This window comes from Schistocerca piceifrons, chromosome 3, assembly GCF_021461385.2.
Source record: "Schistocerca piceifrons isolate TAMUIC-IGC-003096 chromosome 3, iqSchPice1.1, whole genome shotgun sequence".
Taxonomy (NCBI): Eukaryota; Metazoa; Arthropoda; class Insecta; order Orthoptera; family Acrididae; genus Schistocerca; species Schistocerca piceifrons.
The window spans coordinates 788723453-788795541 of record NC_060140.1 but is presented as its reverse complement, the minus strand read 5'-3'; the positions used below and the strand labels follow the sequence as shown (position 1 = coordinate 788795541).

The following is a 72089-nucleotide window of genomic DNA, read 5'->3' as shown; positions in this document are numbered from 1 at the left end:
ACCATTACGTAATGACTATAAGGCTTACATACTTAGACCATATACTGGTACTGCTAATGAGATTTTAATGCAACATTTTGGTTTAATTGAAAATACATTCTGGATTTAAAGTACTTTCTGTGAGATACCAGACGACACAGTGGTTAGTTTATGTGACAACTACACGGTTTTATCACGACGTTACTAATGAGTGACAATTTACAATGTTGCTTTAGCGGTGTTTCTGTTTTATATCTGCACAGTTTCTCTGCATTATTCTGGAAAGTAAAACATGTTTTAGTAGTAACTTTTGTGGTATAGCAACAATGAGACAGCCTTTTTCGTGGCACAACAACACGTTACTGTACAGTACTTTCTTCATCACGCCAATAAGCATAATAACTACGATATCTATATGCAAAGCATTTCACTTTTGTTTATCATGAGGTAAGTACATTGACTTCTGCAGAACTTAGCTTTCAGAGGATGATAACTACGACACTTCCACAGAGACTATGTTGCAACAAGACGCACAGTTTAGCGCTACAATAACTGTATTTGAGTGATTAATTTTGTACTTAAAACATTTATTTTTAAAGATTTTGAATTACAAAGAAAGTTTTCCGTGATACATTTAATTCCATTGCTGTAATCTGTAACACCTGAGGGTAGAATTACATTAATCCTCAGGGGGTATACGCTTACATTGTGTACCATGTGTTTGGCAAGCGCAAGGAGCCCTAGCTAATATGGTATTTGCTTCTACAACTTTACACATAGGTACCATATTTCTCTAACACACAAATTACACAGCTATCTGATAATTTAACTGAGAGATAAACATTTTTTTACTACATCAGTGACACATGTTTATGCAGTTAGACAGTTGGGTAACTTCACACTTATGAAATTGTATTTTGTCTGTACTTTGTGAACTGTTCATATTTTATTTTTTTTTGCAACCGTTGTGATACTACGAGAGCTTTGAATGATGTATTTGGTAAGGGAGCATGATTTTAAAGTACGTTTGAGGTAGATGACACTATTAAAATGAGCAGAGAATTTTTTTTAAGTTTTGAAATTATTGCAGAAAGCTACGACGTTTTTGAGATTTAACTGGGGTGTTATGACATTATTACGACGATGTGTATTATGCTGTTGAGTTATGTTTATGATCAATAAGCTGATGCTATATGAGGAATTTGATTATGCTATATATCGGTTATGATGAAATATTGTAGAAGTGTCGACGATGTGTATATGTATAATAAGGTAAGGAATAATGAGTAGTGGTTAGGGACTCTGATTTGTGGAAAAGGTTGTTGGAAACCAAGAATCGTACCTTAAGAGTTATGAAATGTGTCTAAATCCGTGAATGTATCACAATGCCGATGAATATTTTTTGGACACTGTTATATTTATAGGATTTTGTTTCTACAAATTTGTAACGCAAATTCTCAACCTGTGAATTTTTATATGAGACTGCCACTGTAGCAGAAACTGCTGTCGTAAATATTTCAGTATGAAAGATAAGTGACCTTGATGTAATGCGTTTTGGGCGCCCAGCTGAGAGGTAGTCGTCTGACAAAAGAAAGCCATTAGGTGAAAAAAAAAAGAAAAGAGGCCATTATCCTCGCTATTGACATTTCTTTGTCGAAAGCATCGCAAATACGACACGCTCAAACTTGAAAACATATGATAACACTATGGCACTCTTAATTTATGATATTTACTAAAATGCCTAATGAAACGATGAGCTACATTTTACATCTATTGTCTTTCTAGTTGAGAGATTGCTCATTTTGTTTAATATCTGGTCTCCAGCTGTGTTGCAGCATTGGTTTTATAAAATATACTTAAATGCATCTGCTAATGTGAACACTTTCTGTCAACACATCTATTAAATAATTATTTTCTGATCCACATTCTTCGAAAAAGGAGCTCTTGGAATGGAAAGAACAATAAGAAGGGACTAATAACAGTAACTGCATATATAATTTTCTTTTCAAGTACTTGGTAATTTTTTTGTAGAATTAATTTTTGTGGTGCACCACTTTAATTATATAGACATTAAGATATGAATATACATTTCCCTTATCTGCATTGTTGTCTTTAATGTACTATTTTCTTTTGCTTGAGCTATGTCATATTTAGATATAAGTTATTGCATTTGCTGCTGCTGTTTGCCAGGCATAGTGCTACTAAATTTCACTTTACATTACTCTGTTAAGCCAGTTTTATTACTGATTTATTTTTCTTGTTGTAATTTTGCATTTTATCTGTTAATTTAGCTTTACTGCTGCTTGGTTTGCACTCTGCATTTTTTTGTCATTGCTATTTGTGTTAATTGTTTTGTGCTGCTACATTGCTTCGTCCCTTAGTTTAGCATCTGAGCTCAGTAGATTTAAGTTAGCTTAAGATGGGGTAGGCTATATGTTTGAACGAGTTGTGATGAATTGGAATAAATGCATTGAGAAGCTATAAGAAAATGGTTTGGCCAAAGAAGAATTTTGAAAGAGGATGTGAACAGAATATAGAAAGCATGCTTGGATAGGATTTTTTTGGTGGAAACAAATGTTGAAATAAGAGGGAAGATCTACAGAATGAAGTTTTGGGTTGGACTGCAGTACTAAATGTCACACTGAAAACGAACCCTGTCTTTCCTTTTCTATTATTTCGCTATATTTTTGTGTACCCTTGTGTATTTGTGTTCTTCCTGTCTTTATGTGTTTAGCTAATAAGATTTATGTTGTAGAATTTCTCTAATACTCAGCTACATTCACTCTGATGAGGAATACTGTTATCCTCAAATATAATTTGCATTTATAATACGTTATTTTCTTTGTAAAGATGTTTAGACATTATTAATTCTGTTCTGTTTCAATTATCATGTGTGAAATTAATGTTTCGAAAACTATTCTCATTATTTTATTTATTTACTTATTTTATAATTCCTGTAACACTGATGTATATGTTCGTTTCTATTCTTTTGTAAAGTCTGTATTACTACAAATGTTATCTGTACTGTTATGCTCTTTAATGATCTATTTTGTTCGTTTGTAATTGTATTCTTATGTTATAAAATTGTAATTGACACCAGTTCATCAAATTAAGTAACTTGTAAGTTACATTTCACTGCACACGTTTCTGTTGGTCATAGTATATGGACAATATGTGAGAAGTAGGGACTGTTAGTGTTTGCACGTGTGTTAAAAATTCAGCAAGGGACTGGATAACAGCATTGCTGGTTCTAAGGACGATTCCAAAAACTTTGTTAGTGCACAAGTGGTGGTTATGGACTTGCTATATTGTCTGCAAGACTCTTCAATGGTGATTGTGCACCTGCACAGTCACAACAGATGGCTGCTGGACATCTCTACAAGGACTACAGTGGGTCTGCAGCTTTGATGACCCACGAATACCATTATTTCTACAAGGACTGCAGTGGGTCTGCACCTCTGGTGGCCCACCAATACCGTAATCTCTACCAGGACTACAGTGGGTCTGCTCTGTGATGACCTACCTACCAATATTCTTCAAAACGTCGAATGACTCTGCTGTGGGTTTGCTCTGTTGTGGCCCATTACCTGTCAACATGTCAAGAGTCAGCACTGTCTTTCCGTTGGAAGGACAACACTACTTCTTCAAGACTGCATGGGAATCCACTATCTCCGTGTGCATTGTCTTTTACTGCTCAGACTTTGAGAAAAGAAACGGCAGTTTTACTGTGATGAATGATCAGGACTGTCTTTATGGACTGTGAGAAAATTTTAGCATTTGACCAACATTGTATCAATAAGTGTGTGAATTTGATTTCTTTGTTACTGTAATTTTGAAAAAATTTTAAACAAATATGTATTGGCCAGTGCCCAAAACAATTTGTAAAATTTTTTGTGGGGAGCATGGGGGCTATGTAAGTAGGCTGTTTCTGTTTTCTTATTGGTAACGCCACGTAGCGCTCTGTATGAAAATCACTGGCTGTGCTGTGTGCAGTCTGTGGCTAGTTTGCAAAGTTGTCTGCCATTGTAGTGCTGGGCAGCTGGATGTTAACAGCGCGTAGCGTTGGACAGTTGGAGGTGAGCCGCCAGCAGTGGTGGATGTGGGGAGAGAAATGGCGGAGTTTTGAAATTTGTAAGGCTGGATGTCATGAACTGCTATATATATTATGACCTTTGAACACTATTAAGGTAAATACATTGTTTCTTCTCTATCAAAATCTTTCATTTGCTAACTATGCCTATCAGTATTTAGTGCCTTCCGTAGTTTGAATCTTTTATTTAGCTGACAGTAGTGGCGCTCGCTGTATTGCAGTAGCTTGATTAACGAAGATTTTTGTGAGGTAAGTGATTTTTGAAAGTTATAGGCTAATGTTAGTCAGGGCCATTCTTTTGTAGGGATTTCTGAAAGTCAGATTGCGTTGCGCTAAAAAAATATTGTGTGTCAGTTTAAGCACAGTCATGTATAATTTTTCAAAAGGGGACGTTTCAATACGCGGGGATGCGAGAGACCATAACTCCTACAACCATCAAAAGAAACGCTCAATATATCTATTTAAGAAAGCTGATAAAATGCTCTTAACGCTTTTTGAAGAGATAGTCTGCACTCCTTCCAATCTGATCATGTAAGCGTAGAAAAGTTGTGGAGTGATTTCAAGGAGATAGTACCAACAGCAGTTGAGTGATTTATACCACATAAATTAATAAATGATGGTACTGATCCCCCATGGTACACATAACGGGTCAGATCACTGTTCACTGCTGCAGAAGCAGCGAAAAAAGCATGTCAAATTTTTAACAACGCAAAATCCCCAAGACTGGCAAAGTTTCACAGAAGTTCGAAATAAAGAGCGTACATCAATGCGAGACCTTTCAATAATTTCCACAACGAAACTCTGTCTCGAAATCTGGCAGAAAATCTAAAGAGAACCTGGTCATACATAAAGCATACCAGTGGCAAGACGCAATCAATACCTTCACTGCGCGATAACAATGGTGAAGTCACTGATGACATTGCCACAAAAGCAGCATTATTAAACATGATTTTCCGAACCTCCTTCACCAAAGAAGACGAAGTAAACGTTCCTGTATTCCAAATAACAACTGCCAAGACGAGAAACATTGAAATAGATATCCTCGGTTTTGGAAAGCAGCTTAAATCGCTTAAGAGCTAGGCTTCCGATCCAGATTGTATACCAGTCAGGTGATGCTGATACAGTAGCTCGATATTTAGCAACTATGTACAACCAATCGCTCACAGAACGATCCGTACCTAAAGACTGGAAAATTGCTCAAGTCACACCAGTATCCAAACAGGGAAGTAGGAGTAATCCGTTGAATTACTGGCCCATATCACTAACGTCGATTTGTAGTAGGGTTTTGGAACATATACTGTATTCGAACACTATGAGGTACCTAGAAGAAAACGATTTATTGACATATAGACAGCACGAATTCAGAAAATGTCGTTCTTGCGAAACACAACTAGCTCTTTCACTCATGAAATAATGAGTGTTATCGACAGGGGATGTCAAATTGATTCCATATTTTTAGATTTCCACAAGACTTTCGACACTGTTCCCCACAATTGTCTTCTAACCGAACTGCCTGCCTATGGAATATCGCCTCAGCTGTGCGACTGGATTCGTGATTTCCTGTCAGAAAGGTCACAGTTGGTAGTAACAGATGGAAAGTCATCGAGTAAAACAGAAATAATATCCGACGTTCCCCAAGGAAGTGTTATAGGCCCTCTATTGTTCCTGATCTACATTAACGACATAGGAGACAATCTCAGTAGCCGTCTTACATTGTTTGCAGATGATGCTGTCATTTACTGCCATTAAAGTCATCTGACGACCGAAACGAATTGCAAAATGATTTAGATGAGATACCTGTAAGGTGTGAAAAGTGGCAATTGACCCTGAATAAAGAAAAGTGTGAAGTTATACACATAAGTACTAAAAGAAATCGCTAAATTTCGATTACGGGATAAGTCGCACAAATCTGAATGCTGTAAATTGAACTAAATACTTAGGGGTTACAATTACAAATACCCTAAATTGGAACGATCACATAGATGATGTTGTGGGTAGAGCCAACCGAAGACTGCGATTCACTGGCAAAACACTTAAAAGGTGCAACAGGTCTACTAAAGAGACTGCTTACACCACTCTTGCCCGCCCTATTCTGGAGTATTGCAGTGTGGTGTGGGATCCGCATCATATGGAACTAACGGATGACATCGAAAAAGTACAAAGAAGGGTAGCTCGATTTGTATTATCACGAAGTAGAGTAGGGGAGATAGTGCCACAGACATAATAAGTGAATTGAAGTGGCAATCATTAAAACAAAAGCGTTTTTCGTTACGACGTGATCTTCTCATGAAATTACAATCACCAGTTTCTCCTCCGATTTTGGAAAGATTCCTTTGGAACCCACCGACATAAGGAGAAGTGATCATTACGATAAAATAAGAGAGATCAGGGCTCGCACAGAAAAATGTAAGTGCTCATTTTTTCCGCGCGTCGTTCGAGAGTGGAACGGTAGAGACACAGCTTTAAGGTGGTTCATTGAACCCTCTGCCAGGCACTTTATTGTAAATAGCAGAGTAATCACGTAGATGTAGATGAAGGGAGTTCGTTGGAAAGTCATAGCGTCAGTCTCCTGCTATTCGAAGCATCCTCCGGTCTGCAGATAGATCGTTTGGTTAGGTGACATAATCAATGTTTGAGATCCATATTCTGGAATGCTCCACTCCACGAGTTCTGTATTTCATAAGACGTACTAAACTGAGTCGGCTTTCACCTTATTTAATCTTTTCAGTCTTGCTTTTCCGCCACTTTAAGACTTCATCAAGACGGATCCCAAGACATTTGTCGTTTGGTTATGGAGTATATTCTTGTTCCCAAAGTCGAATGTTGAGTTTGTGGTGTTCCTGTTGTTGGAGTAAGAATTCTATTTCTGAGTAGGATCAATTGACTTTTGGTTGTATTAGGTCGGTTTCTCCTTTCACTGGGCAAGGTTTTAAGCTAGCTGATGTAGCTATTGGCTTGTTCACTGATTACACTGCAGGTGGGTGCGTGACACCAATAAGTGATATCATCAACTTACAGTGTCTTCATTTCGCCAGCTGGTTCTTGGGATGTCAGCTGTATATGTCGTATTTAACAATGGGGAGGTGAAGGCACCCTGAGGGATGCCCGCTTTGGGTGTGACGTAGGATGATTTTTGATCCCAAACTTGTACTTTTCTATTCCAGTGATTATAGCTACGAAGTGTATTGTTTCTGATGGGACGTTGTATTTCATCATTGTGAAGAAGTCCCGCATGCGACGTTAAGTGTGTCAAGTTAATAAAGTTCTGCTCGCAAACGAATGTAATAATTACATGAATACAGCTGTTTATGTTAAAATGTTAAGAATATTTCTTGACCATACAAAAGTGATTTACCTGATACTGTGGACGACGAATACGGCTACAGGGTTCCCGGAAAGTAATTTTTGAATGGTCCCTGGAGAATATGCAGGCGCGGACAGTACATCGGGAAGAACATTAACTCGTGATTCATTCTGAGAATTTCCTACGCAAGCAGTTGGACATCCACGTGTTAGTTCCGTAGTACATTGCACTAATGCTGGCTCCGAAAGTTCTATAACTGAAATTAAACAATCACTATAGTTTTCACATTATCGAACAGCATTTAACAGACTGCAGCTGAGCGACGAAATCTACTAGATTACCGCTGCGGCTTCAGTTATTTTCCGGTTTCTTACACAATTTCTTATAGGAGCAATAATGAATACACTTCATCATCGGAGATAAACCAAACTGCTACTCAATAAAAAGGGAATACAAATAAAACAAAAACTAATAAATGCAAACTAAATATCTAAGAGAAATGCGGACTTTTTATATGTTTCACCAATTCTAATAAGGAATTCTGTTACCATGGAAGCAAAATTACCCATAAATGACGAACAGTCCCAGCAAAATCAAAAATCGCAGTCGTACCGACAGGCAGGCACTCATTGTCAAACCGAATTTCCTCAAAAAACGTAATTTCTTGAGATACATAGGAAGCAAAGAGAAAATAAAAAGCGGATTAGCAGAGGCAAAGAGGGCATTCCTGACCAAGGCAAGTCTACTGCCCCTACATATTGGTCTTAATTTGATGAGGAAATTTCTGAGAATGTAAGTTTGGACCGCAGCATTGTGTGGTATTGAATCACTGTCAGGGGAAAATCGGAACACAAGACAGCCGAAGCGTTTGAGATGTGATGCTACAGAAGCATGTTGAAAATCAGGCGGACTGAGAAGATGAGGAATGAGAAGCGAGCCGTGGCGGCTCTGATCTTGGAGGCATTCCGCTGGCGCCACTAACCACTTGGGTTACCGACATCGATTCGATCGTGTGCCGCCAGCTAAGGTCTACTCCTTACACGGTCTTGTGTGTAGCCTTACTTCTTGGTTTGGCGGGACCTGGAGAGTGAGTTGGATGGACGACACGTAGCTGGCAAATTGTTGCTTTTGGAGAACTCCTGCTGCCCGGCGCCGGCCTCTAGAAGCAGCGACGAAAGATTAAATCAGTTGGTGGCTAGCCATGCCGCCTCGCTTAAGGATTCGTAGCGACGAGCTGCGGGAAGACCTACGGACGTCGGGTGCACTCAGTTCGGTAAGTTCCCAGCCTACTCCGCAAGCTTAAATTTTACGGCATCTCAACTACCGCCCATGCGGGTTGGAGGGAATAACACTGTGGCCGGAATCCTGCAAGTCACGGCTCCTTCACACCTGAGTGGAGTTACGTGTGGTTTTCTTATTTTTCAGTACTTAATATTGTAAGGCCATGTCTGAGGTATGCGGAATTGGATTTGTTACATTAATGCGCCTACTAGTGACTGAATGCGTGAACATCAGTCAGTGTTACCGATCGCAGTTTCTGTCCCGGGCCATACGTCGTGCAAGTGTACGATTAGGTGTGTATGCTTGAGTTAGTGCATCAGCAGGTGCTGATATTTTCGATGCTGAATGATAGTGACTTGAGACCTGTAACCTTTATCGGTAGTCGCTTCTGCGATTAGCTTAGATTTTCTACTCTCTATACGTCCGCGGCTCATGGTTTTGAGGTAGCGTTCTCGCTTCCCGCACACGGAGCCCGAGTTCGATTCCCGGCGGGCTCAGGGAATTTTTCTGCCTTGCGGTGACTGGGTGTTGTGTGTCTTTCATTATCATTTCATCCTCATTCACTCGCAAGTCGCCGTAGTGGCGTTAAAGAACTTGTGGAGCGGCGGCCGAACCGCCCCGCGAGGGGTCTCCCAGCCACCAATGCAGTACGCTCATTATATCATTATTACTCCTTAGACAGTCTTGTGTGTTGCCCTACTTGCACAGATTACTGTTCCCTTTTGATAGTTGTTGGCACGGTATCCCTGAAGGCTGACGACGCGTTCCTTTTCCGTGGGCCAGCAACAGAGGTGCGTTTGCTTTTTGCCATTACGGCACTTCTGTCGTCGCACGGTATTTGGGTTGGCCGCCAGTCTGGTGTCTCTACCAGCAGTGTCTTGGTGGCTCAAGTTAAGTAAAGTTGATCATTTGATGTGTACCACGGCGTAGAGTCGCCGGTTAAGCGGGAACCAATACTTTGCTCTGTTTGGTGAATTTCGTAATTTCAAGAGGTTTCAGGCGTGTTTGCCAAGCCCGACGTTCCTCTTCATTATACCTCTTTAATTACTCGCATTAAGTTTAAGATCTTACCTTGAGCCACAGTCATTAGCTAACTCCTCACATTGTGAAACATGGCTGCTTATTCCTTGTTGGCTGTGATAGCCCTCTATTGTAGCTCTAAACTTACCTTCATTTTGTGCAATTGAATATTTATTAAAGGTAATTTGCAACGTTTCTGCTGGTTTTTACCAGTTGTGGGAGTTACAATTCAATTGCTTGTACTCCCAAATGATCTTGAATTTTGGAAAAGGGTATTTTTATTTAAGGGCCATTTTCTATGTTCGGTGGGAGAGTACCGGATGAGATTTATATTTAAGATTCATGTGTTCCCAGTTTGTCTGTTTTGAGGGATTCTGTATTTCATTGCTTAAGGGATTTTTTAATCACGTCTTATACATTGTTAAGCAGCCTTCCAACAGCTTCAGTCAGTGGCGTGACTTGTGATCCATCCGTATTTGGATGAATGTTATCCATTTGTGTAACGGTTACCTAAGTTTGGAAGTTGTTAATACACTTAATGGCCGTCATTGTAATTCATTCGGTTGATAAAAACATTGCTTGAAAGTCCTTACAGTCACACACACAGTTAGTGTGAACTTTTCTTCTTTTGGGGAACAGCGTATTTCCGATTTCAAGCCATGCTATTAACGATGTAGTCATTAAACTTTGTTTCTAATGAATTGAGCCTGTTCAAATTTTGATCTTAGTAGTTGTTATCCTTTTGGTACATGTTTTTTAAATTGTAATGATTATATTGTTGTTAAGTAATAAAGTGTGCTACATGAAACAACAAATGACGAAAGATGTGGATCCACCTTCCATATGTTTTCCTTAAAGAAATCTCAACCCTAGTTGTGAGATACTAACGAGGTACTCTGCAGAATTGCTAAATGAAGAAGAAATGGAAAACACTGTCAAGAGGAAGAGCGAGGAAGATAGGACATTTTTTTAAGACGTCATGGAATAATTTCATGGTACTAGACAGATCTGTAAAGGGTAAAACTGTAGAGGAAGGCGGATTTGAAACATCTAACAAATAATTGAAAATTTAGGGTAGCGCACCAACTCTACGTGTGCTCGACTTAACAAGCCGTTGGTTATGCCCTGCAGAAATACTTCCTCTATAGTCGTCCGTGGTTGTGAAATTGTTGACGGTGAGTAATTTTGTGCACGACATGATCTGTCGTTTATGTTCCATAAATGTTTGATGTGATTCATGTCGGGCGATCTGGGCGAGCAAATCATTCGCTCGAATTGTCCAGAATGTACTTGACACCGATGGCGAACAACTGTGGCCTGTGACAGGTCACAGTGTCATCCACACAAGATCCCTTGTTGTTTGGGAACATGAAGTACATGAATCGAAATGGTCACCAAGTAGCCGAACATAACCATTTCCAGTAAATGATCGCTTTATTTTAGGACCAGAGGACGCAGTCCATTCTGTATAAACACAGCCAAAACCATTATGGAGGCATCAGCAGCTTGCATAGTACCTTGTCGACAACTTAGGTACCCAGCTTCGTGGCGCCTGCACCACACTCGAGACCTACTATCAGTTCTTTCCAAATCACATCGGGACTCATCCCACCAGGACAAGGTTTTCCTGTCGTCTAGTGTTCAACCGACATGGTCACGACCGCAAGATAGGCGTTGCAGGCGATGTCCTGCTGTTAGCGAAGCCACGTACTGTCCTAACTAATACGCTCGTATTTCGTCCCACCTTGTTTTCCACGTTTACTCAGTGCTGATTGCCGGTTAGTAGTGACAAGTCTACGCAGAAGCCGCTGCTATCAACCGTTAAGTGGAGACTGTCGGCCAATGAGTTGTCCGTAGTGAGAAGTAATGTATGAAGTTTGGTGTTCTTGGCACGTTTTTGACATTGTGGATCTCAGAATATTGAATTCCTTAAACATTTCCGAAATGGAATGTCCCATGCATTTAGCTCCAACTATCACTCCGCATCCAAAGTCTGTTAATTCCAGTCGTTCGGCCATAATGACGTAGGAAACCTGCTCACATGAATCACCTGAGCACGAACGACAGCTCCACCTACGCACTGCTCTTTTATACTGTACGCGATACTACCGCCGTCTGTATATGTCTGTCGCTAACCCATGCCAATTAGCACCTTACTGTACAGTGCACTTAACGTCACGTGACCTGTAAGGCAGCAACATATGTTGGCGGCAAAAATACTATTCTGTGCATCTGAACACCCACTCCGCAGATATTAACACTATGTCTAAAGAGAAGCAGAAGGAGAAATTCTTCGTGCCAGTGGTGTATTGCTTTGCTTACATCTTTCTGCCAAAAGTGTCAGCTGTATCTTTGTTTCTACCTCTCCTTCCACATGTAATACCTTCCTAAGCAATCCCTCAACTCTGTAGCGGCGCTGACCGGCGCAAGTCACTGCTGTCTATTGGATCACGTACCCGGAGCAGTACGTTGCAAGACATGTTGATGTTGTTGTGGTCTTCAGTTCTGAGACTGGTTTGATGCAGCTCTCCATGCTACTCTATCCTGTGTAAGCTTCTTCATCTCCCAGTACCTACTGCAACCTACGTCCTTCTGAAACTGCCTAGTGTATTCATCTATTGGTCTCCCTCTACGATTTTTATCCTCCTCGCTGCCATCCAATACTAAATTGGTGACCCTTTGATGCCTCAGAACATGTCCTACCAACCGATCCTTTCTTCTCTCCAATTCTATTCAATACCTCCTCATTAGTTATGTGTTCTACCCATCTAATCTTCAGCATTCTTCTGCAGCACCACATTTCGAAAGCTTCTGTTCTCTTCTTGTCCAAACTATTTGTCTTCCATGTTTCACTTTCATACATGACTACACGCAATACAAATACTTTCAGAAACGACTTCCTGACACTTAAATCTATACTCGATGTTAACAAATTTCTCTTCTTCAGAAAAGCTTTCCTTGCCATTGACAGTCTACATTTTATATCCTCTCTATTTCGACCATCATTAGTTATTTTGCTCCCCAAATAGCAATAATCCTTTACTACTTTAAGTGTCTCATTTCCTAATCTAATTCCCTCAACATCACCCGACTTAATTCGACTACATTCAATTATTCTCGTTTTGCTTTTGTTGATGTTTATCTTATATCCTCCTTTCAAGACACTATCCATTCCGTTCAACTGCTCTTCCAAGTCCTTTGCCGTCTCTGACAGAATTACAATGTCGTCGGTGAACCTCAAAGTTTTCATTTCTTCTCCATGGATTTTAATACCTACTCCGAATTTTTCTTTTGTTTCTTTCACTGCTTGCTCAATATAGCGATTGAATAACATCGGGGAGAGGCTACAACTTTGTCTCACTCCCTTCTCAACCACTGCTTCCCTTTCATGTCCCTCGACTCTTATAACTACCATCTGGTTTCTGTACAAATTGTCAACAGCCTTTCGCTCCACCTTCAGAATTCCAGTCGACATTGCCAAAAGCTTTCTCTAAGTATACAAATGCTAGAAACGTAGGTTTACCTTTCCTTAATCTAACTTCTAAGATAACTCGTAAGGTCAGTATGGCCTCACGTGTTCCAATATTCTTCCAATCGTCTGTAAGAATTCGCGTTAGTATTTTGCAGCTGTGACTGGTAGTTCGGTAACTTTCACATCTGTCAACACCTGCTTGCTTTGGGATTTGAAGATATATTGTCTGAAAATTTAGATCAGTATCTTTTTGTTTCCAGATGAAAACGAGAAACGTAGATTAAAAATGATGAATCCGTCCATTGCTGCGCTTCGTTTGGAGGCTTCCGGGAGGCGAATATCAACACTCGTTTTAGAGAGCATACGTATAACCAAAATAAGAGCGCTTTCGGTACACAGTTAGACAGGGAAAAACATTCGGTAGGAAACATAGAGAATAATGTGGAAGTGTTTCATAGGGCGCCTAGGGGACAGTTACTGAACATACTCGAGGAAATGGAGACTTATGTGCACAGGAAACGGCAACTGGAATTACTGCTTAATGAACAGAATGAGTTTAACCTAAACGCTTATTCTGATGTATTCAGAGAACTACTAGTTTGAGCTGCGTCGAGCGCCCCAGCGTATTGGCGTGCGGTGGTGTGCACCGGGCCGCCGGCGATGAGGAGACTGGGCCTTCCTCCGAAAGTTCCGCCGCAGGAAAACAAGGACGTCATACAGAGAAGCCGCGATGTGCCGCCATTTACACCACACCCTGGATATACTATCGACTATCGATGTATTAACTTGAATTAATAGTCACTGCTTCGTTAATTATCTCACAATTACGTATACGGTAATTGATCTATCAGGCCGAAAGATTTTATTTTATAAATGTTTTTAATCTTATACTTTTTATACTGGCTTTTATGGAATTGTGTGTTTTACCTTGCTAGGCTAGGGACTTTACACTATTAGTATTTGCACCTTTTATGTGGGTTTTAAGTATGGATCCAATTCCACGTATAGTATGCCAGTACATGTTTTATTGTCACACGCTGGTTTTTCAGCGTGAAGTAATTTTAATTTTGCCGGCCGCGGTGGTCTCGCGGTTCTAGGCGCTTAGTCGGGAACTGCGCGACCGCTACGGTCGCAGGTTCGAATCCTGCCTCGGGCATGGATGTGTGTGATGTCCTTAGGTTAGTTAGGTTTAGGTAGTTCTAAGTTCTAGGGGACTGATGACCACAGATGTTAAGTCCCATAGTACTCAGAGCCATTTGAACCATTTTTTAAATTTTAATTTATGACTACGCATGTCGCATTTTGACCATAACATTTGCGATATTGGTTAACCATGTACCCTAGCTATAGTGCCCTCTGCTGACCTGAGTTTCCTTGTATAAATAGCAGACGCATTCTGACCATCACCAGCACTTACTATGTACCTACATGTTTAGTTTGACGTTCATACTACATCAGAATATTTTTTGGTATGTATGGTTGGTATACACGGCTGTTAATCTGTAAACACTTTTTATCTTTCTTATGTAGCACCAAGACATTTATAGATTTAACGTTATCAAACTGAAGTTAATTGGTTACACACTGTTTTTGTTTCTAACAAATCTGAAGATGGCAGTAGCCGAAACGGGTAATGGTTAAGCGTAAAAAATTTGTCTTATCAAGACGGACCTGTAAAAAATAAAATGTATAAAATCCGGAAAGTACCTACAGCTTTTCAACAGATAGTTCATGAGACTCCTGAGGCATCTGCATGTAAATAGGCCCGTCCCTGCAGTGAATAAGTAGTGGACGTCCACCCGGCGAAGGGCATCGAATCGACGACTGCTCTGCAGCGGACTGCCGCCGGGTGGTCCGGAAAAGCACTGTCACTCTACTGCAGTCCGCTGGTGCAGTCATCAACCACTGCCATGAACAGGTCTATCCGCCGTACAGTCCAGAAGTTCCGATAGGCCGAGAGTCGAAATAGGACCCTTCTTGACACCGACCCACTTAGCGTCTACCGTCGCCGGTCAGGTATTTCGGGGACCGGGTTTCGCTCTCCTGTATGGCATCGCTACTTCACCAGTCGCTGCTGGGGCAGAGCGCCAGCGCAAAATTACAATACTATTGTCTTATTTATATTTGATTTCATCTGATTTGTCTTGTTGATTTAATTTAAATCAAGGCTATTAAGATGTCTACCATTTGTACAGCTTCTCTTCTGTTAAGCAATTATTTCTTGTTCTCGTTTTCCACCTTATCTTCTCTCTATCTCTCTCTTCCTTGGAAAGGTTCCATTACATCCATCTCATGTCTGTTCAGTCATTTCTGCTCTTCACTACTCAGTGGTTGGTACTAGTAGGAAGGAGAAATGCGTCGATGTGTTCATTTCACTGGCATAAGTGTTTCAGCACTACTGCTATCCTTCCCACCCTGTGTGTAAGTCAGTTCTGATTAAGGGTAGAGGGAATAACCGTAGCTTCATTACTACTTCCCACTTATTGTGTAACTGTGGAAATGAAGTATTTTAAAATTAGTTTGAATCAGTTCTTTGGGTGAATGGTACCGTGTCTGCTAACACAGGATTGCCAGTCGTAAAATATTGGTGCGCAGAAAGAGAGGTTGCCTGGATGCAGACAAAGAGTGGTGTTGCATGGTAGGCACCTTTCCCTCTCCACAGCCGCTAATGGCGAGAGTGTGAAAATCGCTTGGAAACAGTACTTACGGCCCAGGGAACAGGTGAGACAGACGTGGACACGCTGCACACCTTCTTTTGTGTTATGTAAGTGTTCAGATTGCTGTCAGTATGCTTTTTAGATAGTTACATTAGTTTTCCTTCGGTGACGATATTTTTGGCGATGTTTCATTCAATGTCAAGAATAGTTATGAATTTGCGAATGAGATTAAGGATGTACAAATCCCAGCTGGAGTTACACTGGCTTCTTTTGACATTGTTAACCTGTATACCAACGTCCCAGTAAAATATACATTGGAGATTATAAGCAACAACTTTCTAACGTATAAGAAGATTAGTCAGAGTGAAATAGTGGAACTTTCGAAATTTTAGAACTTGTCACTTAATAATTTTAACATTAACGATAAGATTGTTTATCAGAAGGACGAACTCGCAATGGGCAACTGTTTGTCTGGCACTTTAGATGAGATATTTGTAAATGATTTAAAAAATAAGCTTTCTGAACAAAATCCTGACGTCTGCGAAAAAATTGTCTATTACAGACATTACGTAGACTACATCGTACTACTGTACAAAGGTGACGAAACTGAAACACGCGAGGTAGTAGAAAGAATGTGTGGGATGCACGAAAAAATTAAATTCACAGTGGAACTGGAAGAAGAAGGAAGTATAAGTTTTTGGATATAGGGTTAACTAGAAGGGATGGAAGGCATTAGAATATTTAGGAAGACGACGGCCACTGAGGCAATTATAAATGTGAAATCTTGTCAGTCTAAGAAGCATAAGTGGGCTTACTTCAGAGCTATGATCAACAGGATGCTAAAACTGCTACTCACCCCTAATGACGAGGTTGAAGAATTGTGATTAGATAAGTAGCCAAGGAAAACGGATATAAGGACCGTGATGTAATGAAACTTTATAATAAAATAAAATCAAATATATGTGACAAGAAGGAGCCAATAGATCCAGAAGGCAAGAAGTCTGTTGCTATGTCGTACAATGGTGCATTTCCCGACATAATTGCGCAGTCATTCAGAAAAATGAAAATAAAAATTGGGTTTCAAACGAAAAGTGCAATTGATTATAGGATACGCCACAAACTTGGCAAAAACAGCAACAAGTATAAGGAATCTGGTGTCTATAAGATCAGCTGCTAAGACTGCCAAGATTTATATCAGTCAGTCAGCAACGAATTTGAACACTCGTTTTAGAGAGCATACGTATAGCCAAAATAAGAGCACTTTCGGTACATATTTAGGCAGATAAAAATATTCGGTAGGAAACATAGAGAATAATACGAAAGTGATGCATTGGGCGCCAAGGGTACAGTTACTGAACATGCTCGAGGAAATGGAGACTTATGTGCAAAGAAAACGGCAGGCGGAATTACTGCTGAATGAACAGGCTTATTTTGATATAGTCAGAAACCTACTAGTTTGAGCTGCATCGAGCGCCCCAGCGTATTGGCGTGCGGTGGTGTGCGCTGGCCGCCGGCGACGAGGAGAGTGGGCCTTCCTCCGAAAGTTCCGCCGCAGGAAAACAAGGACGCCATACAGAGAAGCCACGACGTGCCAGCATTGAGACCACACTCTGGATGTATTATCGACTATCGATTTTTACTTTTAATTAGTAGTCACTGCTTCGTTAATTATCTCACAATTACGTATACGGTAATTGAACTATCAGGCTGGAAGATTTTATTGTATAGATGGTTTTAATCTTATACTTTTTACACTGGATTTTATATAATTGTATGTTTTACCTTGCTAGGCTAGGGACTTTACACTATTAGTATTTGCACCTTTTATGTGGGTTTTAAGTATGTATCCAATTCCACGTACAGTATGCCAGTACATGTTTTATTGTCAGACGCTCGTTTTTCAACGTGAAGTACTTTTAATTTATGACTACGCATGTCGCATTTTGACCATAACATTTGCGATATTGGTTAACCATGTACCCTAGCTATAGTGCCCTCTCCTTGTATAAATACCAGACGCATTCTGACCATCACCAGCTCTTATTATGCACCTACATGTTTAGTTTGACGTTCATACTACATCAGAATATTTTTGGTATGTATGGTTGGTATACACGGCTGTTAATCATGTAAACACTTTTTATCTTTCTTAAGTAGCACCAGGACTTTTATAGATTTAACGTAAGCGAACTGAAGTCAATTGGTTACACACTGTTTTTATTTCTAACAAATCTGAAGATGGCAGTAGCCGAAACGGGTAATGGTGAAGCGTAAAAAATTTGTCTGATCAAGACGGACCTGTAAAATAAAATGTATAAAATCCGGAAAGTACCTACAGCTTTTCAACAGATAGTTCATGAGACACCTGGGGCATCTGCATGTAAATAGGCCCGGCCCTTGAGTGAATAAGTAGTGGACGTCCACCCGGCGAAGGGCATCGAATCGACGGCTGCTCTGCAGCAGGCTGCCGCATGGTGGTCCGAAAAAGCACTGTCACTCTACCGCCGTCCGCTGGTGCAGTCATGAACCACTGCCATGAACAGGTCTATCCGCCGTACAGTCCAGCAGTTCCGATATTCCGAGAGTCGAAACAGGACCCTTCTTGACACCGACTCACTTAGCGTCTACCGTCGCTGGTCAGGTATTTCGGGGACCGGGTTTCGCTCTCCTGTATGCCATCGCTACTTCACCAATCGCTGCTGGGGCAGAGCGCCAGCGCACCATTACTATACTATTTTCTTGTAATATATTTGATTTCATCTGATTTGTCTTGTTGATTTAATTTAAATCAATGCTATTAAGTTGTCTACCATTTGTACAGCTTCCCTGTTGTTAAGCAATTCTTTCTTGTTCTCATTTTTCACTAGATCTCTCTCTCTCTCTGTCTCTTCCTTGGAAGGGTTCTTTTACATCCATCTAATGTGTGTATTGCCATTTCTGCTCTTCACTACACAGTAGTATCAGTAGGAAGGAGAAATGCGTCGTTGTGTTCATTTCACCTACTCAAAAGTGTTTCAGCACTACTGCTATCCTCCCTACCCTGTGCGTAAGTCAATTCGCATTAATGGTAGAGGAAATTATGGTGTATCTGTGGAAATGAAGTATTTTAAAATGAGTTTGAATCAGTTCTTTGGGTGATTGGTAGCGTTTCTGATAACTCAGGATAGCCAGTCGTAAAATATTGGTGCGCAGAGAGAGAGATTACCTGTGCATCACATTGTGGATGCAGACAGAGAGTGGTGTCGCTTGGTTGGTACATCTCCCTCTCCACAGCCGCTAGTGACGACGGAGCAGAAACCGCTTGGAAACAGCACTTCCGGTGCAGGGAACAGGTGACACCGATGTGGACACGCTGCACACCTTATTTTGTGTTATGTAAGTGTTCAAATTGTTGCTAGTATAGTTTTTAGATAGTTACATCAGTTTTCCTTCGGTGACGATATTTTTTGTTGATGTTTCAGTGTTCAGATATATGTAAATCAAACATTTAGGAGAAGTTGACGCTTATTCGCCTGATTAATTTGTGTAATGAACACTGGGCCATGATTAACGGTTGTACAACGCTCATTGCACTGAACGATTTTTCAGTTTCTTAGCGGGAATCAATGTGCTTAACGCGATTTCGCAATTTATAGTCGTTTTGTGTTAATTAACTTGTGAAGACGGAATACTCATGCCTTTGTACTATTATTTCGTAACGGTATCACTGTCCCAACTATGTTGAAGGAGGCTATAAATCATTAGAAAAGTTTTTGATTATTCAAATCCTGCGCAGTATTCGAAATGTCGCACGGTTCGTGTCCTTCAGGCTGTCTGCCGGCATCCGCAATACCATACTGGAATAAGGTCCTTTAACGTGGTCATTAATTAATCGTATGTCATAGCAAGAGATGTTTTAACTCGCTGTTTTCTCAGGCGTAACAGTTTTTGGAAATGTCGAACTTTGGACTTGTTGATGTCATTGCCCTCTCTGCCCACGTGTTGTAACGCTGTATGTGGTACTGTTATAATGGAACGTTTGTCGAGCGTGATTCAATAAATTCGGGTGCGAATGTACGATTTTTGTATTTATTTCTCGTCTGAGACACCGAATAATGCGCGTATTGTTCTCCGTGATTGTGCACAGAAACCGTTTAATGATAGGATGGGCGAGCTCCTGTGTGTAAGACATGCTACTATAATTAAATACCGGGAAACATGTGTGTGTACGGATGCTTTACATCGCGTCAGTTTTAAAAGCGAATTAACCACATTTGTGGACTCATGCTAACTCTCGAGTTTTATTTCGATGATTTCCCAATCCCATCACGTTTCCAATTTACTACTTGGAATATGTACCGCATATTATTTAAATACATTTGCTCTTGATATTGTGAGGTTGCTTATATACGTGTTGATGGTCACACAATTAATTAGTTTGAGAGTCTTTTCAGAAGCCATGGGGATGTAGAGGTCACGACGTTAAAGTTGCATGTCATCGATCAACCTCACCTCCTCATTAGCTTCCAAAAGTAGTCCTCACTTACATATTTAACGGAGAGTAATTTATTTGAAACTGCAGCTGAATTGCAGCCGTAGTGCGTATCCCTCTTATTCATTACGGGCAGTGTGTTCTGCTTGGAGACCCATTTCTTTACATAAATAAATTAAAGGCACCTTGATGAGCCAAAACATAAGTACTTGCTCAATAGTTTGTTTGTCCGTCTTTGGAACGAAATACATCATGATACTGCATGTCAGGGATCCCATAGTTTGTTGGTAGGTGATGTGGAGATATGTGGCAGAGGAAACACAGGCCATGTAATTCGCGTAAATACAGAGCCGCTTGCCCGATAGTGATCCATATGGGCAAATCTGGTCTCCGCAATATCAACGTGAGTTCATTATAATGCTCATCAAACAACTGTAGCCGGCCGGAGTGACCGAGCGGTTCTAGGCGCTACAGTCTGGTACCGCGCGATCGCTACGGTCGCAGGTTCGAATCCTGCCTCGGGCATGGATGTGTATGATGTCCTTAGGTTAGTTAGGTTTAAGTAGCTCTGAGTTTCAACGGACTGATGACCTCAGAAGTTAAGTCCCGTAGTGCTCAGAGCCATTTTTTTGAAACAACAGTAGCACAGTTCTGGCTCCGAGACATGGACAATTATAAGGCAGAAAGCTGACGTCTACGTGTTCACAGCTGTGAGCGGGTCTTCTATTACTACCACAGGTCCCACGCAACAGCAGGAGAATGTCACCCACAGCATAACAGAGCTCCCACCGGCCTTCGACCGCAGCGTGCTGCACATTTTGAGCCTCCGATCGCCTGGACGACGGCGTTTGTCAGTACGGTCGCTGGGTCATCATGTGAACACGTAGGGGTGGTTTGCTTGGAGCTCCATCTTCAACAATGTACGATGAACGGTGTGCACCAGCACTTTGCTCTTTCTGCAGAGATGCTGCAGATCACTATCTGTCTTACTTTACAGAGCAGAAAAGACTCCGAACCCTATGTGGACGTCAAATCATTTGACGCCTAGTGGTAGTTTCGCTGTCCTTCTACGTATCTCCGTAAATGCTGACGACAGCAGCACCTGAAAATTCGACCAGCTTCGCGGTTTTCGACGTGCTCGTTCACAGGCTCTCCGTAATAATAATCTGCCCTTGGCTGTGTGCAGTGGTCGTAATTTTTTGACTTGTCAGCGTAATCTTCCCTCCTAATATCTCACAGATACGTTACTCATACCTTCATCCATTAACAAAACAGGCATGTAGCCCCCAGGTGGCGACCATTCTTGATGACAGGTTAGTCTCCCTCCTTCCCTTCTCTACTCCCTCTTCTCTCTCTCTCTCTCTCTCGCTCTCGCTCTCTGTCTCTCTCTCTCCCTCACACACACACACACACACACACACATTTTCAATGACTTTATTGCTGTACTGTTGTGTGCCTCGGTAACTCAGGGGTCAGTCGCCTGCTGCTACGAGAAGGTCCTGGGTTCTATTCCTGGTTCTACCAGTGAGTTTTCCTTGGATCTCGACGGGGATTCACTCAGCCTCGTGAAGCCACATGAGGAACTACTTCGGTAAGAACTTGCGGTTCCAGCGTCAAGAATGCCGACAATAACCGGGAGAGCGGTGTGCTCACCCTCTGGCCTTCCATACCGCATCCGATAACGCCATTGACAGAGGATGACCGCCCGGTCTGTCGATCTCGATTGGCTCAGTAGGGGCAGAACGCAGAGCTTTGTTCGCTTCTGCTGCCCTGTCAAATATAACAATTACTCTGTGTTTGCACCTCACTCTCTGTGTGCAATTACACATTTTCCAATGTTGTTCACCTTTACTGTATCCAATTTCGTAGCGACAATATAATGACGGCCTTGTGAGACGAAAACCGATTAGCTAAAAGAATTAATACTGTAAAACACTGAAGCGTTTCCCTTTTAAATCTATTTTTTCAAATGAAAATTTTCCCAGTAACTTACGGCAAGAACATACTACTATTCTTAAAGTACTGATTGTATTGTGATACAGTGAGGAGCGAGAGAATCGTCCGAATATGCCAAACCTGATCCAGAATTCTAGACAAACGGAATTAATGATTGCTATTAAAACATGATAATTAAGGTTTCACCTAATATTTCAGTCTTCCACCTGTTCGTTTTGGTGAAGCATGATACATCAAGCCAGTGAAACGATTGTCGACGCCATTGTTCGAAGATAATTGACCAATCAAATTGAAAAGTTCTTACGTAAAAATATACTCAAGGAACTGAGAGAAATGATCATCAGTTAGATATCAGGGATGTTCTGCTTAGTTGTACAGCATGAATGGACGATTGGTAAGCAGAGCACACGGGCTGCTGGAGTGGAATGCTGAACGTATTTGAGGATACAAAAATTTATTTTCGCCACGTTAATTAAAACAGAGCACTGGTAACAACACAATGATTAATTAGTATTTGCAAATCGCGGTGATCTACACCGATTATTGAACTGTATAAAAGCAACGAGAATAATTAAAAATTTTTTGAAAAGATAAATAGCCTTATGGCCCCAACTTTAAACTAATAATGAGTTACTTTACACAAATACAACTGTAACATAACTGCAGATCTGTACGCACTAGTTGTGAATATGAAAAATAAACATTTTGTAAAAGCTATTAGGTCTCAAAGAAACTCAACAATACTCTCATAAATACTTGAATTAACTATTATGGAAAAAATTCAGCAATATGATGTTATGATAGCCTGAAAGATCTACGCAGCAATCAGCACATTCTCCACGTTTGACGTTCACATCGGCCGAGCGTCTGAATTCTGTGTTCGAGAGCTGAAGTGACAACAACAGGCAGGAGGGCCCGCGCACACCAATAACAGCTTCTAGAACACACAAACCCAGTAACAATACACAGTTCAGTAAAATACTAAAACCAACAGCCAAGCACTGGGTAGCGCCAAATACAGGAAGAGATGTTAAACTTCATAGCGTGACAACCGCAGTTACTTAGTAAATCAATAGTTCATTAAACAATCTACAATGACGTAAAATTTCACTTGATAAATTTATAAACCACAATTAGCTGAAGGTGGTAAAGACCAGACAATCTGCACAAAACCTTAAATACCAAAGCACCGTTTGACGGCGCAAAATTGTTACTATGATAGTTGACAACAAGAAGTTTGCAATTACAGTTTAAATTGGCGGCTGAAGTTTTATACAGAGAATAACTTTTGATTCATAAAATTCATCACTTAACATATTAACAATAACAAGTAAAGAAAAAGAGGAATCGCCGAATATAGGTCACACTTGTAATGCAACGGAAATAGGGCACAGCGCCGTTACACAGACTTGGAATACCAAGTATCCCAGACCCACGTCCAAGTGGTTTAAGCAATGACTAGCCAAAATCAAAGTGCCTACACGGAGCAATGACATCCAAAGGTTCCACCTGTAATATTTCTCGCTTAGTCAGCCATCATATTAGGCTCCAAGAAGCTGTTCCCAGAGCAGTGGAGATGCAAGAGGTATATAGATGACGAAATGTGGTGTGAGGTACCTGTGACAGACGTTAGATTCGGTACCATTCCCGTGAGAAAGACCGCCTGCATAGTGCTACTGCTTTGCTATTTGCTGCTGTGTTCGAAGCAAGGGCGCCAAATCGTTAAAGTATAGCTATTATTATTAGTTAAACTACTCATTGGAATGACTTCACTTTTCAAAATAAATATCTCTCAATAGCTGACTATCAATCAGTCGTTATAGAATTATTAAAAACAATTTAAATCAAAAACAAAAGACTGACGAAATTACAGACGAAGCACTTCGGAAGTCTTCGGGTCACGCCTTTTCTGGTATGGCGCGCGAAGTGTTTCGGGCTGTTCGTCAGCCTGGATTAGGCAGTCGAGAAGGACAGACATGTTGTCTGTCACAGGATGTGTGTGCCAGTATTCAGTATTAAAAGATCCACTCCGGTAGTCATGAAGCACAGACACGTGCCACAAATAGTGTAAAGATACATTTTCGTAAACATTGTGTCTGATCATGTACTTTGCTGTATAAGGAGGTGTTGTATTAAGATCATGCAATCTTCTTGTGTGGCCATATTAAAATACGCGAGTAGCATCCCAAAGAAGTGATACATTATTTCAGAACAGAACCTCGCTAACAGTCAGTTTCAGCCTCAAGATACAGAACCTACGACCAGCTTGCTGTTTTCTGCGCTGGGAACATCAACTTGAAGACAGCAGGTTAGTGAACTATAACAGAACCTTCGTATTCCACACAGTGCAGTAGAAACAACTAGGCGCCTCACGTGTACTGCATGCACAGGACAAATGTGCTCAGTGGCACGTCATCTGCAGTAATGCAGAGGATGATCGTTATTAACACCAACAATCAATTCATTCTTCCTTTCTTGCTGTACACCACAAAATGGCTCACCATTTAAAGTTAGTCCAGGAGCTCGCCGTTAACATGCACGCCAGGTTAAACTCCCGCGCTCTCCTGAGGATTCCAGATAGCACGACTCTTAAACAGAGCCTATGTTGCCCGGTGACTGCTTTCGCACTCCAGTTCCACTCGCCAGAATGTCAACACCGTGCGTCCTCGCAGTACACCAAGCGCCCACTGACTACTCACGATGCTCCGTGGGCTGTCTTCCCCCTGTCACTGCCGTCAACCGAGTCTCGTCACTGTCACCGACGAAGTCTCTTCCAGCCTCGCGAGCCGCGGCCATCCTAAATAGAGGACGCTACCCAATCAGGACGCCGCAAAGCGCATAACTTCGACAAAGAAACTATGCTGCCAACAACATCACAGGAAGTCACGTCTCAGCAAGAACACGAGGCGTTCTTTCATCGTACCTTCGGACACATCTTCACCAACATGTTCCTTACGGCCTACGGTTTTGGCAATATGGTTTGTTTCAATCATAAGGAGAGTACATGAAACATATGTGCTTACGTTTCACAGCTAGAAAACAAATGAGCCCTTGACATGTTGAGAATAATTGAAGTAAGGTTTTTGGCTTGTTTTTACAGAAGGTTAGATATATTTTAGTCGTTTCAGTAATCTTGGTTGGTTTGTGAAGTCCATGGCCATGTATATAGTTTTTGGTTTTAAAGACATAAAGTATTTCACGGAAATTTATATTCATTAAAGCAGTAACGTATTCTTACTGCTATACACTTATTTATGATTTATACTTTCACGTGACTTGAAGGGGATGTATAAATAACCTAAAAAGTACCACATATAAGGCTACAGTATCAGTAATCTGTGCTTCTCATTAAAAATTTCATTTTCCACTATGCATACGTTTCAAACGTTTCAGCTAAACGCAATCAGCTAATATAAAAAAAAAAAACCTCGGATTAAAGCCGCTTTTCGGTAGCTGACGCATGGAACAAATCTGCGTTATACTGTATATATGGAACTACAGCATGCAGAAGCAGCATTTTTAGTCGCTAATAATCTCCTCCCATTAGTGCCAGTGCCTCAAGGAGCATGGCTAATCAGTCTGTAATAGATATGCAACAGTTACAGTTCTCAGGAGATCAATGCCCTACAGAACAGCATGTCTTGAAAACTGTAGGTATAGTCTGTATATATCTGTAAAGGAGACCGCTTATAAAACACTAATACGGCCTATTATCGAGTACTGCTCGAGCGTTTGGGATCCCTATCAGGTCGGATTGAGGGAGGACATAGAAGCAATTCAGAGGCGGGCTGCTAGATTTATTACTGGCAGGTTTGATCATCACGCGAGTGTTACGGAAATGCTTCAGGAACTCGGGTGGGAGTCTCTAGAGGAAAGGAGGCGTTCTTTTCGTGAATCGCTACTGAGGAAATTTAGAGAACCAGCATTTGAGGCTGGCTCCGGTACAATTTTACTGCCGCCAACTTACATTTCGCGGAAAGACTACAAAGATAAGATAAGAGAGATTAGGGCTCGTATAGAGGCAATAGGCAGTCATTTTTCCCTCGTTCTGTTTGGGAGTGGAACAGGGAAAGAAGATGCTAGTTGTGGTACGAGGTACCCTCCGCCACGCACCGTATGGTGGATTGCGGAGTATGTATGTAGATGTATGTAGATGTAGTCCCAAGTCTGTGGGTGCTAGCTTTTAACAATCACTCATCCGCCAGTACCGTAGTAGCATTTTCAATCTACAAAGACAGTCAATTTGACATTACAACGAACAATCAGTCCAGTAACTGTTAGTTCCGATTAGTAACCACTACAAACTTGTCTATATACAACACAAAAGTATGAACGAATCAGACATGCATTATATGAGAAAAATAATTGGTGACTACGTCTCATAACAAGTGTTTAAGTAGGACAATTACCATCCTGTGGTACGTCAGAGACATAATTAAAGTTTTAATAGGAAAGAACAATAACTACATCAAAGGCATCTAAAACGATTTTGCAACTTTCAGCACTGAATGCATGAATCACACTGGCTATATCTGGTCTTTTCTTTGGTTTTCATAACACACTTCTAGGGTCATATGCTCTCATTGGTTTCCTACTGACTGAAGATCATTTGCAACTGTACTTTCACGTCTGACACACAACCACTTGAGTATGGATGGCTGTTTATTTTATTCATGTGTAACAGTTCTGATGGGGCTGTATTAATAGCATTGCCATATTTTTACGGCATGACACGTCGCGTAAGTAATATATGATCTTTTTCCAAATGTTGGGTTTTACCAACCTAGATGTATACAGGGTGTCACCTAACATTACCGCTGGATATATTTCGTAATCCACATCAAATACTGACAAATCGATTCCACAGACCGAACGTGAGGAGAGGGGCTAGTGTAGTTGGTTAATACAAACCATAAAAAAATGCACGGAAGTATGATTTTTAACACAAACCTATGTTTCTTTAAATGGAGCCCCGTTAGTTTTGTTAGCACATCTGAACATATAAACAAATACGTAATCAGTGCCGTTTGTTGCATTGTAAAATGTTAATTACATCCGGAGATATTGTAACCTAAAGTTGACGCTTCAGTACCACTCCTCCGCTGTTCGATCGTGTGTATCGGAGAGCACCGAATTACGTAGGGATCCAAAGGGAACGGTGATGGACCTTAGGTACAGAAGAGACTGGAGCAGCACATTACGTCCACATTCTAACACCTTTTTATTGGTCTTTTTCACTGACGCACATGTACATTACCATGAGGGATGAGGTACACGTACACACGTGGTTTCCGTTTTCAATTACGGAGTGGAATAGAGTGTGTCCCGACATGTCAGGCCAATAGATGTTCAATGTGGTGGCCATCATTTGCTGCACACAATTGGAATCTCTGACGTAATAAATGTCGTACACGCCGCAGTACATCTGGTGTAATGTCGCCGCAGGCTGCCACAATACGTTGTTTCATATCCTCTAGGGTTGTAGGCACATAACGGTACACATTCTCCTTTAACGTACCCAACAGAAAGAAGTCCAGAGGTGTAAGATCAGGAGAACGGGCTGGCCAATTTACGCGTCCTCCACGTCCTATGAAACGAACATCCTGTCAAGGGTCAGCCTAGTGTTAATTGCGGAATGTGCAGGTGCACCATCATGGTGATACCACATACGTCGACGCGTTTCCAGTGGGAATTTTCGAGCAACATTGGCAGATCATTCTGTAGAAACGCGATGTATGTTGCAGCTGTTTGGGCCCCTGCAATGAAGTGAGGACCAATGAGGTGGTCACCAATGATTGCGCACCATACATTTACAGTCCACGGTCGCTGTCGCTCTACCTGTCTGAGCCAGCGAGGATTGTCCACGGACCAGTAATGCATGTTCCGTAGATTCACTGCCCCGTGGTTTGTGAAACCCGCTTCATCGGTAAACAGGTAGAACTGCAACGCATTCTCTGTTAATGCCCATTGACGGAACTGCACTCGATGATTAAAGTCATCACCATGTAATAGCTGATGTAGCGACGCATGAAACGGGTGAAAGCGGTGACGATGCAGTATGCGCATGACACTACTTTGACTCAGTCCACCGGCTCTCGCAAAGTCCCGTGTACTCATGTGTGGGTTCATGCCAACAGCAGCTAACACACCAACTGCACCCGCTTCTCCTGTGACGGGCCTGTTACGGACCCGTTTGCGTGCTACGACCATACCTGTTGGATACAGTTGGCGGTAGATGTTTTGCAATGTGCGGCACGTTGGATGCTTTCTGTCCGGGTACCGTTCTGCATACACCCTGCAGGCTTCAGCTGCATTTCGTCGACACTAGCCATAGATGAGTATCATCTCCGCCTTTTCAGAGTTCGAATACACCATGGTCACAGTTCCTACAACACTACACTATGACAGACGTCTGGTAACACGGTGTACTACAGTTGGTCTGCGTGCGGAGACGAATGCAGAATAACAATAGCAGCAAGCGCTACATGCGGACACTGCGACAGCTAGACCAAATCACAACAGTGCACTACAGCCACACTCGTAAACACGGTCGTCATCGTAAACATGTCCCAGCAGATGCTGCTCGCCGACTGTGGCCCGTGTTTGTTACAACACGCAACTGAACGTCGGAGGTTTCAAGTGTCAACTCTAGGTTACAATATCTCCGGATGTAATTAAAATTTTACAATGCAACAAACGGCACTGATTACGTATTTGTTTATATTTTCAGATGTGCTAACAAAACTAACGTGGTTTCATTTAAAAAAAAACGTAGGTTTGTGATAAAAAACATACTTCCGTACATTCTTTTATGGTTTGTATTAAAGAATTACACTAGCCCCTCTCCTCACGTTCGGTCTGTGGAATCGGTTCTACAGTATTTGATGTGGTTTACGAAATATATCCAGCGGTAACGTTAGGTGACTCACCCTGTATAATGCATTGAAGACTGTGCGTTTCTGGCAATTTAATGTTTATGTATCTCTTTTTTGTTGACGTATACTGTAATGATAGTTTTTAACCAAAATCAGTACTGTTAATAAAGGACACGTTTCATAATACACTTGCCGGCCGGTGTGGCCGTGCGGTTCTAGGCGCTTCAGTCTGGAACCGTATGACCGCTACGGTCGCAGGTTTGAATCCTGCCTCGGGCATTGATGTGTGTGAGGTCCTTAGGTTAGTTAGGTTTAAGTAGTTCAAAGTTCTACGGGACTTATGACCATAGATGTTAAGTCCCATAGTGCTCAGAGCCGTTTGAACCATCTTAATATACTTAACAATTCGTCAGTCTAATATGAATGTATGAGATACATGGCCTAATTTTTATTCCATTTTACCGCACTAAATAGAGATAAGTGCTTGCCGTCTCAGGACATCTTGCATCATACCGCTGTTATTGTTTCACAGAAGTTTTAATCTTATCTTTACAGTTCCGAGGTCGAAAACCGGACAGACGTCAACACATATGTCACGTTGTCTCTGCCAGACACATCGCACCCTTCTCGTAACACGCTCTCACCGCTATAGAATGCAAACGACGGTATCGTTTAGAGCGTGTGCAAGTTGGTGTTTCTTTTATTGTCTGGTAAATGAGGGTACATTTCATTATTACAGTGAGTTCTGCGTTTGAAAATTATAACATATGATTTAGAAAATCCTAAGGATTTTGGAGACAAATATAGCCTTCTTTTCGACGAAGAGGTTTCAATTGAAGATCATTTTTTGAAAACTGAATCCGAATCTGAAGTAACTGAAACATAATCTGTGGCCCCAGAGAGACCATCTAGATGAAGAAGTGGAAGATATCGAATGGCAGGATTTTGTGATGCTTTTCTGCAGCTACAAAATGTGTAAAATGCATTGTAGCGGTAGACCCTCAAGATGCTTTATTCGAGTATGCACGAATCATCAAATCATACTTAGGGAAGATTAGAGAAAAACCCAGAAATTATCCTTCATTATAATGACATTATATATGTAGTTGGTGTGGTTCTCAAACTCTGTGTAACATTTAATAAGCAAGGTGGAGCCTAGAGATTGCAGGCATGAACTCAAGAGTAATTTTCTCGGTCAACAGTAATAAATATTAAGATAGGTGTGAGAACCTCAAAGCTTGCGCTCTGACTCTACTGGTAGACCAGCGTAAGAGGAGAACACTGATTACAAAACTACTAGATGATATGAAGTACAAGAGTTAAAATAGAACCCCAAATGATCAAGATAAGAAATATTGAATCACTCTGCTGCTCTAGGCTCTTCAATCTGGAACCGCGCGACCGCTACGGTCTCAGGTTCGAATCCTCCTTCGGGCATGGATGTGTGTGATGTCCTTAGGCTAGTTAGGTTTAAGTAGTTCTAAGCTCTAGGGGACTGATGACCTCATCTATTAAGTCCCATAGTGCTCAGAGCCATTTGAACTATTTTGAACTCTGCTGTTTCGGAAGCAGGGAACAAGAAAAGAATAAAAGTTACCCATCACGACTTGCTTCAGAACGTGGACTTATGAAGAATGCGTTTGCAAAAACATGCAAAAGTAATTTGCGAGAAATGTTTCTGCAGAGAGCCATGAGCACCGAGAGGCTCTGTGATTAGTTCATTCACATACCTAAATCTGTAAATAACGTAAGTCCATCCGTGTAACTAGTTAATATGCTTCTGCATTACATTATATTAACTATTGATGTTAATTTTAAAACCCAATCAGCATGATGTTCAGTTCCGGATATGTCATATTTGTATCAATGAAAAGAACTTCAGTCTTAAATAAAAATGGAAACGAACACTCAAAAACAAAAATCGTAGGATGTATCCAGGAGGTACATGACGACTAGTAGCTTCATCAAAGTTGACTCCCCTAACGGGAAGTTAACAGCCGGTGGTGATGTCATTTAAAACATGTTTACGCTTTCTACCAGTCCTATAGAATGACTGTAAGGAACTATTACGTAAATTGAGTTTGGAAGGGGGAGAAAGGGAAGGAGCTCATGATGTCAGTTGCATCAGGATTTTATGCAGACTCAGTGGCGCTGAGGGAATATGTGTGCCAGACCAGTATTCGAACCCTGGATCCCCTGCTTACAAGGCATCTGCGATAACCACTGAGTCAACTGGACACTGTGTCCATCGCCACTGAACGAGCTATTCGGCAAGCCCACCAGCTCACCCACATTTCCCACCTAACGCTACCTTTCCGAATTCCTCGTCCACGTTCTTTATGCTCGATACCTTGAGACTCCTGCAAAAGGTCGAACGTATCTGCATTCGCACTGATGGTGGTGGATTTGTAGCCCATCGAAGCGACTCAATTTTACGAATGCGTCGTGTCTGTTCTTTCTGGTATGTCAGGAAAGACACCATGCATTCATACAAAAGAAAGTAGTTTCAAGGTTAGAGTGTACCTGCGGCCGGCCGAAGTGGCCGTGCGGTTAAAGGCGCTGCAGTCTGGAACCGCAAGACCGCTACGGTCGCAGGTTCGAATCCTGCCTCGGGCATGGATGTTTGTGATGTCCGTAGGTTAGTTAGGTTTAACTAGTTCTAAGTTATAGGGGACTAATGACCTCAGCAGTTGAGTCCCATAGTGCTCAGAGCCATTTGAACCATTTTTAGAGTGTACCTGCCTACCCATCCTCCACCTTAGACAGTTCTCGCTCCTGTGGACGTTCAGGTCAGTAGGTAGTATCGTCGTCGCTGCAACCTGCGACAAATACTTGTGTAATCCATAGACATAATAATTTGTTTGATCACTGAATACTTTATCTTAGTTTAGAAATACAGATCTCCTTCTTGAATTCGTACTCGTGGTCTACGTAGTTTATACGAAACAGCTCTTTACAACTCCAGAATGTTTACGTAGCGTATTACCTGTTTGTTTAATGTGCTTAAACATATATATAATTGTGGTTAGTACATAGAGAGCTTAAAAGCGAACGCCAGCGGAAACAGTGACAAATGTTGAAATTAATGTTCCAGCTGCTGCGTCAGCATGTGAGAGTGGTCTGTTAATTAACTCTTTTGCGAGCGAACTTAATTACAGCGCGACGTGTCAACTCGCACGTCAAAACGGGACGCTATGGATCGAACTGTGCTGCGTTCAACACATAGGTATTCCATGATAGCAGTCAGATGCAATCCCTTTTACATCATCTACGGTAAAACTCAGGATCTCAAACGAGAATCTGGAAGCTGTTATGACCGGTCGCGCGCGTTAATGTTACTTTCATATTTTTTGTATATTCTCAGGTGAGGCATCAGATGGTATGTTGATTTCTCTTGTTACTTTTAATCACTTTAGAAATAATTCCTCTAGAACTGAAACGGTTACTATGTCTTAGCTAAAGAAAAGTTTCTCAGTCACATTTATTTAATTTTGACCTCGGTGGCGATATTTAAATCAGCGACGACGTCGGCTATAAAGTAATATCGGAAAGTATCAGTCACACCCCGAGTAGCGGTAAGGTGAGCCATGTGCATGTGAATACACGATAAATCATAGCGGAAAAAATAAAACATGGGCGGCTGAGATACGTATTATCGGTAGCATCCACCTCTGCCAATCGCGTCAAGTTTCTTCCACAGTAATTTGCCATGCACTCGTGCGCGTTAGTCTCGCCCTACCGGTGTATAAGGTGCCCGGAAAGCTTTGCTTTCCCGACGCATCCATCAACATCTGAACCAACATTAAATATTTCCCGTTAACCAGTGTGATCACCCTCCAGAATTTTCCTCTGAAGTCCAGCTCCTGCAGCTCATTCATCTCCTGTCCCACCTGTTCAAGAACCGTAAATCCATTATTTCTGTCTTCCTCGAACCAGAAAAAGCCTATGATCGCATATGACATTCTGGTCCCCTTCTCAAACTCCAGACTTACGCACGTCATATAAACTGTGTCTTCTTAATTGCATCCTTTCTTTCTAATCGGACATTGTTTGTTGTTATTAACAATATCAGTCCCCATACACTCCATTCCACAACTCGTATGTCGCAAAGCTCTATACCGTCTTCTCTACTTTGTCTCCCCCCGCACTGCCGGTAAGCCCGAACCGCCTCCAATAATCCCCCTCTATTAGTTCACTGATGACACCATATTACTCGCCCTCTATCGAACACTCCAAGAGTCCTAACGACCCCCCCCCCCCCTCTCCCTCCCAACCACAACTCTGTCAGTTTATCAGCTGGTGTAATCAATGGATCCTCAAGATCAAGACCTCCAAAACCCAGACAATAATTACAAGACGAACCACATGCTCCTTCCGTCTCCAGCAGTTCTACCATACCCGTAACCCACGATCTTTGCAGTTAACTAAAACACAGACGTATGTTGGACTAACCAACGACTGCAACTAACATAGACCTCACCTACTAACCATACAACAGAAATCCCACAGTCTAATAAAACTGCAATCTGGCCGAACTTGTGGAATCCTGCCCCACTGCCCTCTATATCTGTAAGTCCGCAGCTCGTGGACTCGCGGTGGCGTTCTCGCTTTCCGAGCACAGGGTCCCGGATTCGATACCCGGCGGGGTCAGGCATTTTCATCTGCATCGAGATGACTGGGTGTTTGAGTTGTCCTCATCGTTTCATCATCATTCATGAAAGTGGCGAGACTGGGCTGAGTCAAGGTTGGGGATTTGTATGGGTGCTGATAACCGCGCAGTTAAGCGGCCCACAATCCGATAAATCATCATCATCTACACTTGTAAAACTTTGATCCGGCCCATCTTCTACCCGAACGCTAAACTGATATCCGCACCTCTCCGCCCAATTTCTATAACTCTCTCAGCATCCATGAACGTCAGGTACTCCATCTCGCTTTCACACCTGTTTACCTTCCGACATATGGATCCTTTACCATCTTATCAAATTCCCACCATCCCTCACTCACACTGCACGCCCTCGAACAACCTACACTGTTCCCCAAAATCGAGTACAATAATACTATTGTCTCCCCTCCAATTTCCAATCATAGTCTTCTGCCTACACCTGTACTCCATCCTCGTGCTCTGCAAACGAAATTTCACCCGTTTCCCTCTCCCAGATCATATACTCCACCCCCGACATTTACCCATCGACTAACCGTAATTCCACCCCATTAATTCCACCTCATTACAATTCCCTTTTCTTTACCTTCCCATATTACCTACCCATTTTTCACTACCACCTCTTTCCATACTCCATTTTTCTCCTTCAAATTATTGTCTTGCCGATGCCCCCGATTACTCCTCCATTCTGGTCTCCAACCCTCCCCATTATTCCATCAATAGCAGGCTTCACTCTTTCCTCCTCAACATCCACGATTAGGCCAACTCCCTTCAACGAACGGACGACTTCCTCCTGGGCAGGTCCTTCCAGTTTTACTGACAGTGAAGTGCTATTGTATAAGCTCGATGTTTTATTTCGTATTCAAATGTGTTCTTATCTTTGCCGTTTTATGTTTTTTCCCATATGCTAGGGTCAAAGTAAATAAGACTTTGGAAGAAATGAAAAACAGTAAAGCGTGTGGTGCAGACGATATTCCAGCAGTAATCTTACAGAGTTTAAGACAAACACACGAAAGGTTTTGACCTCTCTTTACAGTTACATCTACGACAAATGGAAATAGCCGGAGAGTTGTCTTGTCTCCATAAATGTCCCAACCATTAACAGAATAAAATCTAAAAATCTTGAAGAAAGCAGGATGTCAGCCTAATATTGCAGGCAAAAATTGTTCTTCTTAGAATTCTAATTACAAAACTCTACACAGTGCTGCAAGAAACACTTGGTGAGGATGGGAAAATGGACACAAGACTCCATTGGAATCCTAAGAACTATTGGTGAAAGTTTTATAGGAAGGTCTAAGAAGCATTTTCCAAGTTCGTAGACTTCGAATAGGCCTTTGGTAACGTGCAGTGGGATAAGCTGATGGATATTTTGAATAGGAATGGAGCAAAGTGGAAGAAGATTGAGAGTAGATCCGTACTCGAATCATAAGACAATCGTATGAGTGGGAAGTGAGACCTCAGAAGAAAACTACTTTGCGAGAGGGGCCACACTGGGCTGTTGTCTCTCGCCAGTCATGTATATCATTTATTTGGAGGAGATAGCAAAAAGTTGTTTGGATGGGAAATGAGGCGTGTGAGTAGTTGAATGAAAAATGAAGCGCGTAACATTCGCAGATGACATGGTGATTCTTTCAGAAAAGGAAGAAACACTGATGGTTCAAATGGCTCTGAGAACTATGGGACTTAACATTTGAGGTCATCAGTCACCCAGAACTTAGAACTACTTAAACCTAACTAACCTAAGGACATCACAAACATCCATGCCCGAGGCAGGATTCGAACCTGCGACCGTAGCAGTCGCGCAGTTTCGGACTGAAGCGCCTAGAACCGCTGGGCCACAGCGGCCGGCCAGTGACAATGATTCAAATGCAAAGAGACATAAATGAATCCCGTGTATCATACAGTATGAAAATACACAAAAAGAGAACGACAGTCATGTTTTTAGCCTTTAAAAGACGATGAGCGAAGTATAATTTAGGGACAGAAACCATAGAACAGGTATTCGGAAAGTTGGATTAGGGAAGATACTCTCTAACATGACATCAGTCAGATCGGTGCTCGAATGGGACATTTTGAAAGCAGACACGACTTTTAGCTAGTAGTTTGAACACATAATCAAGGAAGCGACTAGTAAAATTCCTGGTATAGAGCATGGCCTTCTACGAAACAGAAACGCGAACATTGAGAAAGTAGGACGAGAGGAGAATGGAACCTTATGAAAGACGGATATGGTACAGAATGGAGAAGATCTGCTGGGCTGATAAAGACAAGAATCAGGAGGTACTGAGAAGGAGAAGATAGATTGTGATTGTGAAAAACAGGAAACTAAACTGGATAGGACGCAGTTTGAGACGAGACTGACTTTTAGTAGACGCCATTGAAGGTTTATTCCGGGGAAAAGACGAAAGGGCAAAAGATGATACCAGATGTTGGATGACGTCAGTAGATCGCAAAGAGGGTACCAAGGAATAAAGAGGATAGCAGTGGACAAACAAGCATAGGGCTGTGAAGTCTAACCTTCAGACAGATAAGCAAATAATGATATGTCCATTATGTATAAATCAATCCACTAATTCCATCTTTAAAAATTTATGCGCTAGTAAATATCTTACCTTTATGTTAGTGTTCTTTCGTCTTTGGTTTGCTTTTTCAGTAGCTGAAGAGCTGCTTTAGTGTATCGCTGACAACCCATCACCTGCGGGCTCAAATTACAATAAAGAAAAAGTAAACTTTAGTGTAAGTCTGGCCGTTTCGCTTCTTTAATGATTCAACGGTTTACAGCCGAAATATTCGCATTAAACAAAGATCCGATCCTGCTGAATTTCTTAAGTTTTAAGGATCATGTTTATACACGAAAACATGAAGGTTCCCATCAGACTAACTGACCCCTTAAATGTGTAGGATTTTTACTACCAACTGATGAGCTTTTTAGATACAGTTTAGAAGGAAGCAAGGCACCTTTAGATGAGAAGAAGGTCCATTTACTGTCTGAACGATGGTTATAAATTACGTATCGTCGGTGTGAAATTAATAGCTGCACCTGCGAAGATAGGAGCATTCCAACGAGTAGGCGCCAGAATTGAACTGAAAATATGCGTGGGTAATTTATTTGTAGAAATTACCGAAAGCAAGCACGAATCTGTATTGTAATATTCTGCGCCGTAAGTAAATACAACATTTTATAGATTGACACTGTCACGTCACATCCAGGAAGTCCAAATTCGAAAGTGGAGACATCAGCACTTAGCACTGCAGGCACGTTTATTACGAACACCAAGGCACGGCCAGAGCGGAAGTGAACTCTTTGACGAAGATCAATGGAAAATCCAGGATCGAGTGTAACAATATTAGCAAAAGGAAAGTTGCAAGATAGGCACAACAAAAAGACTATCACAAATACAGCTTTCGGCCTGGAACGCCTTCGTCAAAAACAGACGACAGACTGACAGTCAGACACACACACACACACACACACACACACACAGTCACAAACGCAAATGCGACTTAGCGTCCCCTTGACGAAGAGTTACACAAACACAGAATACTCCTGGATATATAAACATTACGAAAATAAGAAATTTCGAGAACCTTCCAGAACTGATAAAATTTAAATAGTCGGTTTAGTTCAGTTTGAAATACATCGTCAAAGTTGTGTACCGTTAAAATCCAAACGAAAAACTCATTAAGCCACCGTCGTTACTGGGAACCCACCACCTGGCAATTACTGTTGTATCGGCGGTTGCTCTATTATGTTGATACCCATAATACTCATTTACAAATTGCTCACTAATGCGGGCACCAGCTAAGCCTGCGGATGAGATCACAGAGCATTCTCACAGTCTTAGGATAATATAAGAGATTGAAAGACCCCTAGCAACGACTTTGACCAATCCACCCTGCAGTACCATTACTGATTGAATTAGTAGCTGACCAGAATCAGACTGCTACGTTCCGCGTCTCATGAATAAATGGAGCTTGGCGAGTCCTCGCCCATCCAAGTGCACAAGATTTCTCCAGACACTCCCATGTCGTGGAGGTTAGCACCCCTTATCGGTGTATAGTAGTAGATTTGAAAGTGCTGTGATGTAATAGACGGTTAAGAAGACCAAGAAACAGGTGGTTTTTATGCATGATGGTGCTCCAGACGGGTGTAGTCCGAAGCATTTTACGTAAATCAACTATGCTATCAATTTTAAAGTATTGTTCTAGTGTCTGGGATCAGTACCAGGAGGAAATAGGTAAGAGGGGACATAAGCACACACACTCCTAAAACTACACAGCTCTGCACTTAAAGCAGGGTATAATGTTAGATCGCTTCAGTTTCCGAACTATTAGTCATGTGAATTGCAGCGCTGATATCATTTCATTGTAAGAGATATATTTCCCGTGCATGATATCCATCCTTCCTGCAGGTTTCTCTACTATAAACTATGGTAACTAACTGTAAAATGAAAAAACCTCTTCCTTAATGTCGATTCTGTGTAATAAGTGCACAATGTAGCTTTCCAGAGATCTATAGCATCCACTGTTCACATCATCACGGTTCAGAAATTTACTATGCTCGCATCAGTCCTATTAAAATGAACATTACTCACAGGAATACCTCTTACAAGGAAACAGATGAACACATAGCAGCGGCATCCGACATGTGACATTACCCATCATGCCACCACCAACTCTGTAAACAGGACATCTGTCAAGCGGGTGTACACATGGGGATTGCAGTGTCTCACAAGCGCCTATCGTTAATTTAGAATCATCTTTGTTATGAAACTGAAATATCGATTTTATACCCAAGTTGCGGCAAGGGAATGGAGTATATCGCACAAATCTTCGTTCGTTTAGAGGAATGTGTCGAAACAGAATGGTAACATTTCATCACAGATGAGATGGAAGTGCTGTGATGACGGAGAGGTTTGCTGTTAATGATCGCAAATAGACAGTGCTCTAAGTCAAATACAGAACACGTGGTTGTATATGAGTCAAACGCAGGCTATGTCACGTGACTAATGCATCCTGACAGAACAGCAGAAAAAACGTTCAAATCTCCCTCTCTCTAGAATGCATCATCAGTCAGCGATTCAATCGTACCACATTACAGCTACATCTCAATCGATCACCTGGACCGATCTGTCTTATCCTTTAACGCAGATGCCTGTAAGTTTAGAGGCAGATGGTTCTCTGTTTTCCTGAAAAGCGTCAACTACAGTAGTGCGTGTATCACTGTTACCTCAATGGACATACAGTAGAATACTGCCTCGACGGAAAACATTGTGACTATTTCCGTGGCTCCCCTTCGCTTCCATGTAGACATTTTGCCGGATTCCGCTTGCTGCCGCATGCTTGTTCCCATGTACAAGAATTGTTCTGCGCCAACAGGACACGGGCATTTACGTCTTCAATTTCGCCGCATTTCAGGGTATTTTCGCTCAATTTCTACGTATTTCCTATTATTTTTCGCAATTCTATCAATTTTTAATGCCACTTCTAACAATGCGATCATAACATAACCTCTCGTTCCGTGTTCTAAATTGTTTGTAAATATAGTACAGCTGCCAACACCTAGCGCAAATCCACTATTTTTCTGACCGGGACGCGTGGTATAGCACTGGACTCGATTGCATCCACTTGCGTCCATCCGTCTCCATCAGCTGTAATAGCGTGTATTGGCTTCTGTTACCAGTGCTGTAGGATGATTTTTAGTAGGCATCTGTAGTGAACTCTGGCGTCAAACAGCAATAGATGATATTTACTTGCAGGGAATATACTTTTTAAACTCCACTCTGTTCAACACCAGCATCTAGTCAGATGCACATATTTCCCACCAAAAAGTATAAAGATAATACCTTACACATCAGCCTTTTCCCCCTTAGCTTGTAGGCGTAGGGTAGAATCTGGGTTCGAGTCAATGATACATTGCGATTTTTACGAGCAGTGAGTGTTGCTGCACTGCATTATTTTCGGATGTTTAAGCGTTTTGAGCGTGTTTTCATAGCGTTACACATGCATTATATCGCTGATCAACGAGTAGTTTCCATGTCTGCATGCTACGTACTGGATTATTTCGGTAATTTATGAGTTGCTTACGTCTCTGCACATCAGTATACTGTATTATTTACGAGTAGTTTTCAGTTCCTTGGTTCAAATGGTTCTGAGCACGATGGGACTTAACTTCTGAAGTCATCAGTCCCCTAGAACTTGGAACTACTTAAACCTAACTAACCTAAGGACATCACACACACCCATGCCCGAGGCAGGATTCGAACCTGCGACCGTAGCGGTCGCGCGGTTCCAGACTGTAGCGCCTAGAACCGCTCGGTCACAACGGCCGGCTTCAGTTCCATAAACTCTACATTGTTACCACAAGCACGTCAGGGTCAGTGTTTTGCTTCAGTGTATTAAATAGACCACGTGAAATCCTCCCATAAATAAATTGTTCAATAAATACATTCAGTACACTCCCCCCTCTCTCCAGCAGCGTAGAACAGGTTGAGTTCTTTTCCCGACATTTTTCCCCTCCAGACCGCTGGGGGGATTAGTAGGCTGGGGCGCATATGCAGCTGAGAAAAACACGTGACGTCATCATGATGCTCTGTCGTATTGACTGAACTGTATGATCATAAGACCTATTGCGGTGCCCTCTAGCAGTGAAATCGTGTACTAGCTCAGTTCCTTGGTCTGCTGGATTGGAGGCAGTTGTATCTTGTGTGGTGGGAACTTATACGTATTTCTTAGAAATGACAGACAGATCCAGCAGAGACAGATGTTTCCACGCACTGTGTAATGCATCTTTAATGCAAAGCATTTATTTGCAGGACCGTATTCTTCTTCTTCAGATGTTCAAGCATTAATGCTCGTTTCCATTCTTCATGCAGTGTGCTGTGGATGCAGTCCTCAGCTGAATGAGTGTATTAAACACTGCTCTCCCTGACTGGCACCAACATCTTGCTAATTGAACACATGGTCCTTCCACAGTGACAGCTCAACGAGCACTGATATTTCAGCCTCTTGTGGCGGTATCGCCACACTAAGCCACTAATGCTATACGTAGATAGCGAATTTAAACAAATTTCAACAAATTTAAACAAATGTATACAAATTATATTCGAATTGAATGACATCATGTGCAGTCTGTAGTGGGGGCAACACCATACTAACTCCCTTTAGCTGCAGGAGTAAGCTCTTTGAGCAAAATTCCCTCAAAAATTGGAAATTCCCGCCCATTTTCCAAGAGGATGACACACCATCAAGCAAAAAAGTCGAAAAGAGGTAGTGGGGTACTGCCCTTAGAAGCACATAATTCAATTTCCCTCCAAAATTCAAACTTCATGCCGTGGGGGAGTGGCACTTTCCCGACAAAAGGAGCCATGTCAGATAATGGTACCTGTGTGATCAGCTGACGTCACGGCCGCCAACTTGGGTGACGTCATGCGCTGTTGCCAAGTGTACAGGACGTCATCCTGGATACATCTGGGAACATTGAAGAGTGGGGTTGAATGAACTTTGTTCCACTACTAACAGGTGCTAGATCGTGTTGAAGGATGCAGTCGCCATTTCCGAATTGCTCTTCAACAGTGGGAACCAAGACGGTCCTTAAAACATCAATGTAGGGCTGTGCTGTGATAGTGCCACGCAAAACGACAATGTGTGTAAGCCCCCCCCCCCCCCCCCATGAAAAACACGACCATACCATAACACCACCGCCCTCTAATTTTACTGTTGGCGCTACACACACTGATAGATGATGTTCACTGGACATTCGCCATACTCACACCCAGCTATCGAATCGCCACATTGTGCACCTTGATTTGTCACTAGATACAACTTTTTTTCTACTGTTCAGTCGTCGAACGTTTACGCTCTTTACAGTAAGCGAGGCGTTCCTTTGGCATTTACTGGCGTGATGTGTGGCTTATGAGCAGCCGCCCGACCATGAAATTCAAGTTTTCCCACCTCCCGCCTAACTCTTATCATACTTGCAGCGAATCCTGATGCAGTATGGAACTCCTGTGTGATGGTCTGAATAGATGGCTGCCTATACACATTATGACCCTCTTCTACTGTTGCCGGTCTGTGTCAGTCAAAAGACGAGGTCGGCCTGTACGCTTCTTTGCTGTACGTGTCCCTTCATGTTCCCATTTCACTACCACATCAGATACAGTGGACCTAGGGATGTTTAGGAGTGTGGAAATCTCACGTACAGACGTATGACACAAGTGACACTGTATCCCCTTACCACGTTCGAAGCCCGTGAGTTCTGCGGAGCGCCGCATTCTGGTCTCCCACGATGTCTAATGACTACTGAGGTCGCTGGTATGGAGTACCTGGCAGTAGGTGGCAGTACAATGCACCTAATATGAAAAACGTATGGTTTTGGGGGTGTTCAAATACTTTTGATCACATAGTATACATTCCTTTATTCCTACATAGAATATTAATTTCAAACGTAAGGCTATGATCTTACTTTTCAAACGCTTGCTGAGTGATGGGAGACGGATGAAAAATGATAGGGGCAACGTTTTAACCAACTGACGAAAATTTGTTGGAAAAAAATAATGTCCGAGAGGCACAAAGTTTCACATCTTTGGGAATGGAAGACCAATGTAGATGCTGTGGCGGAATGGAGCAATGGCTATGGAACAAGCTGCAAGAGTCAGCATGCAGTTTCACCTCCTGAGCACACAGAATGCTAATGTAGAGGCGGTGTCAGCACAGAGCAGTGGTCATGGAACAAGAGACAGGAGCCCCAGCGCACAGGTTCACGTTCTGGGGTCGGAGTACAAGGAAGACCAACGTAGACCTGGTTGTGACACGGAGCAATGGCCATGGGCTGAGGTTCACATTTTGATTGTTGAAGTACACAAAAGACAAAAGTAGACACGTTGTCTGAATGGAGCAATGGTCGTGGGGCAAGAGGCAGGAGCCGACAATGTGGTTCACTTCATTGGGGACGGAGTACACGGAAGTTCATTGTAGATGCTGTGCCTGCGTGGACCCATGCCCACGGAACAATAAATAGGAGCTGGCATGCTGGTTCGCATTCCGCGGAACTGAGAACGCGGAAGATCAGCGTAGAAATGGTGGCGGTACGGTCATGCATCGAGAGACAGGTGCCACCACGCAGATTAACATCCTGGGGGTGGAGTACATGGAGGACCAGTGTAGTTCCAGCCGCGGTGCAGAGCCCTACTCACAGAACAAGAGGCAGGAGACCACAAAATGCTGTTTTTTTTTTATAAATATTATTTGTATGGCTTAAGTCATTGTATTTTGTTCATTAGTTAATGATCGAGCTCTCATTGCACCAGGCTTTTGCTGGTACAACTAATCAATTTACAATTAGTTGCTAGTTTAATAAAATGAAGCCCACTGACTACAGCTTTCATCAATAAATTAGTTCATTTTGTTGCCCACAGAAATTCATTTCTTGTACCGAATGATTATAACAAATACGTCTGTTTTAATTTCAATCATTTTACGGAATATGTAACTCATAATTCCAGTCGATAAATCTGTAAGAACTAATTGCTCTTTGTTTTATGACAGAGTCCCCTGTGGATATTTACAGGGAGCGGAACATTATTCGCAAAGTCAGATGATTATGCGAGGGCTCCAGTCGTGATTTTTGTGCTGGTAAGTTCATATTTTCAGGAGTTTTTCATTTTGGGCCTACAACGGCAGCAACTAAACTGTGTGAAGCTTTATAAACAGAAACATAAAAGTACCAGTAGGATTCCCTCTCTCAGTGTTCCATGCAAACTTAATTATGTGCTGAGATAATAATTATAATCTTGTGTGGCATAGTGGCTTGGTGCAAGTCTTTCTATTGGACGCCACTTCGGTGACTTGTGTGTCCCTAACCTATCCCAGTTATCGAATGGATGAACGTGGAGCCACAGTTTAACATCGAATCGGAACTATTTCTTGCATATGTTGAGCCCTCACATAGTTGATAGGTGAAGGCTCGGTTAAGACGTAGACTGAAAGATCCGTGGTCTGACCTAGATTGGACCCCGCACTCTCTCGATTTCCAGCCACACACTTCTCTGCTAGGCCAGCAGTTCCAAGAGTTTTAAAATTGACCTGTATGGCGGTATATTTTGACTGTTTTGACTTACTAATTAAATTTTCTTATGCCGCCAAGGACAGTAAACTTTAGTATTTGGTACAAGTCTCAACTTGATACCTCTACCCGTTCCCGAGAAAATGTTATTGAACGGACCACCAGACAAACAGACCGACAAAAATGGCAAAAAAAAAATGTGAAATAATTACAAATTAACAGTTTTTCGGATATTTTTCTTTATTTGTACTTTGAAACCTTGCTTCTTTGTCAAACTTTTCGATTAAAGATCAACGGAAGTACCCGCCAAGTTCTGATCAGTAAGTTAGCGAGTATCAAAATAAGTGACATAAATGGATATATCTTTTGACAGTGTTCACTTAGAAGTTTAACTTGCACTGTAAGGGAACCGTAGACCTTAGTACCTGGCATTAATTTTAACTTTATGCCTATACCCATTCCTGAAAAAGGGGGTCTTAAAAGACAGGTAGGCAGGCAGACGGACATAAAAATGTGGTGTAATGAAAAATTAACAAATTTCGCATTTCTTCCCTTCCTTGTTCTTTGTCATGATTCTAGGTCGACGGGATGTACTCAGTAGGTTTTAAAGAGTAAATTTGCAAGTATCGAAATATGGAACGTAGCTGTCCGTATATTTGATTGCTCTTACACGATGGGACAGTTGTCTCTTTTTGTCGTTGTTGTTCTGGTCTTCAGTTCGAAGACTGGTTTGATGTAGCTCGCCATGCTACTGTATCCTGTGCAAGCCACCTCTTCTCCGAAAACCTGGGGCCACATACGTCTTTCTGAATTTGCTTGCCATATTCATATCTTGGCCTTCGTCGACGATTTTTACCACCCACGCTTCCATCCAGTACTAAATCGGTGATCCATTCAGGTCTCAGAGTGTGTCCTATAAATCTATCCCTTCTTCTAGTCACGTTGTGTCCAAAATTTCTGTTCTCCCAAATTCTGTTTAGTATCTCCTTATTAGTTACGTGATCTACCCGTCTAATCTTCAGAATTCTTCTGCAGCACCACATTTCAAAAGCTTCTATTCCCTTCTTATCTAAACTGTTTATCTTCCATGTTTCACTTCCGTACGTGGCTACACTCAAGACAAATACTACCGCAAAACACTTACTGACAGATCTACATACGATGTTAAGAAAATTTTCTTCTTCAGAAAAGCTTTTCTTGCGATTGCTAGTCTACACTTTGTATCTTCTCTGCTATGACTATCATTAGTTATTTTGCTGTATAAACAGCAAAATTTATCTCCTATTTTAAGTGTCTCGCTTCCTAATCTTATTGTCTCCGCATTACCTGATTTAAATCGATTGCATTCCATTACCCTCGTTTTGCTTCTGTTGATGTTCATCATCCTTCTTTCAAAACACGTCCATTCGGTTCAGCTGCACTTAGAAGCCATTTGTTGTCTCTGACCGACTCACATTGTCATCAAGAAACCTCAAACTTTTAATTTCATCTCCCTGGACCTTAATTCTTATTCAAAATTTTTGTTTGATTTCCTTTACAGCTTGCTCCGTGTACAGATTGAATAACATCAGGGACAGACTACAATCCTGTCAAACACCCCTCTCGACCACTGCTTCCCTTTAAGGCCCCTCGACTCTTATAACTGAAGTCTGGTTTCTGTACAAGGGCAAATAGCTATTCGCTCACTGTATTTTACCCTGCTACATTCAGAATTTGAAAGAGAGTATTACAGTTAACATTGTCATAAGCTTTCTGAAGTCTAAAACCCTATAAACATAGGTTTCCCTTTCCTTAACCTATCTTCTAAGTTACGCCGTAGGGTCAGTATTACCTAACGTGATCGTACATTTCTGCGGGATCACAACTAATCTTTCTACGTCGGCCTCTAACAGCTTTTTATTCTTCTGTAAGGAATTCGTATTTTTATTTTGCAACCGAGACTTATTAAACATATAGTTCGGGAATATTCACACCTGTCAGCACCTGCGTTCTTTGGAAATGGCATCATAATATTCTTCTTGAAGTCTGAGGCTATTTCACCTGCCTCATACACTAGTGGCCATTAAAATTGCTACACCACGAAGATGACGTGCTACAGATGCGAAATTTAACCGACAGGAAGAAGATGCTGTGATATGCTAATGAATAGCTTCTCAGAGCATTCACACAAGGTTGGCACCGGAGGTGACACCTACAACGTGCTGACATGAGGAAAGTTTCCAAACGATTTCTCATACACAAACAGCAGTTGACCGGCGTTGCCTGGTGAAACGTTGTTGTGATGCCTCGTGTAAGGAGGAGAATTGCGTACCATCACGTTTCCGGCTTTGATAAGGGTCGCATTGTAGCCTATCGCGATTGCGGGTTATCGTATCGCGACATTGCCGCTCGCGTTGGTCGAGATGTAATGACTGTTAGCAGGGTGGGTTCAGGAGGGTAATACAGAACGCCGTGCTGGATCCCAACGGCCTTGTATCACTAGCAGTCGAGATGACAGGCATCTTATTCGCAGGGCTGTAACGGATCATGCAGCCACGTCTCGATCCCTTAGTCAACAGATGGGGACGTTTGCAAGACAGCAACCATCTGCACGAACAGTTCGACGTTTGCAGCAGCATGGACTATCAGCTCGGAGACCATGGCTGCGGTTACCCTTGACGCTGCATCACAGGCAGGAGTGCCTGCGATGGTGTACTCAACGACGAGCCTGGGTGCACGTATGGCAAAACGTCGTTTTTTCGGATGAATCCAGGTTCTGTTCACAGCATCATGATGGTCGCATCCGTGTTTGGCGACATCGCGGTGAGTGCACATTGGAAGCGTGCATTCGTCATCGCCATACTGGCGTATCACGCGGTGTGATGGTATGGGGTGCCATTGGTTAACGTCTCGGTCACCTGTTGCTAGCATTGACGGCACTTTAAACAGTGGACGTTACATTTCAGACGTGTTACGACCTGTGACTCTACCCTTCATTCGATCCCTGCGAAACGCTATGTTTCAGCATGTTGCAGGTCCCGTACGGGCCTTTCTGGACACAGAAAATGTTCGACTGCTGCCCTGGCCAGCACATTCTCCAGATCTCTCACCAACTGAATACGTCTGGTCAACGGTGGCCGAGCAACTGGCCTGTCACAATACGCCAATCACTGCTCTAGATGAACTGTTGTGTCGTCCTGAAGCTGCATGGGCAGCTGTATCTGTACATGCCATCCAAGCTCAGGCGTATCAAGGCCGTTATTACGGCCAGAGGTGGTTGTTCTGGGTACTAATTTCTCAGGATCTATGCACCCAAATTGCGTGAAATTGTAATCACATGTCAGTTCTAGTATAATATATTTGTCCAATAAATACCCGTTTGTCATCTGCATTTTTTCTTGGTGTAGCAATTTTAATTGCCAGTAGTGTATATCTTACACACATCAGATGGGAGTGTTTTGTCATGGTAGGTTCTCTCAAGACTGCCAACAACTCTGACGGAATGTTGTCAACTCCTGCAGCCTTGTTTCGACTAAGGTCTTTCAGTGCTATTTTAAATTAATCTCCTATTATCATGTCTCCCACCTCATCTTCATCTACGTCAACCTCTGCTTATATATAAAATTTCCTGCAATTTTGTTTCCCTTGAATAGACCCTCTACATACTCCTTCCACATTTCAGCTTTCCCTTCTTTGCTTAACACTTGTTTCCCATCTGAGCTCTTGATGTTCATACAGCACCTTCTTGTTTCTCCAAAGGACTCTTTCATTTCCTTGGAGGTGGTTTTTATCTTTCCCCTGGAGATATATGCTTCTAAATCCCTACATGTGTCCTCTAGCCATTCCTCTTAGCTATTTTGTACTTCCTGTCACTCTTATTTTTTAGACGTTTGTTTGTCCCTTCGACCTCTTCGTTTACTGTATTTTTCTGTTTTGTCCATTTATCAAATACACACATCAAAAACAGATTTGCATCACCTCGCTTCCGAGAGTTCCAGAACCTTTACAGAAAGATGGAATAGATATTAACATAAACATCATTTCCACCCTTTTTATTTCTCATGTAAACCACACTTTGCCTGTTGTACCACCATACAGGTAGATCTCCAGAGGTGGTGGTAAAGATTGCTATACACACCGGCACCTCTCATACCCAGTAGCACGTCCTCTTGCATTGATGCATGCCTGTATTCGTCGTGGCATGCTATCCACAAGTTCATCAGGGCGCTGTTTGTCCAGATTGTCCCACTCCTCAACGGCGATTCGACGTAGATCCCTCAGAGTGGTTGGTGGGACACGTCGTCCAAAATCAGCCGTTTTCAGTCTATCTCAGGCATGTTCGATAGGGTTCATATCTGGAGAACATGCTGGTCACTGTAGTCGAGCGACGTCGTTATCCTGAAGGAAGTCAATCACAAGATGTACACGATGGGGCGCGAATTGTCCATGAAGACGAATGCCTCACCAATATGCTGCCGATATGGTTGCACTATCGGTCGGAGGATGGCATTCACGTATCGTACAGCCTTCCATGACCACCATCGGCGTACGTCGGCCCCAAATAACGCCACCCGAAAGCAGCAGGGAACCTCCACCTTGCTGCACTCGCTGGACAGTGTGTCTAAGGCGTTCAGCCTGACCGCGTTGCCTCCAAACACGTCTGGTTAAAGGCATATACCACACTCCTCGGTGAGGAGAATGTGATGCCAATCCTGAGCGGTCCATTCGGCATGTCGTTGGGTCCATTTGTACCGCACTGTGTGGTGCCATGGTTGCAAAGCTGGACCTCGCCATGGACGCTGGAACCAGGGCAGGCCTCCTCCCTTGGATGGCTGCAACGTAACTGCCGTGATAGTCGCGGATGGGGGTACGTTTCTTCCTGATCGGCTTCCCGTGACACTGGGGGATGCAGCAAAAGGTTCGCGGTATGAGCGACCTTCCTGCTCACTTACACGCCCTCTGTACCTTGGTCCAGGCTACGCCAAGGCCTTCTGTAGGTCGCTCTGCAAATGGCGGATCCGGCACGTCGAGGGGCTAAGCTGGCAACGAACCCGACGGCGGTGTTTTGCCGTGTGGTGTCGGCACGTGGTGACATGTTTCGACACGCCGAGAGGGAAGGAAAGAAGAAAGTGAGAGCAGGTATTGGTTCAACGCTGTGGATTTTCGCGAAGAGATCATGTACTCAAACAATCACGACGACGTTGAACGAATTCCTGGTCTTGCTTGGGGGATGCAGTGGAAAAAAGAAGTTTTTATATGACATATAAACTGAAATGAGTACCTTCCACTATAAGATGTGAAACAGTATGGCCTCGACAAGGGGAGCGTGGCTACTCGTCATCACCAGTTTCATCCAGATTTACTCCATATCCAGGACTTGGTCAGAACTGAAAGTGACAAAAGTGGGAGGTTAAGAGCTCAAGAGTTTAGAAAGAAAAGAATGGAATTTTTGTCGCGGGTCTGACAAAGTATGAGCTATTTATTTTAACAGAGTTTCCACGGAGCAGTTGGCTCACCGGAACGAGAACAGAACAACAATCCGAGAGTCGTGAGTACAGGTACCTACGTGAAAAATATCATTTTGTTCATTTTTGCGTTATTAAACTGCAGGTAAAACAACGTTATGGCCAACACTGTATTGATTAATATTTTCATAAAACGAATGAAAATGGAAAATAAAAATTTGGAATTACAAATAAATTTCCAGTAAATAATTTTACGGCATGCACTAGAACTTGACGTAATAAACTAAGATATTTTCATTATTTTACAATTCATTTACACGTGCTTGGGTGATATTCATGATAAAAAAAGGAGGGCAGTAATTATCTCGGACATTGCACACTTTATAAATGACAGAATTTTGCAATTTGTAAATTTATAGATGCAGTAAAAACAAACTTGGTTTACATTCATAAAATCTTCTCTCTCATACTCTGTTGGCAGCAATCTACAAGTAACGCATCATTCTGCTAAATATTGACAAGGATAGCTGATGAAGTTCAACTGGATGTAACTTGATGCAGTCTTCTCAGGAAATTGTTTCTTTTGCTCTCTCGTTGAGATGAGAAAATTTTGGCAGATATTTTGTCAAATTCTTTACTTAATGACAAAATTACACTAGCGTTTTGGTGGGGAGAGGAATTAATTTAATAATGCACGATGGCAGTCCTTCCTCCTCTTGAAAACTATCGTCGTATAATTGTGAATTTGTTTATCCAAAGAAATAAGTTCCCTGCACGTTGAGGGTCACCATCTCTGCCAGAAAGCTGTTGTAAAATTCTGTCGTAAGTTTCCCAGATTCTGATGAAGTAATAACTTCATTCCTACATTTTACGGCGTACCCATCCACCAGTTTGTAAATCCTCGGACCAAATGGGGCAGTAATCTCTAGTAGGCAATCGTAGACTGTTGGCAGTAACTTTCCAGAATCAGTTACGAGTAAAGCATATTGCGCAGTATACGGCGGCTTACTTTGTTCGTTTCACGAGAACTATCTTTGCCCCTCCATTGTTCAGGGCTCGGTTATAAGTAGATTAGTGCTTGAAATCTAAAAAGAGAACATTCCGACATAAACATTTTCTTATACGTAGCGTTAAGAAGAGTATTTAGATTGATGTCGATGAATGAGGATTCTCCACTTCAATTACAATTCCCGCTTGTAAATTTTTTTCTGAGCCCTTGTGGATGCTGTAAGTGCAGTGAAATATTGGAACATTGTTTGCAAGCTCCAGTTTTTCTTTGCCTTTTCTTTTCATGCGTTTTATAAAGATATTGATGAGAATAGCTTACTGAGCAATATTTCGGTTTATATGTAGTGCAGGGAACCTAAAGTGTGAATTAAAGGAAAAAGGTTCTACAATGGGAAATCGCCACAAGACCGTCTAATTACCGTCCTGTACTCTTTCTGCTGAGCCTGGGAACAACGTAACCACAAATGGCTGATGCCCCGCCCGAGCAAATCCAAAATCCAACTTTTTTAAACCGTACACTTGAACACGCAACTTTAAAATGAGTGCAACCACAGCCGAAATCCAGCATGTTGAATAGAGCCTTCGGCTCTGGCGGTTAAATTCCTTTATCGGAAAGTCACGAAAGCCAGGAATGCGGAACCTTTCTTGACTTTTCAGTAATCGTCTTTAAGAGGCTGATCGGAGAACTAATAACCATTAATTAGGACGGAATCGGTGACGTGTAGACGCCGTTGCTTTGAGAGGTCAGGGAGACGCATCGGAGCAGACCCGCGGGTTTCAGCTGAAACAGTTTCCGGAATGTAACGGCCACACATCAGGGGCGAAAGATCCATCTCGGACGCGTCCAGTTAACGTATTTGCTTACTGAGCCGGATAAGCACATCCGCTAGGAGCCGCCGCGACTGTAGCGTTCCACATGCACGCCAAGCAACGTAATGCACACACCTATACCTCCAACATGGTTAAAAAGACTCTGAGGGCACCGGAGATACCTGTTCATTTGTATAATTAGCTTTACATGAAATTATACAAAATAAATGTTTTCTCTCTTTCAGGTTACCTTCCATTACGTACCAGTTAAAATTATCTGCGTAACTCCGCCCTAAGCCGTTAATAGCATTAATTGCGCGTCTGGCACATATGGCGTTAATTGATAGGAAGCGGGGAAGTGATTACGGTGAGCGTAGGAAAATCACAAGGTCACTTCAATTGACGTAACCACGAAGCATTACAATAATTTCCCATGAATCGGCGGTTCTCAATAATTGGCGAAAGTCCACGCCTAAAGTGTTGTTGTCGTTATAATATCATAGTTTAGAGAACGCTGCTACGCAACAGGGTCTGCTGTAGCGACCTCTCCACATCACATCTGATTATCTTTTACGGATCTTTAGCAGCTGGAGTCGGCATCAGCGTCATAAATAAACTACGTGACATCATCCCCTAAATAAATTGTTCTAAAAATAAATTATGTACACCCCTTCGTCTCTTCAGCAGCACAGAACAGGCTGAGTTCTTTTCCCACTATTTTTCCCCTCCACACGGCTAGAGGACGAGGAGGCTGGGGCACACGTGCAGCTGAGAAAAACACATGACGTTATCATGATGCTATGCTCCAATTGACTGAACTGCACGATCACATGACCTATCGGGATGGCCTGTATTGGTGACCTTGCGAACTAGCTCAGTTCTTTGGTCTGCTGGATTGAAGGCCGTTGTCTCTTGTGTGGCGGGAACTTATACATATGTTTTAGAAATGACAGCCAGTTCCAGCAGAGACAGATGTTTCCATGCATTGTGTAATGCATTTTTAATACCAAAGCATTTATTTGGGACCATATTCTTCATCTTCTGATGTTCAAGCATTAATGCTTGCTTTCACTCTTCATGCAGTGAGCTGCTCCTCGGCTGAATGAGTACATGTAACACAGCTATTAAAACTCCTCATGTCTGGCACCACCATCTCGCTAATTGAACACATGCACCTTCCACAGTGACAGCTCAAGAAGCACTGATATCGCAGTCTCTTCTGGCAGTAACACTACACTAAGCCACTAATGCTGTATGTAGATAATAAATTTAAACAAATTTAAATAAATTTAAGCAAATGTATACAAATTATATTAGAATTGAATGACATCAAGAGCAGTCTGTATGGGGGGGGGGCAACACCATACTAACTCCCTTCAGCTACAAGAGTAAGCTCTTAGAGCAAAATTCCGTCCGAAATTCGAAATTCCCAGCCATTTTCCAAGTGGATGACGCACCATCATGCAAAAAATCGGAAAGTTTGAGCAGGGAACTGCTGGGTGGCCCGTAGAAGCACATAATTCAGTTTCCCTCCGAAGTTCAAACTTCCCACCAGGGGGGCATGGGACTTTCCCCGCAAAATGCCACCATTTGGGATAAGGGTACTTGCATCATCATCTGATGTCACGGCCGCCATATTGTATGATGCCATGTGCTGTTGCAAAGTCTACAGGCCGCCATCTTGGATGACGTCATCGCCGCCATCTTGGATACATCCGTCAACAATGGAGAGTGGGGTGGTATGAACTTTGTTCCACTACTCCTGTTGATAATGCATGGCTTGTGCCAGAGTGGTTACACGACAATGACGTCCGTGTAATGGACCTGCCAGCACAGAGTCTGACCTGAATCTTACAGAACACCTTTGGGATGTTTTGGAACGCCGACTTGGTGCCAGGCGTCACCGACTGACATCGATAACTCTTCTAAGTGCTGCACACCGTGAAGAATGAGCTGCCCAAGAAACCTTCCACCACTTGATTGAACGTAAGCCTGAGAGAGTGGAAGCTATCATCAAGGCTAATGGTGGGCCAATACCATACTGAAGTCCAGCATCACGGATGGAAGGCGCCACGGATCTGTAAGTCATTTTCAGCCAGGTGTCCGGCTACTTCTGATACTTAGTGTATGTAACAAGATCTTTATAGGCTGCAAAGCTTCAAGGGGTAAATGTATAAAAATTTATGAAGCGTCAAACATTAGTTAGAGCTATCTGTCATTTCATATATTTAATACAGTTCTTGTTTTCTAATATACACTCCTGGAAATTGAAATAAGAACACCGTGAAATCATTGTCCCAGGAAGGGGAAACTTTATTGACACATTCCTGGTGTCAGATACATCACATGATCACACTGACAGAACCACAGGCACATAGACACAGGCAACAGAGCATGCACAATGTCGGCACTAGTACAGTGTATATCCACCTTTCGCAGCAATGCAGGCTGCTATTCTCCCATGGAGACGATCGTAGAGATGCTGGATGTAGTCCTGTGGAACGGCTTGCCTTGCCATTTCCACCTGGCGCCTCAGTTGGACCAGCGTTCGTGCTGGACGTGCAGACCGCGTGAGACGACGCTTCATCCAGTCCCAAACATGCTCAATGGGGGACAGATCCGGAGATCTTGCTGGCCTGGGTAGTTGACTTACACCTTCTAGAGCACGTTGGGTGGCACGGGATACATGCGGACGTGCATTGTCCTGTTGGAACAGCAAGTTCCCTTGCCGGTCTAGGAATGGTAGAACGATGGGTTCGATGACGGTTTGGATGTACCGTGCACTATTCAGTGTCCCCTCGACGATCACCAGTGGTGTACGGCCAGTGTAGGAGATCGCTCCCCACACCATGATGCCGGGTGTTGGCCCTGTGTGCCTCGGTCGTATGCAGTCCTGATTGTGGCGCTCACCTGCACGGCGCCAAACACGCATACGACCATCATTGGCACCAAGGCAGAAGCGACTCTCATCGCTGAAGACGACACGTCTCCATTCGTCCCTCCATTCACGCCTGTCGTGACACCACTGGAGGCGGGCTGCACGATGTTGGGGCGTGAGCGGAAGACGGCCTAACGGTGTGCGGGACCGTAGCCCAGCTTCATGGAGACGGTTGCGAATGGTCCTCGCCGATACCCCAGGAGCAACAGTGTCCCTAATTTGCTGGGAAGTGGCGGTGCGGTCCCCTACGGCACTGCGTACGATCCTACGGTCTTGGCGTGCATCCGTGCGTCGCTGCGGTCCGGTCCCAGGTCGACGGGCACGTGCACCTTCCGCCGACCACTGGTGACAACATCGATGTACTGTGGAGACCTCACGCCCCACGTGTTGAGCAATTCGGCGGTACGTCCACCCGGCCTCCCGCATGCTCACTATACGCCCTCGCTCAAAGTCCGTCAACTGCACATACGGTTCACGTCCACGCTGTCGCGGCATGCTACCAGTGTTAAAGACTGCGATGGAGCTCCGTATGCCACGGCAAACTGGCTGACACTGACGGCGGCGGTGCACAAATGCTGCGCAGCTAGCGCCATTCGACGGCCAACACCGCGGTTCCTGGTGTGTCCGCTGTGCCGTGCGTGTGATCATTGCTTGTACAGCCCTCTCGCAGTGTCCGGAGCAAGTATGGTGGGTCTGACACACCGGTGTCAATGTGTTCTTTTTTCCATTTCCAGGAGTGTAATTATCACATATATGTAAAAAATATTTATAATCTTCCTTCAAATCTTGTATAATTGCTTATAAGTGGGTTTGGAATGTCATTTACTGTTAGGACAGACATATTGAGTGCTATTAACAACAATCCACCAACATGGGATGCGTCTCTGCCAAGCCGCGTAAAGCGTGATTTAGGAAATGAAAACCCCATACTGGGTGATGTTATTCGAGTTTTATTGAGGTCAACGCTGAAGTGTAACTATTTTGAGAAATCGTAAAGTGGCCTAAGTTCAACGATGAAAGTATATTCATCGCATGAAAAGCTGCCACTGTACACTTTTTAGCACTGTAGATGGCGTAATAACTGGTATCAACCACTGATGTGATCCTTCATCAAATATGTACGTCCTGTTAGTGAAATGGTGCGTTTTGAACAGTCAGCTGTACGGATTTAACATAGGAAACTGGCTCGTTATACTGTTTGCAATTGCCCTTGACAATCCGCTGTGAGTGAAGTTACCTACGCAGATTATCCAATGTGTCTACAAGGAATGGTACAGAACTAGCAAAAATTCGGTGCTAAAGAAAAGAAAATCCAAAGCAATAGAGTTTGAAACGACGGTCATGCCTCATCTGTAACAGTTTGTTTCAAATACAAGTCCATCAAAACCCGTTAATGAGCGAAAATTGAGAAGTGGAAATGCAATGAATATTTCACAGCTTTATGTAAACCTGCACCTCTTCAGTTGGTCAGATGACACAGACACTGGACAGAAGCTGACCGGAGGTATTTAGTATGTTACGAGGAATTGTTATTTTTTACTTTTCAAATGATGCAAGGATTCCACTGCACTGAAGATCCAAAGCATTGAAAATGGTTCAAATGGCTCTGAGCACTATGGGACTTAACATCTGTGGTCATCAGTCCCCTAGAACTTAGAACTACTTAAACCTAACTAACCTAAGGACATCACACACATCCATGCCCGAGGCAGGATTCGAACCTGCGACCGTAGCAGTCGCGCGGTTCCGGACTGAGCGCCTTAACCGCGAGACCACCGCGGCCGGCTCCAAAGCATTGAGGATGGTGTTCAGCCCGAAGGTGGTTGTCTGACCCTTCTGGTAACATACGGTCACTCAGTTAAGTTTGGAAAAATCAAGCAATGTGTTGCCATTCCTTCAACGTCTCCACAGCGAGTATGCTGTGGACATTTCCATTTTCCAAGGTGACAACATTTGTGTTCACAGGACTGCAAGCATTCGTTGCTGATTCGTTGCTGAGCACTGAGACAGCCTACCACACTTCTAGTGGACCGGCCAACCAGTATTAGCACAAAGTGAATGTTTGTAACTCTGGAACAACAGGCTACATTTGGTACAGTAGATCACCATATATTCGTTTCTCTAAGGAATTTCATCATCAGTGTGGCATAAATTGGTTACCGTGTTACCTGCTGCAACTTGTGGCATCACTCCTACTCCATACTGTGGCCAGTGGATGAGACGTAACACAAAATCCGCTTCACCTCTGAAGTTTCAGGAGATGTCTGCGCAGAAAGAATAAGACACACAGCAAACAGTGAGATCAGTGGACAGATCATATGTCAATGTTTTTAACTTACGTTACAGGTGCTCAGTACGGGAATCATTTCTGATGTGGCAAACGTCAATACGTGCGTGCAATTCATTCATATCGCTGCTTTAGCCGCTGGGAGGGGTAGTAACAGCAGCCCATGTTTGTAATCTGCTCACTGGGTTGCCTGTCTGCAGGCATGAACTAAATCAATGTGATAATACGGAGCAAATGCTTTATCTACATGTGTGGTCATGCGTTGCCCGAGTGGTGAGTTCTGCAGCTATGGCACGGCGCATATGGGGACACCACACTTTGAGAGACGCTCTATTCAGTTGCTTGTGTCATTTTTCAGCATATCTTTATTTTTATTAGCAATACTGATTCGTTTCCATTTTTATCTTTCCCTTGCAGGTTTTTATTCTTTTTTAAGTCGCGGAAAAATGTTGAAAATAACTGACATTACCAGTGCTGACATATTCCATAAAGTGTCTCTACGGCGTATTTCAGGCAACAGGAGCAGTATCAGTGTCACACTAGTCGCACTTTCTTTCAGTCATCTTTGTTTTACGAGGTGCATTCAAGTTCTAAGGCCTCCGTTTTTTTTTTTCTAATTAACTGCTCACCCGAACTCGATGAAACTGGCGTTACGTCTCGACGTAATCGCCCTGCAGACGTACACATTTTTCACAACGCTGACGCCATGATTCCATGGCAGCGGCGAAGGCTTCTTTAGGAGTCTGTTTTGACCACTGGAAAATCGCTGAGGCAATAGCAGCATGGCTGGTGAATGTGCGGCCACGGAGGGTGTCTTTCATTGTTGGAAAAAGCCAAAAGTCACTAGGAGCCAGGTCAGGTGAGTAGGGAGCATGATGAATCACTTCAAAGTTGTTATCACGAAGAAACTGTTGCGAACGTTAGCTCGATGTGCGGATGCGTTGTCTTGGTGAAACAGCACACGCGCAGCCCTTCCTGGACGTTTTTGTTGCAGTGCAGAAAGGAATTTGAAACTTCCTGGCAGATTAAAACTGTGTGCCCGACCGAGACTCGAACTCGGGACCTATGCCTTTCGCGGGCAAGTGCTCTACCATCCGAGCTACCGAAGCACGACTCACGCCCGGTCCTCACAGCTTTACTTCTGCCAGTATCCCGTCTCCTACCTTCCAAACTTTACAGAAGCTCTCCTGCGAACCATGCAGAACTGGCACTCCTGAAAGAAAGGATACTGCGGAGATATGACTTAGCCACAGCCTTGGGGATGTTTCCAGGAGAGCTTCTGTAAAGTTTGAAAGGTAGGAGACGGGATACTAGCAGAAGTAAAGCTGTGATGACCGGGCGTGAGTCGTGCTTCGGTAGCTCAGATGGTAGAGGACTTGCCCGTGAAAGGCATAGGTCCCGAGTTCGAGTCTCGGTCGGGCACACAGTTTTAATCTGCCAGGAAGTTTCATATCAGCGCACACTCCACTGCAGAGTGAAAATCTCATCCAGGAAGGAATTTGTTCTTCAAAACATTTTCTTAGGATGCACCTGTTACCGTAGTGCCCTTTGGAACGCAATGGGTAAGGATTACGCCCTCGCTGTCCCAGAACATGGACACCATCATTTTTTCAGCACTGGCGGTTACCCGAAATTTTTTTGGTGGCGACGAATCTGTGTGCTTCCATTGAGCTGACTGGCGCTTTGTTTCTGGATTGAAAAATGGCATCCACGTCTCATCCATTGTCACAACGGACGAAAAGAAAGTCCCATTCATGCTGTCGTTGCGCGTCAACATTGCTTGGCAACATGCCACACGGGCAGCCATGTGGTCGTCCATCAGCATTCGTGGCACCCACCTGGATGACACTTTTCGCATTTTCAGGTCGTCATGCAGGATTGTGTGCATAGAACTCACAGCACAGAAATGCCAACTCTGGGGGGGGGAATCTGTTCAACAGTCATTCGGCGATCCACCAAAACAATTATCTCCACTTTCTCGATCATGGCGTCAGACCGGCTTGTGCGAGCCCGAGGTTGTTTCGGTTTGTTGTCACACGATGTTCTGCCTTCATTAAACTGTCACACCCACAAACGCACTTTCGACACATCCATAACTCCATCACCACATGTCTCCTTCAACTGTCGATGAATTTCAATTAGTTTCACACCATGCAAATTCAGAAAACGAATGATTGCACGCTGTTCAAGTAAGGAAAACGTCGCCATTTTAAGTATTTAAAACAGTTCTCAATCTGGCCGCTGGCGGTAAAATTCCATCTGCCGTACGGTGCTGCCATCTCTGGGACGTATTGACAATGAACGCGGCCTCATTTTAAAACACTGCGCATGTTTCTATCTCTTTCCAGTCCGGAAAAGAAAAACGGAGGCCTTAGAACTTGAATGCACCTCGTAATTGGTTAGATGTAGCTGGCCACAAATCCGTCGAAGTTTTGAAAAAGAACTTACCCAGGTGCGGATATCAAATGTCTATTTGGGATTATAACTGTTACAATTGCGTTATGGTAAGTCAACAGGCCCGATCCTGTATCTTTAAGGCAGCTAAGTGAGGTCGCGCAACTGTAAGACAATGGAGTCTCATTTAGCTGGATGGCGGTTCAAATTTCTCAGAGGCGCTGTAGGTTTTCAGTGATTTCGCTAATCACTCGACGTTACTCGACAATAGTTCCTTTGACAGAGCATGGTCGATTTCCTTTCCCTTCCAAGATCCTGGTATGTACTCCATCTCTATTGACCTCACCACCGACACGGTGTTAAACAGTAATAAATCTTTATCTCTAACTTGTAATTATTACCTTCCTCGGGTATGTGCTCTACCAACTGAACTATCCGAAGACAACTCACAACGCACCCTCACAGCTTTACTTCCACCAGTTCCTTATTTCCTACCTTCCAAACTTCTCAGACGTACCCTTTATACCTTGCTGTACTATCACTCTTGGAAGGAAGGTTACTGGAAGAAAGGATACTGCAGAGACATTGCTTAACTACAGCATAGGGTGTTGTTTCTACAACCAACACTGTTTTAACGTGTTACGAAACTTGAAATCAGAGCAAATCTTCTGCAACATAATTATTCATTCAGGAGACAATACCCCAGGGTGTGGGTTTCTTCCAGTGGTGCTACCACCGCAAGGTATACAGGAGATCTTTTGTGTAGTTGTGAAGGTAGGAGATGGGGTACTGGCCGAAGACAATTTCCTAGGTCGGTCGTGAGACTTAGGTGGATACATAAGTCGGTAGAGTACTTAAATGAGAAAGCCAAATGTCTCAAATCTGAATTCCGGCCCGGTACACATCTTTGATCTACTAGGATGAATCAAATCAGCACACACTTTACTGCACAGTGATAATTCATTCTCGAAAGTTATTCTGTTGTTTTTATTTGACATTTATACTCTTCTGACTGGTATGATGTGGCCATCCACGAATTCCAGTGCCAGCCAGTGACTGAATGTAAAAATCCGCGGCATGTCTTTCTTTCAGCCCAGCCGAGGCGGCCGCGTCAGCGCTGTTCTCACGTCTTCACATTGAAAATCGTAACGTTGTTTTGCAGGTGCAATACACTGGAGAGGAGAATTCAGAGTTGTTATATTTACATCTATGTGATTATTCTGCAATTCACAATTGGGCGCCTGGGAAGGGTTCTTCGAATCACATCCAAGCTACACTACTGACCATTAAAATTGCTACACCAAGAAGAAATGCAGATGGTAAATGGGTATTCATTGGACAATTATATTATACTAGAACTGACTTGTGATTACAGTTTTACGCAATTTGGGTGCATATATCCTGAGAAGTCAGTACCCAGAACAACGACCTCTGGCAGTAATAACGGCCTTGATACGCCTGGGCATTGAGTTAAACAGAGATTGGTTGGCGTGTACAGGTACACGATATCGCAGTTCATCAAGAGTAGTGACTGGCGTAGTGTGACGAGCCAGTTGCTCGGCCACTATTGACCAGACGTTTTCAGTTGGTGAGACATCTGGAGAATGTGCTGGCCAAGGCAGCAGTGGAACATTTTCTGTGTCCAGAAAGGCCCGTACAAGACCTGCAACATGCGGTCGTGCATTATCCTGCTGAATGGTAGGGTTTCGTAGGGATCGAATGAAGGGTAGAGCCACGGGTCGTAACACATGTGAAATGTAACGTCCACTGTTCAAAGTGCCGTCAATGCGAACAAGAGGTGGCCGAGACGTATCACCAATGGCATCCAATACCATCACGCCGGGTGATACGCCAGTATGGCGATGACGAATACACGCTCCAAATGTGCGTTCACCGCGATGTCGCCAGACCATCATGATGCTGTAAACAGTACCTGGATTAATCCGAAAAAATGAAGTTTTGCCATTCGTGCACCCAGGTCCGTCGTTGAGTACACCATCGTAGGCGTTCCTGTCTTTGATGCAGCGTCAAGGGTAACCGCAGCCATGGTCTCCAAGCTGATAGTCCATACTGCTGCAAACGTCGTCGAACTGTTCGTGCAGATGGTTGTTGTCTTGCAAAAGTCCCCATCTGTTGACTCAGGGATCGAGACGTGGCTGCACGATCCGTTACAGCCATGCGGATAAGATGCCTGTCATCTCGACTGCTACTGATACTAGGCCGCTGGGTTCCAGAATGGCGTTTGTATTACCCTCCTAGACCCACCGAGCCCATATTCTGCTAACAGTCATTGGATCTCGACTAACGCGAGCAGCAGTGTCGCGATACGATAAACCGCAACCGCCATAGGCAACAATCTGATCATTATCAAAGTGATGGTACGCATTTCTGCTCCTTACACGCGGCATCACAACAACGTTTCACCAGGCAACGCCGGTCAACTGCTGTTTGTGTATGAGAAATCGATTGGAAACCTTCCTCATGTTAGCACGCTTTAAGTGTCGCTACCGGCGCCAAACTTGTGTGAATGCTCTGGAAAGCTAATCATTTGCATATCACAGCATCTTCTTCCTGTCGGTTAAATTTCACGTCTGTAGCACGTCATCTTCGTGGTTTAGCAATTTTAATAGCCAGTAGTGTATTTCTCTACCGTTCCAATCTTGAATAATGCGTGGGACATACGAACCCTTAAATCTTTCTGTGTGAGCGCTGATTTCTCTTATTTTATTCTGATGATCGTTTCCCCCTATGTAGATGGAGCAGAGGTAGGATTAGTGTTAGCTGTTCTCGTAGCGTAGATGATAGTTATGATACTTCTGAGCCTTTGGCTTGGGTTCGAACCTTACTACCATACCACGTCCAATTTTTATATCACTCTGTTGTTCGACTTAGAAAACAAAACAATGAACACATTAGGTGACACCGTCTCTGGCTGCCTCTTTCAATTTGCGTGCCCAACGCTCTAATTGGCTAACTTCAGTGCTTTAATCCACGAGAGCATTTATGGCCTCTGGGCTGGTGATGCACAATAGAGATCTGCGCAGCTAGCCAAATCTCCCTCGGCGGTTCCCACGTTTGATACTGTGCAAACTTCCGTCATATTTGAGCATTCTATCGTGTTTTACGTTCGACAAACTCTAGTTAACTGATTTCTGTGGTATTCTGTGTGTTCTGTGGATTTTCTCATAATGGAAGAGACATTTATAAGGCACCAAGTGTTTAACAAACAGCGAAAAACTGTAGCGTCCTTCAAACGTGAGGCAGATTCAGGCCAACCGGTTTGCAATGTTGCTAAAGTGCAGGCAGAAACGTAGCACAAATGCTGTCTACCCATTTTCTGGCGACTTGATACTGCAGCATTCCTTCTGAGCGGCGTGGGCAGAGGCCATTGACGCTATCGCCGTTTATAATAAAGGGCGCAGTGTGTCTAATTTTTTTCTTAACCCTTACTTCTTGGCACCATCTACGCCGCCACACGTTTAAAAGCTTTTCAGACTATTTGTGACCACCGTTTATAGATCAGAAACAGCAGCCGCCTTGTGGAAGGCCTAATATTACATTCCATCAATTGCTATGAATTGTTATCTTTTTGACAGGAGATCGCGAATCCTGTCGCACGGCTGAGACGATAGTCCTTTAAGCACGCAGGTCTATTAGAAGTCACTTGTGAGGAAATGTATCGTAACCATTCTGGAAAGCTAAACATACGAAATCAATTTGACTTCCCCTGTCAGTTTCACTCATTACTTCATGAGAATAAACAATTATTCATATTTTACAAGAACGATGTTTTTCTAATTCGTGTTGGCCGTTTCTCTACGAACAGTTTTCTTCGAGGTAATTAATGAAGTTTGAACACGCACAGTATATGTTCCATTATCTTACAGCCAGTCAGCGTTGGTGATATGGACATATAATTCAGTGGATTATTTCCGTGCATCTTTTCAGGCCTGACGTACGGATCATTCGACGAGTGAGCGGTAGTATATGAAGGCTAAGTAAAGAGTTATGATATCAAAATGTTTCACATGGCTCTAAGCACTATGGGACTTAACATCTGACGTCAGCATTCCCCTAGACTTAGAACTACTTAAACCTAACTTAACTAAGGACATTACACATATCCATGCCCGAGGCAGGATTCGAACCTGCGACCATAGCAGCACCGCGGTTGCGGACTGAAGCGCCTAGAACCACTCGGCCACAGCGGCCGGCAGCTATGGTATAACCACACGCTGAAAGGAACCTAACTGGCATACAGTATTCACTTGACGTCTTGCTTTATTACGTTATTTAATCTGCTTCGTTACTTGGTGCTTGTGTACCTTATATACCACAAGAATCTCTTTGAGTTTTCTGCCCCTACAGTTTCTGCTTGCGACTTTCAAGCGAATCTTTCATTCAACTACTAACTATACCCAGAAAGCGTCATAAAGTCTCAGTAAAGAGTAATTTTGATTTCTCCTGCATAGCCGACCGATTTTACAGATTGCTCCGACCTATTATGGCGACTGTGACTAATGAATCATGGCTTTGCGTCTCCCCAGTTGAGTAATGTGTCCACTGCAGGAGAATGCTGGGCTAGAAGGCGCGTTCGGTGGCTACTGATCGACAGCTAGCGCAGCTACGAGCTGACCTGGGTCAACGTGAGGTGGAGGTAAGACAGATACCCGATCTGCTGTCAGCGGGAACACACACGGCGTAAGCGAGTGGCGTGACCGGTGGTGGGCGTCAGGCGTGACCGAACTGTGGGCGGCAGCTGAGGCTGCAGCAGCGAGCTATGATTCAAGGGCGGAGAAGAAAGCAGGACACGAAGCGTCAACAACAAGAGCCTCAGCCGGTAGCCGTCGTACCAGAGGCTCACGAGTCGTGGCGAGGTGCTTTAACGAAATCGTCTATCGAAATAAATGGGATTGATTTGAAATTTCGTTAAAGAAGAATAATAAAATTTATCTGTTGTTTTTAAGTTAATTTTCTTTCGTGCGAACTTTGTTGTAGAACCACTCTCTTATTTTCGTGTGGTAATAAAAAATTTTTACTTAATTATTACGTACATTTAAAGAAAAAATAATATTTACGTGAACTCATATGAACTGGTTAAGAATATTAGGTTGAGAATTGGGTCCTTTAAATCATTCGGCCTTGGCATACACTTTCCTGATGCAGTGGATTTTTTGTTAAATATTTTTACTGAATTTTATCCCGGCACTAGCCATAGAACACAAGGTTACCTCTATTAGCAGAAAATGTTTTAATTATTGCCAAGCCGACATTTATCACTGATCAAACCTACTTCATTACACATTTAAGATATTTTGAAAGAACCAAACTGTTTAAATTTCAATGTTAACTAACATTAGCTATCCGCCTACGAATGCACAAACGTATAATTAATTCAAATTTTTATCAGCCACAGGATCACTGAAAAAGAAGAACAATTTCTTAATTCACCATTGATTTTTATGCATCTGTTCCCGATTTACGGGTTTGCTATTGTTGGTCGCGGCACAGCCCAGCAACACCGCTAAAAAATGCTGAAAAATTCTTAAAGAAATTTTATAGATGACGTGGGCAAGCTAATTTACATAAATAATTCACACTTTTGATAAACTCTAATATATTTAGATCAAACAACAATACAACTCACATTAATTCGTAACGCATCGTCTAATGGCGGCTAAGTCCAGACAGAGACAAAAGAAGTCTACCCATTCGTAAAAAACTCTTTCACTGTGTCCTACCGCAATGACTTCTGAACAGAGAAGACCAAAGAATACATAATGCATTGTGCTTAAATAGTATTGCTGACTATTAACATTTCTTTGCAAATTGACGATATTATTCTCTTCTGGCAACATATCTCTGCTATCGCAAATACTGACACATTTTACAATCACATAATAAATACAGAAAAAATTCCTATCCTAAATACAGACAAATATTACAACAAAAAATATAAGGAGAATAACAAATGTCTTTTACACCACATTCAGTAATATTTTTGTTCAATAATTACGATATATACAACTTGCCCAGAGCGGCGTATATGGTACAAATAAACTCCCTTTTTTTTTTTAATAACGTGAGTTTGCCAGGGAACGTTACATTGCCCCCTGGCAGCATTTGGCAAAGAGTTTTTACACTTTGACACAATGGTGCCAGTAACGTTCTTTACACTTGTATATTTTACGGAATGGCTCTTTTATTTAGTCCCAGGGTTATATAAGTTCATGGCTCCCCCATTTGGGCGTAGGCAAACAGGAAACCTGGGCAAAACTGTGCCGGAGCCCAGCCATCTCAGTTGGTTCATGGTCATTTGAATTAAATGCAGTTATTCATTTGAATTAAATTCAGTTCGTCACAAACGGTTACACAATTACACAATATCACAGTCACATACAGTTCGACTGAAGTTTTTTTTTGTGTGTGATACTATTATTCGTGTGATACACTACAAGGTCACTTGTCCTACGTAGTAAATGTTCAATGTTTATCGAAATGAAGTCATTGACATGTTATTCAGTTTATGTGAACATAAAAAAAAAATCAATAATGCTGTATTTGGTGAGCGGTGCGGAGTGATTGTTGAGCGGCGCTCGGCGCGGCGCGCTGACTCCGTGTAGGTCACCGCCCCCGGCGTTGACAGCTACGGCGCGGAGGGGCGTGGCTGTCTGTCTGGTCTGCTACGGGCTGCTGCGACCGCTGCATAGCTGATGTAGCCGGATGCGCTTTGGATATCCGCTCGCCCGTGCGACGTCTTCTTGCAGTGCTCCAGGAAACATGCAACAAGTTCAGAAACAGTGTACTATCCTTATAGGCATTTTTCCTGCTGTGGGAAAGAACGCACACAGTTAGTGGCAGTTATTACTCAGTAGGCCTTCACTAGTCTGGTTTGCACAATATTTCGTTGTCACAGTAACACGTTTTATGGGCACACAATATTTTTCACCATGTCATGACTTGTCATTAGTCACACGCAAGTTTTCACCTTAGGACAAAATGTATCTTCGTAGTCAATGCGCTTTCCTAGCGTCCCTTGACACACAAAGAGTTAAAGTTTGACACTAGCTTGATCCACCGTCTGTTATCGGTTCACTGTTCGTGTCGTGCTAGTTCCTTGTCCATTTGCACACACGGCGATGATACCGTTTTTTATCACTTATACACAACTATTCCGTGACGTATTGCTGCAGGTTTAACAGTCACTGTCTGTCTCTGCCGCACAATACTGCACTTTTGTTTAAGTTCCTTTATTTTTATTTACAATGTCCGCTGTGCAATTTTTTTTTTTTTTTGTAATAGCACATTCGTAACTCTTTACCAAGGTGTGATATTTGCGTACATGGTAACAAAATATTAAAATTTGGTATTAGTTTGCCCAAAAGTCATCTATATTCGTGTTCGAGTAGATTTTATTTGTGCATTCCAGCCGGATTCAGGCATATTGTTCAATAACTCCTTTGAACTCATGTCACACTTTACTATCAACGTCCTACGTAACTACAGTGTAGTCTCTGTAGGCAAAAATTGACTTGGACTGTATCTGGCTAGCTCTTTTTTACTGTTTGAATCTGCACATGCTTCAATTGAAGCTTCTTTGTGCGTAACTTTGCACTACTTAAATCTGCAACAAGTTTGCCTCCCATGGTGCCCTCGGGTCACTACTGGGTGCATTATTTTCTCTAATAACATTGGTGAGATAATAAAGTTCTCAGGGCCTCATATTATTGATATTATTCTGGGTTCGAATCTGTCAATCTGACAGCTACACATATCTACATACATACACGTAATAGAAAAGATTGTGCCAAGAAATATTTCAAATTTGGGCACATAGAAAATTATGTAGTACACTAACTAATCATTACTAAAATGTTCTTTTTGATTGAACTCTGTCACAGCTTAACACTACAAATAATTGCACTAATCAGATTATCTGTGCAAACATTTAGAGCATATTCCAGATAACACAAATTAAAAGAGTACATAACACAAATATCCATACACATGAGAAAGTCAATCATATTCTTATAACTAAACACTTCTACACTAGTACATTATCTCTAAAGATCACACATCATTAATGTTCATTATTTACAAACGAATGGTGTCCACATATGACTATTAGTCTTTTACTGTAGGAATGCTTTTACATCCTTACGCGGATACAGTCCCCGTACTCTCCCTGAGTGGGGATCTGCTAAGAGGTAGCTACACTCATGTGGCACAATTACTACTCTAAAAGGTCCATTGTACACCAATTGCCACTTGCTATTCTGTTTCAAGGATCTTTAGCTACCACTTCCTTCTTGGACCAAGGAATGGAGTATGAGGCTCGACAGTAAGTTTTGTGAGGCTTCACCTCGATATTGTACTGATATCCCTTAACAATTCCTGGTCGTTCAGAAAATACATCTGCATAATTAGATAATAACTGTACCAAATCCTGCTGTTGCATAGAGTTCAAATTTTCGGACTGTGATACTTTGTTCACAAGTGCGTCCACATTTGCTTTTAATTGATCACCTTGTACGTCAGGATAATAGAGATTCTGTCCTAGACAATGATTGTCTAAATGTAGTATCGACTGATTCCTACACCTTATGTTAATAGTATTACAATTAGGTACAGGTACCTCTTCAGATCTGAGCATGGACAATTCTATTCTCCTACCAGCATTCATCAAGCTTAATTTTCACCGAGAAAGGTCGATTATTGCGTCCCTTTCTCTTAAAAAATCTACCCCCAAAATGCAGGCTACCTTTAAACCCTTTACTACCAGGAATGAGCACGCTATGGCTTCATCCCCTACATACATCTCTACCCGCACTTGGAGTTTAATTATTTGTCGCTGTGCACTTATGGCTCCAGTGACTTTACAATTATTCACGGGAAAAGTCAGCATACGCCTTTCCTTCCCCAGTACTTTGAATAAGTCCATACTCATAACACTGACAGTAGCACCTGTATCTACGACCGCTTGCACATCAATATTGTTAATTTTGATCTCTATTATCGCTTGTACTTTGTCTTTGTGCTCCTTTATGCACGTGGATGATTCAGTTATTAATTCATCTCCCATCTGTACCCCGTCATTATACCTAAGGATACAGATTTTGTTCGGTGTTTTGTTCTGTGTCGGGCTGCTCTCACTCCAAACCTCAGCCGACGATGGAGAGCGTATCTCGGCTGCATCTAGTTTGTTGAATTATTGCTAGTGGATGGGCGTGGCTGCTCTGTGTCACTGACCTCCACTATGTGCACGTTGTGTTGCGTCGGCCGCCACGGTTGCGCAATTGGCGCATTTTGTGGTGGCGGTCGGTTATTGTCATACCTATCACTGTTTTGCCGGTCCGGACTGGGCCTCTGGTTCTGCGGCCAAGTTCGGTTTGCATCATTATAAGTATTAGTGTTGCTCGGCCCCCTGGCATTTTTCCATCTATTATTGCTTGGTGGGCCTGTCTCATACCGGTCATCGAACCTCCTTTTCCGGTCATTATTCACCGGCGGACTATTGCCGTTCCGGTCTCTACCTCTATTTCCGTTTTGTGCATACTCCTGTCTCCTATTATTACCTCCGCCGTTTCCATTACTTGGTGGAGGCGTGTTATTTCTACCATTTCTATAACCATTTCCGTTACTTCTAGCCTGTTCAGAGGCTGCCTTAACGTCCTCCTGAATCAGGTCAATTGAGTCCAGAACAGACAAGAAATGTTCCATACCATTTTCAGGCACGTGTATAAGTTTTTCCTTTACATGTATCGGCAAGTGTGATTTCAAAAGCCTGATCAAATCCCGGGATGAAATCTGTTCGTCCCAGTAACGGGTCTTATTAATGTACTTCTCGAAATATTTTCGCAAATTGCCTAGTCGTGGAGAATACGGCTCTGGATTATATACCTCCTTCCGTAATCTCTCCTGGATACATGTTGACCAATATTTGGCCAAGAATGCTTTTTCATATTGCTCATATGTATCACAACTGTCAGCTGCTTCGGTTGCCCATAATGCAGCATCTCCTTGTATGTAAGACATAACGAACTGTATTTTCTGGGTATGACTCCAAACGCTAGGCAAAATGTTTCTAAATCCCTTGATAAACACTACAGGGTGAACAGATTTCTTCTCCGTTGTAAAGATTTGAAACTGTCGGTTCCTAATCAAGCTTTCTTCAATCACTACTTTGGAATGACATTTATTTGTTTCGCTTACATTGGTTGCCTGTTCTGTCTCGCAGTCGCAATTTTTTACTGCAGTATTTATATGCCTATCATTGTTGGACCTGGCTGGCGTGACATACGCCCGTGCCTCGCCATGCCGCAAGCTAAGCTCCATCTCGGCAAGACGACGGTCCACACTCCGCTGCCACAGCGGAATGTCTTTGTGCACTATCCTTTTTAGATCTTGCACATCCGCACTTGAGCCCACATCTCTGGCCTCAATTGCGGCGTGCACTTTCTGATCTATTTCTTTTATGACTTCATTTTCTACTTTGTGCACTTGTTCGATCACTTTGTTCTCAATTACTTGAGTTGTGTCAATTTCTAGTTGTTCGACCCTATTAGTCAGGACACTGATTTCCTCTACTATATTGGCGTTAGCCACTTGAACACTATCTACTCTTTCGCTTAATTCTTGCACCGTTTTGGGTATGGTTTCATATTTTTGTTTCAAACTAACAATCTCACTTTGCATAACTTCTAAAGTTTGCATCAACTGCAAGTCCCTCTCATGCAGGCGTCGGTCACGCTCTGCTTGTTTAGCATCACGTTCTCTATCGCGCTCTGCTTGTTTGGCAAATTCAGCTACCAATCTCTGGTCACGCTCTGCTTGTTCAGCATCACGTTCTCTATCGCGTTCTGCTTGTTTAGCATCACGTTCTCTATCGCGTTCTGCTTGTTTAGCATCACGTTCTCTATCACGCTCTGCTTGCACACGTACAAATTCAGCTTGGAAATTGAGCATGCGCTCGAACATAACTCTTAATGATTGCACTTCTGACACCTCACCACTCTCTGGTCCGTGTCCAGTGCTTGCGGATGGCACAGTATTTCCGCTATCAACTGAATCACTGGGTGGCAATGGCAACATTTCTTGTCCTTCTGCCCCCAGATTCTCACATTGTACTTCCTGAACTACGTCACTAACATTACTTTGTGTCCCACTTTCCAACTCGGTATCACTACTTACTGACTGTTGCTCATTATCCATGTTGATATCTTTCTGACTACGCAATCTAACCATAGTAAACAAAAGAAATAAAATCTGAACTAAATATCCTAACACTCAGGTTTCACTGACATAATCACACAAGAAATGGACATTAACTAATACACACTTACTATATACTACAATGACTAACTACCTAAATGTCCTGTTATTTTAAAACAATTTACTAACAACAAGCACACCACTAATGATCCGAGAACACTGCACTGAGGCTACTTTACTACCCACAGGACAACTACACTGTAGCTTTACCTTTTGGTGATCTATCTTGGGTGCAGCTGCCCCCTGATATTGTGGTAGGTAATTAATTTTTCGAAATATTGAGCTCTCTTCTTCAGCTTGCCTCTGGGTACATAGTGTTCTCATGCAAAAAATCATACACAGGTATTACCACACAATATTGGTTATGCAATACATACAATACATAGAAAAATTATTAAATGTTCTGCAACAAAGTTCGACTATATTAATTCCCTAGTTATCTCACGGGTATTTAGTGGCCACTGCATATTCGAGCCCCACGTTGGGCGCCAATTTAACGAAATCGTCTATCGAAATGAATGGGATTGATTTGAAATTTCGTTAAAGAAGAATAATAAAATTTATCTGTTGTTTTTAAGTTAATTTTCTTTCGTGCGAACTTTGTTGTAGAACCACTCTCTTATTTTCGTGTGGTAATAAAAAATTTTTACTTACTTAATTATTACGTACATTTAAAGAAAAAATAATATTTACGTGAACTCATATGAACTGGTTAAGAATATTAGGTTGAGAATTGGGTCCTTTAAATCATTCGGCCTTGGCATACACTTTCCTGATGCAGTGGATTTTTTGTTAAATATTTTTACTGAATTTTATCCCGGCACTAGCCATAGAACACAAGGTTACCTCTATTAGCAGAAAATGTTTTAATTATTGCCAAGCCGACATTTATCACTGATCAAACCTACTTCATTACACATTTAAGATATTTTGAAAGAACCAAACTGTTTAAATTTCAATGTTAACTAACATTAGCTATCCGCCTACGAATGCACAAACGTATAATTAATTCAAATTTTTATCAGCCACAGGATCACTGAAAAAGAAGAACAATTTCTTAATTCACCATTGATTTTTATGCATCTGTTCCCGATTTACGGGTTTGCTATTGTTGGTCGCGGCACAGCCCAGCAACACCGCTAAAAAATGCTGAAAAATTCTTAAAGAAATTTTATAGATGACGTGGGCAAGCTAATTTACATAAATAATTCACACTTTTGATAAACTCTAATATATTTAGATCAAACAACAATACAACTCACATTAATTCGTAACGCATCGTCTAATGGCGGCTAAGTCCAGACAGAGACAAAAGAAGTCTACCCATTCGTAAAAAACTCTTTCACTGTGTCCTACCGCAATGACTTCTGAACAGAGAAGACCAAAGAATACATAATGCATTGTGCTTAAATAGTATTGCTGACTATTAACATTTCTTTGCAAATTGACGATATTATTCTCTTCTGGCAACATATCTCTGCTATCGCAAATACTGACACATTTTACAATCACATAATAAATACAGAAAAAATTCCTATCCTAAATACAGACAAATATTACAACAAAAAATATAAGGAGAATAACAAATGTCTTTTACACCACATTCAGTAATATTTTTGTTCAATAATTACGATATATACAACTTGCCCAGAGCGGCGTATATGGTACAAATAAACTCCCTTTTTTTTTTTAATAACGTGAGTTTGCCAGGGAACGTTACAGTGCTGAGCCAGAATCTCAATGAGTGGAGCAGGCCGAAGGCCTCGCTGTGACCGCAGTGGTAGCAGAAGGATCATGGAGAGCATGAATCACTTGGTGGACAGCCAAAATAGAAACATCCAAAGCTGGTGCACCGAAGAAACGAGTTAGGCAATTTAACGTCAGCGCACAGCGTGGCTGCTGTGTGGACACCACAACCCAGTGGGGCAGTAGCTGTCTTTTGCTTGGAAAGGGGACAGAAATTCCAGAAGAAATTCAGACAGTGGCTTACACATTCAAAGAGGAGCCCTAGCAAGGTGCATTAGAGATGCAACTTAGTTTATATTGAAGAGTACAGGCTGTGCAAATTTTTTTTTTTTTTTTTTTTTTTTTTGGTTATCAGTCTAC

General features: G+C 42.5%; 1 protein-coding gene across 1 annotated transcript; it reads right to left on the bottom strand.

The window, feature by feature from the left end:
* Nucleotides 1-51828: 51828 nt before the first annotated feature.
* LOC124789068 lies at nt 51829-69923 on the bottom strand. Its single transcript, XM_047256359.1, has 2 exons — nt 68925-69923; nt 51829-51861 (listed from the first exon to the last, which is right to left on the bottom strand). Exons 1-2 carry the CDS (start codon nt 69921-69923, stop codon nt 51829-51831), a joined length of 1032 nt encoding a protein of 343 aa, XP_047112315.1.
* Nucleotides 69924-72089: the final 2166 nt, after the last annotated feature.

Coding starts and splice junctions, on each gene's coding strand:
- LOC124789068 (XM_047256359.1), bottom strand. CDS start 69,923: ATGGATAATGAGCAACAGTCAGTAAGTAGTGATACCGAGTTGGAAAGT. Junction 51,862..68,924: donor AGACAGAACAGGCAACCAAT/GTAAGCGAAACA, acceptor TGTTTTTCTCAG/CTGCACGTGTGCCCCAGCCT.